A 60948-nucleotide genomic window follows, 5' to 3' on the forward strand; every position below is an offset into this window, starting at 1 on the left:
TCCCATTTGCGTGTCTCTCTTTAAAAGCCAATAAAAATTGAATCCATATAGGTAGCACAAAAATTCTTTTTGCATACAAAACCAAAGACTTTAAACTTTCATATCAAGCCTCCAACATGCTTCTGTTGTGTTGTTTTCACCCTCTAATGAGTCTGAGTAATATGCGTTTACAACAAAAATAGCACAGCAGCTAACTGAATACAAGTATGTATATTTCACATGCTCATAACTTCATGAAAAATGCACAGATCATAAAAATCGCACATCAATATTTAAAGCAGATTCTCAAGATTAAAATGAATCCAAAATCAATATAATATATTGCGTTGATCACAAGATATTACTCACGAAATGATTTAACATACTTGGCTAAAAACATGTCTCTCATCTCTCCGGGATGCAGTGTGCATCCAATGTTCCCGGACCCATCCATGTTCGTTTTCCAACGTGGAATAACACATAATAGATATCATTTTAAAGCTTAGAATCTTTTTAATGCATCTAACCATTTTGAAAAACTCCTAATGAGTGCTGAGAAGCTCCTCTAAACCGGAGTTTACCGCCCGTTGGCGCCACCTGGCTGCGGAAAAAATGAACAACAATTTTTCAAACTATTCTTTATAATATCACCACGAAATTTGAACCAGATGCAGCTCACATATAGGAAAGCATCACCAAAAAAAGAATTTTTTAGCGATCTTATTGTGTTCCTGAGTTATTCCATGTCAAATAAAAAAAGAAAAATTATTTTTAAAAAATTATATATATTTTTTGTCTTTTATCAGCTGTTTCTCAGCAAGATAATGTCCAAATGTAATGTAATTTATATTTTCTTAAATTTTAAAATGTTTTCTATCAAATGATACCTACCTTTTGACTCTCCTTGCTAGAGTTTTGGAGTTATGAGTCTTTACTTTTGTGTGTGTCGCTCAGAAAAAAAAAAAAAAAAAGAACTCTAAAAAAGCCTTCAGGTCTTAAAGGGTTAATTCAAATAAATACTTTAAAATAATTTGAGCTTCAGCCTGGTTTAATAGCATTTATATATATATAAAAATGTCTTTGGTCAAATGAAGCTGTAAAATAAATAGTTTATCCCTTTAAATGCAATGGATTTTGAAAGATATCAACAAAAAAACGGTCAAAAAACTTTAAAAGCGATTTTCTCAGGTTTTCAATTGGAAAAAGAGGGCAGACGACCATAATTAAAATGGGTATATCTTTAAAACCATTCAAGGTATGACTTTGACTAGGATATCATTTTAAAGCTTATTGTCTAATCTTTCCATTGATACCAAAATCTCAATTTTGAAATTTGGGTCACTGTGACTCATTTTGCTGGATCAGGTCACATATTATTATTATTAGGGCCCGAGCACCGATGGTGTGAGGACCCTATTGGAATTGCTCCGTTTATTATTATTCTTCCGTCTTCTTCTTCTTCTTTTCCTAAATGAATCGCATTTTTGAGGGCCTAAAGATGCTCAAACTCGAAACGTTGCACATGCGTCAGAAGTGGTGAAAATTTACATCTGTTATTGGTCTCAGAATTAGGCGTGCCAAAATTGCTCAATAGCGCCACCTACAAAATTTCAACGAAGTGCCCCTTGCACCACGTTTCACGTACAGGTATGAAATTCGGTAGACACATGTAACAGCCCAATCCCTACAAAGAAGTCTCCTGGAGCAAAGTCTAAAAACTAACAGGAAGTCAGATATTTTGAATTTTCTCTGCAAAATTTGTGCACTTTTTGCCATTTCCAGACATTGTTCTTTAACAAACTCCTCCTAGAGCTTTTATCAGATCAACATCATATTTGGTCATTCTAATCTTAAGGCCTTAGTGATGTTAAATTGTGAAGATCTAGAGTTTTCACTAAAGGGCGTGTCCGTGGTGGCCTGACAAATTCTGATGTTTCGTCATGAAAGAGGAAGCTGTTGTAACTCAGGCATACGATGTCCGATCTGCCCCAAACTTCACATGTGTGATAAAAGTCCTGGCCTGAAGACATCTATATGCCAGTTTTCACTTAGTCATAGCACCACCTGCTGGCAACAGGAAATGGCATGCTTCACAATGTAATTCAATCCCACGAACACATTTCAACATTCCACAAAGTATCAAACATACTAGAAACACGTTAAATCATGCAACACTTGGCTAAGTGCTAATGTATGTGATTAACGCCACGAAACAGGAAGTTCTTGTAACTCAGGCATACAATGTCTGATCTGCTCCAAATTTCACACGTTTGATCATATTTTTGGCCTGAACACATCTATATTGCAATATTCGGTTATGGTCAAAGCACCACTTGTTGGCAGCACGAAGTGTGGCACTTTGAAATGACTTGGCCATAATTTTCCTGTATTTACTCGCTTACATGCATGTCGCCCACTATTCACTCTTTACCTAAGGCCAATGGGTGGCGGTTAGCCTGGGTGCGAGGGCCCTTTCATCGCTGCTTGCAGCTTTAATTATTATTATTGTATTAATTACCTCTTCTGAGACTAAAACTTTGATTGCTACTCATTAATTAGAGCATTAATGCTACAAGAACCAAACTCGACTCAGACTGTTCTGACTTGCATTGATATATTCTGAAGGCTGTAATACTAATACCATCAGTTAAAAAATGACAAATAAATGCATACTCCGACCACCCCACTATCGCTCAATCACGAGCACAGATTATGCCATCTGGATATCCAATACTGATTAGGGGAATACATGTTTTAAACGTATATTTTTTTCTGTACATGTGATTTGCCGTTCTAAACGCCGTGCTTTCTTGTTGCTCAAACCAGAGGTGGGTAGTAATGAAGTACATTTACTTCGTTACATTTACTTGAGTATTTTTTTGGAAAATTTGCACTTTTTAGAGTAGATTTAAACGTGGGTACTTTTACTTTAACTTGAGTACATTTCTAATGAAAAATCTGTACTTTTACTTCGCTACAATGGACAACGTTCCTCTCGTTACTTTATTTTAATACAATACTGTACATGTTAATAAATGCGTAGTTTATTTCCAAGTGCGCTGTCTCTTTTTTCATGAATGATGCCCCATTCACAAATAAATCACTCTTTTGAATCGATTCTGTGAAAAGACTTGATCAAACAAGTTGGCAAAACTGCAAATCTGCAAATATTTCCTATTGTTTTTGCCAGCGATGAAGATCCTATTAGTTGAACTGCGTATGCTGTCTGTGAACAATTACACGTATCGATTTCATTTGATTTCAACTCATACAGTCAACAGCCTACATTTTACAACCAAACAGATTAGCCTATCACGCCACGATAACAAAGTATGTAGCATTTCTTTACCGTTGTTTTGGACATATATATTCATTTACATTAAATAAGCTGCACTACCCACAAATTACCGGCCTGCGGTAATTTGTGGGTAGTGCAGTGGCGGCGGCGGCGCCGGCGACGTTTTGTTAACCAGTTTAAGTGTGCCTGTAGAAATATACATTTGGTTACATTTTCTAAAACAGACATAAGAAGATCCATCAATATGCATTTGATCATTGTTTGTGTCAGATGTTCTGCGGTTATGAGCGCAGTTTGGGATCAGTAAGATTTTTAATGTTTCTAAAAGAAGCCTCTTCTGCTCACCAAGGCTGCATTTATTTAGTTAAAAACACAGTAAAAACAGTAATATTGTGAAATATTATTACAATTTAAAATAACCGTTTCTATTTGAATATATTTTACAAAGTAATTTATTCCTGTGTTGGCAAAGCTGCATTTTCAGTATCATTACTCCAGTCTTCAGTGTCACATGATCCTTCAGAAATCATTCTAATATGATGATTTGCTGCTAAAGAAACATTTTTGATTATTATCAATGTTGAAAACAGTTTCAGGATTCCTTGATGAATAGAAAGTTCAAAAGAACAGCATTTATCTGAAATAGAAAGCTTTTGTAACATTATACACTACTGTTTAAAAGTTTGGGGTCAGTAATTATTTTTATTTTTATTTTTTTGAAAAGAAATTAATACTTTTATTCAGCAAGGATGCATTAAATCGATTAAAAGTGACAGTAAAGACATGTATAATGTTACAAAAGATTATATTTCAAGTAAACTATGTTCTTTTGGACTTTCTATTCATCAAAGAATCCTGAAAAAAAACATTGTACACAAATATTTTGTACAATTGTACACAATAAATGTTTCTTGAGCAGAAAATCAGCATATTAGAATGATTTCTGAAGGATCATGTGACACTGAAGAACGGAGTAATGATGCTGAAAATTCAGCTTTGCCAACACAAGAATAAATTACATTTTAAAATATTTAAAAATAGAAAACAGTTATTTTAAATTGTAATAATATTTCACAATATTACTGTTTTTACTGTGCTGTTTTTACTTTTTACTGTACTCTGCATTAAATGGTGAGCAGACGAAACTTATTTTAAAAACATTAAAAATCTTACCGATCCCAGACTTTTGAGCGGTAGTATATATACATACAAAGTAACTAGTAACAAGCTACTTGAGTAGTTTTTCATTGGATACTTTTTTACTCTTACTCAAGTAACTACAAACCCGATTCCAAAAAAGTTGGGACACTGTACAAATTGAATAAAAAAGGAATGCAATAATTTACAAATCTCATAAACTTATATTTTATTCACAATAGAATATGGATATACATATCAAATGTTGAAAGTGAGACATTTTGAAATGTCATGCCAAATATTGGCTCATTTTGGATTTTATGAGTGCTGCACATTCCAAAAAAGTTGGGACAGGTAGCAATAAGAGGCCGGTTAATGTACATATAAGGAACAGCTGGAGGACCAATTTGCAACTTATTAGGTCAATTGGCAACATAATTGGGTATAAAAAGAGCCTCTACGAGTGGCAATGTCTCTCAGAAGTCAAGATGGGCAGAGGATCACCAATTGCATATATATTTGATATATATTTTCTTTAAGTTTTTTTTTTTTTTTTAATAACCACACATAAACGTTATTCCTTCAAAAACACAAACATGTACATACATGTTCCTCATATTCTTCTAGCCTAGTTTGTGCTGAATACAGTGTAATGACACTTTTTCCATTAATATGTTTATGAACAACTGAAAAAAGCACAAATGTCAGGGCATGTCAAAACTTCTCCAGGGCCCCAAAAATCCTCAGACCCCAGAGGGTTAACCTACCTGTCTCCACCCACTGGATCTTGTGTGTTCTGCAGTGAGGGGCTACTGTATTTTCCTCTCCAGCTTCCCTCTTTTTTTTCTACTCTCCTCATTCCTCCCCAGGCTCCGGCATTTTTTTCCTCCTAACACTCCGCCAAGCTAGATCTCCTTTCACTCTGTTCTCCGCAATGCCGATGCCCATCCCACCAAATGCTATAGCCTTGGAACCGCCCCCTGTTGCCAGCAACATCAGAATTTCCTCACAGAAATTCAGGCTGCTTGCACCAGAGGCGGACCCAATCCCAAACCCAGTACCCCAATATTCAGAGTTGATATTCCCATAAACTCCCCATTGACGCCTCTCTCAACTCCATTCTTCAAGCCATCTCCCCTAGTACCCTCCAATCCTACTTAACTGCATGGAGATATTTTAAGTCTTTCCACTTCACATACAACCTGCCTTTTCACAATTTTTCTTTGTTCACCATTACCTGATTCATATCTCAAGCCAGCTCCATCAAGGGTTACTTAAGCAGAATTAAATTTTTCCACAAACTTATTTTTGGTTCACTCTCTTCAGAAATAGCCAATTCACAGACATCTCTGCTCATCAAAGGCATCCAAAGAACTCAACCCACCCACCCCATAACTTTAGACACACTCACCAAATGTATCTCCACCCTCCACTCCATCAATACCGGCCGCACACTTGACGCAATGTTCATATTGGCTTTTTCAGTTTTCTCAGATGCAGAACTCACCATTATGTCCAGCTTTAACCCAAAAGTCCACCCCTCAATTACAGATTTATCTCTTACTTCATAAAGCAAAGAAAGAAAGATCAAATGAAAAAAGAACATTTCATCTACATTTTCAATCTCCTTTCACCAATTCAACCATACCAATCCCTCTTAGCTTACCTATATTTCAGAAGCTTGCAGGCTAAATTCCCATCCGACCCACTCTACACAGAGGACTCCAACTGCCCCGTCACACGTTTCTGGTTCCAAAAACACCTTAAGTCCATTTTGCTCCAATCCGGCATCCCAGCAGATCACTTTTCCAGCCTTTAATTTCTCATAGGTGCAGCAACCACAGCGGCCCAAAAAGGCCTCTCCCAGCAGCAGCAGATCCAAGCACTTGGCCGCTGGTCATTGGAGGCTTTCAAGAGCTACATTTGATCACATTTCTTCCACAAAGAAGCTCAACAAACCCTTATCAGCTAAATTTTTTAGCATCAACTTGTTCTCATACACCCAAAACTATGGGCTCACCGTATCCACCTCAATTTAATTTAATTCAATCCACTAAATAGTGGAAATATTTCCATGTTAACTGCTGCAGCTGCATCCACCTACTTGCTCCCGCAGGAGACAACTTTATTATTTCATTGCTGCAGCAGTGATACTACCTCAGCTCCCAAATAAACTCTGATTCTCTATCCAAATTGCACTCAAAAAAAATAACTTGTTGGTCTAACTTAATTCAATTATGACACCTATTTCCACACAGTTGAACTGATTTATTTGAACTTAAGCTAAGTTAATTGTACTGATGAGTAAAATTCATCCTAACTGAATGAGATCACATGGCATTCACTAAATTCCAGGGGTTTCATTACGACGACGTAAAATGGGCGTTTCTAGAGGTATTAGTAAAACGCCCTCTTTCCAAAAAAAAAGAGGTCACCAATCATGCGCAGAATACTGTTTTTTTTTTTTTTTTTTTTTTTGCGCGGGCATTTCCAATCCCAGGATCAACTCAGATGGATAATGAAGGAGGAAAAAGAGCATACCTAAGATGGATAATGAAGGACAAAACAGGCATACAGGTAGATAGTTTTATGTTTTATTATCTTACAGTTAAGCTATTTTCGAAAACAAATAAACCAACAAAAAATGTAAAACGTGCCGTAACGTTAGTATTTTACTTAGGGTTTACTGTAAGTTTTATTACAAATAAAACCAAAACATGGTTATTGAAGTCCATGGTAATCATAAAATAATCATGGGTTTGATAATCGGGTTTAACCATGGTATTTTTATTAAAACCGTGGTTATACAAATGGTAATCAATCCGCCAAAAACGTTTGCTACACTTTTACCATAATAAACCATCGTAATTTGATCTTAATTAATTAACTGACATTTTTGTATAGCCATATCATGCATCTTTCCCCAGTTATACTGAGTGAATATAAAGAAAAAGATAATGCAGAGTAATGCACCTCTTCAAATATACTTTGTTTATAGCATACTTTGTTTCTAACAGACTGGCTCCCAACTAATTTCAAAATATGTACATCATCGGAAGAGTACATAACAGGAATTGTTTCTTCAGAAGAAGAACTGAAACATCTACTGGAAAGTCACAAGCGTGCATCAGGCACATCTTACACAGTTTGGTAATTTAACAGTCCATATATTTACTGCATGTTTTTCCCCTTATGAGAAATATTTTTGTACTTGTTTCTGTATTATGGAAATATCTTGTGAACTTTATTTGCCATTATATAAGAAATTGATCATGTTTCAGATATATTCACTACTGAAAACACATTAAAACTATATAGTATAATTCTCTGTATAAAGAAATATGCAGTGTAAGAGGATAATAGGTAGCAGAGGGTAACTCTTTACAATAAGGTCTCATTTAAGAACAGTTAAAGCATTAACTAACAGTGAGCAATATATTTACTGCAGTATTTATTCATGCTTTTAATTGTCCTTTTTCCTCATAACAGGTCTTATGACAGTCACAAAAAACAGAAAGTGACACCACGATGTCTGTGGAAAGTGGAAGACTATTCAGAACATGTCCCACTCTCTGTGAAAAGAAGGGTGATATATGCTTGTCAGCACGGAAAGAACTACAAGAAGACACCCACAACAGATGATCTGGTATGTATCGCTACACATTTTGTTCACCACACTGGTTATGAATTCAGTGCAGAGGTATCCAATTCTGTTCCTGGAGAGCCACTTTCTCACAGATTTGAGTGATTTTGAAAACCTTTATTAGCTGATTCAGGTGTGATTGCTTAGGGCTGTAAATAAACTTTTCTGGAAGGTGGCCTTCCAAGTGCAAGATTGGAAACCACTGCACTGTAACGGATTTCTGTAATTTGAACAGTATTTTACTGTAATATGTACAGTACAATACTGTAAAATGTTTAAACAGTAATATACTGTAAACGGCAAAGGATTATGGGAAAATATATGGTCACTACTGTAATTTTTCTGTACTGTAAATCAATTTACAGTAGTGAAATTGCCCGCGAAAAACTGACCAATGGCAAGAGATTTCGTTTTCAATTTTTTTTTTACTCGGTGGGGGAAGTGGCTGTTAACGGAGAAAAAAAAGATTGTACCAGTAACTCACTGACAGGTTAGTATATTATTTTTATTTTATGTAAAACAAACACAAATGTTTTCATTTGTAATGTTAACATGAAAATAATCGTGTCGTTTTTCATGTCGGAAGGGTTTGGTGCCTTTTTACTGACTGCCGTTATAACGGTGATAACATGAACTGGTGAGTAAGTTAAGTTCACCTAACGTTATATTAATAGAAATAAACTTTATTTAAACTGAAAAACATAACTTTGCATGTGTTTCGCTGTCTCTTTTACTCAAGTTAGCTCATCAGGCGGAGCCATGGAAACTTCGCTAACAGCAGCGAACTAACGTGACATAACGTACTGAGGGGTAGGCCTATGTTAAAAGAGTTAGACAACAACATTGTTTAAGCGGGGTTTAAACAGTATTTTCATGTACATGTTTTGATTTATTTTCAAGTTTGTGGTCTGGATCATGTCATGTCGTCTGCAACGTCGGAGGTGTTGGAGCCTTTTCATTGCCGTCATAACGGTAACATCTGGTAAGTTAACGTCGCGAAAATTAGCTGACGTAAAGTTAAACTTATTAAACACAGCAGCATAATTACATGTCCTGCTGCCTATTCATCACAGGTTAGCTATCTAGGCAGGTGTAACACAATGTAAATAGCAACTTAACTGAAATACTGAGGTAAACTGAGTTAAGTTTTTTTTTTTTTTCAAGTTTTTGCTGGATCATGTCATCTGTATCGTCGGAGGATAATTTTGGAGTCTTTTCTTTTGATTGCCGTTGTCATAACGGTGGTAACATCAACAGGTGAGCAAGTTAACAAAGTAAATTAGCTGAAGTAAGCGCTATTTAAGCAGGCAAACATAATATAATGTAACTGGTGATTAAACCAACGGAAGGAGTGAGAACAGAGGTTTATCCAGCAGCAGAGTTAAGAGTGCTTTCAACGTACTTTTCAACAATCATCCCTCAGTACATGTTCTTTATATTGAATTTGCAGCAGCTGCCATTTCCTCTGGACTGTACCACTGCTGCTGCTCTCTAACACAGAAAGAGTGATGCTTTGAGGAGGAGGAAAAAGGTTATCAATATGCCATTGTCATTATTAATATAGCAAAGTTATGAAATATTATAAGGTATTATAAAATGCCATAGCCATTAAATATTATAAAATGTTTATAAATGTTGGTTCATTTATTAAAAACGATAAGCACCAAAGCCAGTTACTACATAATATCTCACCTCATTGTTAGTCATATGTTCTGTCTTCTATGGTAGTTTCTATAAACTATCATAATACTTAAAGGGCTTCTGTGACTTTTTCTCTTACAGGACAGTCTGTTCTTTAAGCAAAAAACATGGATGCTGACTATGAAGGGCAGAATAATCATCCAGCCAACAGACTCTTTTTCAGCATTTGCTGTCCACTTTGTTGGAATGCAGAATTGGGTAAGCCAAAACATTTTTTACATTACATTTATGATCATGCTTTTGGCAGATACTTTTATCATACATTACATACATACATAATCTTACATTGTATTTAGGTTTTAAGTTAATTTATTTATTTATTTTATTTCCTGGGGATTAAAATCCATTATTTCAGCATTCTAACATCTTGCTCTACTGTTTGAGCTACTGGAATGCATTGTAAATAATGGAGCTTTAATTATTTGAATGCAATGGATTTTCAGCTAATTATTAGGGGTGTAATGGTTCTCTGTAAAAAATCAAACCGCACCGTTCTCCACCCATGGTTCAGCACATACTTTCACCACTTTTCACCAAATTACTATTTAGTCCAAAACATTAATTTTTTGTGAACATTTTTTAATTCAAGTGCCGTCATTTAGAAGCTTAACATTCCTGCTGTCTGGGTTTTTAATGTTAATCAAACAACAAATTATATAGAAATCACTCACTGGTCTTGACTGAATAGCTTTTGTAACTTTAATAATGATTAATCTTTGTTTAATTTATATAGTGAAAATTATTTGTATCTTTGCTCAGTTGTACCCAGGTGAAAAAAAAATGCACTTCTATAATGTACTTAAAGTGCCCTATTTCATGCACTAATTTTGTACTTAATATACTAAAACTTCTTCTTTAGTACTGCTTAAGATCATCATAAGAACATCTAAGTGTACTCAACTGTGCTATTTTGAGACACCATGAAATATGAACTAACATGTGCTTTTAATAGACTATCTCTGTATTTAAAAAATATATTTAGCTACTTGTAGTACACTATAGGTTCAAATGTACTACAAGTGGAATCTAAATATATTTTTTAAATACAGAAATAGTATATTAAAAGCACATTTTAGTTCATATTTCATACTGTGTCAAAATAGCACAGTTGAGTACACTTAGATGTTCTTAAGATGATCTTAAGAAGTACTCAAGAATAATTATTAGTATATTAAGTAGGGCTGCAACTAACGATTATTTCAATAATCGATTAATCTGTCGATTATTTTTACGATTAATCGATGAATCGGGGGGGGGGGGGGCTCTCCTCTGCGGTTTTACGTTTAATTTTTTTATTCAAAAACAGAAATGACAGTGCAAATTCACAGTGCAAAAAATCCTCAGAACGTGCAAAAACAGGTTGCTCTTTTAACATCCCTGAGCTGTTAAAGTAATAATAATAAAAACGGTTTGGCTTGATTGACAAACGCTAACGTTCGGGCATGATTTATGTACCATCGACCTGTCCTAAAACGTTAGCACGCTTTAATCGATGGTTTGGAGATCCCGTGTTTCTCCGTTCGAGAGCGCACTTCCTGTTCACATCCGCGACAAAACAGTTGATTATTTACGAACAAAAGCTCACAGAAACGTGAAAATGGTCTCATTTGAAAGAAAATATCCTAAGCTAAAAGATGATATAGTGTGACTAATTGAAGCAGCCCGTATCAAAAGTGCGGGGGTCCTGACCACCCTGTCCCCCGTGCCAACGGCGCGCCTGTTCAGAACAACGTTACGGGTCTCTACCGATGGTCTTTCCTCCACCTCCGCTCTGCTATTTATTTATTTATTTTTTCTCCGCTCTGCTTCGCGCTCAACCACGCTTTTTTATACTCAAACATCTCCGCGTCTTATTGAGAGGCGTAATAGTCGCGCGACACAACGAATCGAAATTCGTTGCCAACTCTTTTAATAATCGAATTTTATCGATTTTATCGATTCGTTGTTGCAGCCCTAATATTAAGTACAAAATTAGTGCATGAAAATTTGAGCACTTTAAGTATATTATAGAAATTTACTTTTTTTTACCTGGGTATATATTTGTTTATTTGTTCTTATTTTCATTTTTATTTCACAGTTGTCCTATTTTCCCTGAGCATAGCACATACCAAACCATACCAAAACCGTGACCCTAAAACTGTGATAAATTGAGCCATTAGTAATTTGAACTGTTACACCCCTACTACCCTAGTGAAAAAAAAGTATACTTTATTGTATTTTAAATATATTCCCTTTTTCTATAGTACACTGCAAATATACTAACAAAAAATGTACTATCATTAAATATATAAAAAGTATATTAGTATCATATTTTCACAATGCAAATTTTAACACACTTTAAAATAATTGTACTTTAGTATATTTTCTAAAAATATATTTTATAAAAATATACTTGAAGTGTAAGTTCAGTTTATTTTTTAAAAGTGTATTTATTTGCACTTTATAAAAATATATTTGAGGTATATTTTAACAGTGTGCTGAAAATGATCATTGTAACAATGCACTGAAAGTATATTTAAAAAATACATTATTTAATATCCTGAAGTTGTAGTGTATCTAATGTTAAATTTGAGTATATTTTTTAAGTTTACTTCTTGATCCTTGGAATTCATTATATTACTTGTGCTATTTATTTCAGTATGAATGCATTACAAGCCCATTTAGTATAGGCAGTGTAGACTATACAATTTCCAAATATGTGTAAATGTTTATTAAGTTTACACTGGCAGAATCATTTTACAATCGTACACACAAATCTATATTAAACAACACACCAGCAGCACAAGTAATGCGAAAAAATATGTTGAGTGGTTACACTTATAGGAATTCAAATGTCTCTTCAACTTGGTCTGTGACCAATCAGATTTTGTTGCTCACTGCCTTCAGCCAATCAGAGCTGCTGACGTCACGGTCGTCGCCTGAATCCCCTCGCTCAGTCACTCAGGTGAAGTATAATGTCGCAATGTATAATTTATTTAATAAAACACTGAAAGCAATACATCGCTCAATCTCGGGGATTCTGACCAGTTAAATCAAGTGACATCGCAGCCTGACCGTGATGGCGACGACAACCGGCTAATCTAATGGTCTACGCGATCCTGAAAGAACCGGAGAAAAGTGCTGCTATTGGGAGGTGAGTTGTAGTCTACCAGTTAACAAACTTTATTTTATTTTCTTTAACAAACGGAGAGCGATATTTCGGCTTGATATCTCCTTTTTGAGTTTTTGTGTGGTGTTTTATGGCACATGTTTGTATGCAGCACCAAAACATTCATATGATTCGTCAAATCGGCCCGTATTCTGTACGATATTAATTCATAAAGTGTTTTATGCTTGACTATGTACCGAAAACAATATCGACATGCCATTCTGATACAGTTCCCTGCTGCTAATCCTCATTTACTGTTCAAAAATAGTATTGGTTCAATGTAGGATTTAGACAGACTATTGTAAACGTGAATAAAGAGTTGAACATGCTGTCTTATATCTTTGGTATATTCTGTCAACAGATGCTGTTCTTCACGAGTCTCTGCGGTCATCATTGTGCCATCAGACACAATGAGAAGCTCATCAGAAAATGGAATATAATGTGTAATTTGTATTTGTGTATAGAGGGTCACCATGGTCCAATTTTTTTTTTTCTTTAATGAAAAACATGGTAAGTTTTGCTGAATCTATATTAAGTTTAAATAAAAACCATTGGATTTGTCAATGAAATATGTCTCTTCATTATGTTCTTATATTTTATTTAATTTAGTGGCCTTGAAAACAAATGCATTCAACTTTGGGAAAATGTGTTAAACTGTATTTAAATGGTAGCACAACTGTATTGTGTGAGATTATGTAATTCAAAGTACAGTAGTCAACATTTGAAGCGGATCAAAAAAGTTAGGACAACTTTGATTAAAGGTTTTGATCCGCTTCAAATGTTGACTATATTATACAAAGTAGAAGTAATAACAAAGTGTATAGTTATTGACTGCAAAGTGTGTAATGTTTAATATTTGGAATAAGCCAAAGGTACTAAGCATACATATATACTATAATATATATATATATTATAGTATAGTATAGTATATAATATAATATACTATATAATATATATACTATAATATATTCAGTGTATATTGCTTGTGTTTTGTAATGTACTTAAATCACAAATAAAGTGTACTTATAACACAAAGTGTACTCATAACAGAAATAAAGTATACTTATAACACAAATAAAAGTATACTTATAACAGAAATAAAGTATACTTATAATACAACGTATATTATAACAAAAAATATACTTTTAACACAAATGAAGTATACTTATAACAAAAATTAAGTACACTTTAATATCACTAATCAAGCATGTAATTAGTCCCTACACAGACATATACTTAAAGTGTATTAAGTATACTTGAAGTTGTTCCAATTTAGTACACATAAGTATACTAAATATACTTAAAGTTGTATTTTAATACTACTTAATTTCAACTTAAATATACTTAGTACAAAATTAGTTGTTTCAAAATAGCACACTTTAAATGAACTAATCATTAACACACTTGAAATATACTAATAATTAGTCTTGCTGCAAGTATACTTAGTATACTTTTTTTTCACTAGGGTAATTATGTACCATCCCTGTAGGTTCATTCAGAATCAGATGTAGTTTGTTGTGCTTTTATTAACATCAAAATAAATACGGAACCAAGTTTGAGAGTTGGGGCAAATTCTGCAAACACTGGTCTGAAAAGTAATGTTTCTTTGTTTTGTTTTTTGTGCTTGCAGGTTCATTCCAAGAATCAACCCTGATGGCACCAAATACCCAAGTCAAAGATCAGATGGAAATCTCAAAAGGTCCAAAGAAAAGCTTCGGCCTGAACCCATCAAGGTGTTTCTCATCAGAAAGCTTGTCAACTTTGACCACCATAATTATTGAAATGTAACACAACACAAACTGACTTTTACTGCATTTTTAAGGCCTGTTTTGCTTTTCAGTATGTGTACATTTTGCCATGCTACAGAAGAAAGAAAATGTTTAAAATGATTAAAAAGAATATTATATGGACAAATGTTCAGTGATTGTGTTTTTTGGGGGGGGATTGGTAAAAAAAAAAAAAAAAAAAAAAAAGGTTTACAGAGCTGTACCACAATTGGATAATTTTATACAGGTTAAAAATGATTTAAAATGATTTTTTAAATTGAATGACAACACAATAGTAAATACTGTAAATTAAAAACAAAACTACTTCACAAAATACTGTAAATTAAATTACAGTACTATACTGTATTACAGTACTATACTGTAAATAAAATACAGTACTGCACAAAATACAGTAAATGAAATTACAGTACTATACTTTATTACAGTACTATACTGTAACTGAAATACAGTACTGTACACAATACTGTAATTGCAAAATACAGTAACAATACTGTACAACATTTTACAGTAAATTACTGGCATCCAGCTGCCAGTAAGTTACTGTAAAATTTACAGCAATCTCTTTACAGTGTGGTTTAGTTTATGTAATGCTAAAAGTTGTAAAATATAGTTTTAAACTACCTGACAAAAGTTTGAGCACAACAACAGTGTTTGTCTTTTTACCTTTCATGTTTAGAATAAGTACAGTATGAAATTACAAATCTGAGCCAAATCAAAGTGTGAGAATTGTTTAAGAAACAATGAAATGCCTGTCAATTACTTCAAGTTTTTTTTTTTTTTTTTTTTTTTTTTAGAACACAAAAGAGTCTCTTTTTAATTAATCAGAGATTTATGTCTCTCCACTGATAGCTACAGTAAGTAATTACCACTTTCAAGCTCCAGAAAGAAAGTAAAGACTTCGTTAGAGTAATCCATGTGACTCTAGTTGTTGAACCTCAACTACATTTTTTTTTTTTTTTTTTTTTGGCTTTGTTTGCTCACACAAAAAAAAAAAAAAATTCACATTAACAGAACATGCATGCATCTGGTGCTCTTGTAAACGTGTTGGAAATGCATTTTCTGTAAATAAAGTGGCAAAAAGTGTTCTTTTTTTAATGCAAACAAAGCACTTACATTGTTACAAGTTTAAACTATGAAATTGAGGTTAAAGTTGACGATGTCTTTACTACCTTTCTGTTCCTTGAAAGTGGTAGTTGCATGGACTGTGAATGGAGGGACTGAAATCTCTGATTTCATAAAAAATATGTTTTGTGTTTGTTATCTTAAGATGAATGAAAGTCATACAGGTTTGAAACGACATGAGGGTGAGTAAATAATGACTGAATTTAAATTTTTGGATGAGCTAGCCCTTTAGTGCCAAAAATGTTTAAAGGTACACTATGTAATTTTTGCCACTCTAGTGATTAATAAATAAAATTGTATGCATCTTGCAGAAGAACATTGCAGCTGGAGCTACTCCACAGCAGTTGGTGTCTCACTTGGTCTCAAATAGTTTGAATAAGTAAACATTTATTACAGGTATACTGTACTGATTCAGGATAAGCCAAAAACATGGAAGATGTATGGTGTATTCAACCATTATATAAATGTTGTAAAAAAAGATATATAGTGTGCCTTTAAAATGCATAAGGCCATATATTTGCACAGTTTATATTTGTCAACATAACTAATTTTTACCATTTGAGCATAAAACATTTTATCTTTTTTTGTTGTTTTTTTACATGCAGGGGAACCGGATTTCTGCCATCATTCTGCAGAATAAGAAGCATGTGTACTATACGAATTCATATATAGTGCCCTCCATAAGTATCGGAACAGTAAAGACAAAATTGTTCTGTTAGCTGTGGTGTCAAGACATCTATAAATATGATTCATATGAGGCAGAGGTACAGAATGTCACATTTTATTATTGAACGTTTCAACACAAAACGTTTTACCAACCAAGTACAACACTTTTAAAGTATCAACCCTCTACCTAATGTGAGCAGAAGCATTGGGACAATTTAACTTAAAGTAAATGCTTTTGTGTAAAAGCTAATATTTAATTGTGAATCCCTTGCAAGCAATCACAGGAGTGAGTCTGTGACCCATAGACATCACCAGACTCTTGGTTTCACACATTTTCAGGCCTTTAATGCAGCCATTTTCAACAGTTGCTTCTTTCTGCCTTTAGTCTCCTCTTCAGCTGCTGAAATGCATGTTCAATAGGATCTGGAGACTGACTTGGTCAATCTAAGAACCCAAAATTTCTTTACCATGATAATCTTGACTGAGTTGGCAGTACTAGTGTTTTGAGTCATTGTCCTGTTGAGTCATTGTCCTGTCCTGTTGAGTCTGTGGCATCTTCTTGAATGCTGGTAGGCAAGACACTTTTGTACACTTCGGAATTCATTCTTCTGCTGCCATCATTGAATAACTCATCAATAAAGATGATTGAGCCTGTTCCAGAGGCAGACATGCATGCCCATGAAATGACACAACCTCCACCATGCTTTCAAGATGAGCTTGTATGCCTTGGATCATTTGCAGAATTCTCCACACTTTCTGCTTTGATCCCACTTTGATAAAGGTTAATCTTTGTCTCATCTGTCCATAAAACTCTGTTCTAAAACTCTACTGGCTCATCTCTGTGTTTTTGCAAATTCTAATGGGCTTTCCTATTTTTGGTACTGCTCAGATGTTTGATTTTGCTGTGTAGCCTCTGTAATTCTGTTGGTGAAGATTGTGAGACCATCACCCCAGCTTTCTGGAGGTTGCTGGTGATTTTACTGACAGCTATTTTAGAGGTTTTTTCATAGTCCTTGTCATTTGTCTGTCATGACCTGGTCGTTGTTGGTTGCTGAAGCTTGCCAGTGGTATCTATCTTTTTCAAGACATTCCAAGTCAATCTCCAGATTTAAATCCTATTGAAGAAGCATTTCAGCAGCTGAAGAGGAGACTAAAGGCAGAAACTCCCCAAAACAAGCAATCATTGAAAATGGCTGCATTAAAGGCCTGGAAAACCATTTCAAAGTGTGAAACCAAGAGTCTGGTGATGTCTATGGGTCACAGACTTGCTCTTGCTCTTGTGATTGATTGCAAGAGATTCACAATTAAATATTAGCTTTACACTTTTAGATTTACTTTAAGTTAAACCATCCCAATACTTCTGCTCACATTAGGTAGAGGTTTGACACTTTAAAAGTGCTGTACTTAGTTGGTAAAACATTTTGTGTTGAAACAGTCAATAATAAAATGTGACCTTCTGTACTTCTGCTTCATATGAATCATATTTATAGATGTCTTGACACCACAGCTAACAGAACAATTTTGTCATTACTGTTCCAATACTTATGGAGGGCACTGTATGCCAAATGAAAATGTTTGTTCACTGACAAATGAATGTTAGTGTCTGCCCCAAAAAATATTTAATTTAAGCTTTATGTTATTTTGTTCTGCAGAATACTGAACATGAATACACAAGAAGAAAAAGGTTCCATATTCAAAACAGCAAGAAAGTGGATTGCCCAGCAAAACTTTATGTCCGCTATGTAGTAAGGTAAGTTTTACATTAGCATGGCTTTATATATAGTTTACTTAATATGTAGACAGGAATACATCTTTAAAAATGATTCAGATATACAAAAAAAGTTTGAAATAAAAAGCAATTTCTCTTCTTTAGTAAATATTAAGTAAACTTTTTTTAATCTTTTTTTAATGTAGCTTTAAAACAGTGGGAATAGTGGGTCTCATTCACTAATTCTCATCTTAAAATGTTTATAAGGCCATTATGAGTATTTGATTTCTTTTTATTAGTTCCCATGTTTTTCAGTAGATTTAGAATGCATTTTAGAATTAAAGTTATTGATGAAAATGTTCATACACAGATTTCATGCACAAATTTGTGCATTGCTTAGTGAAAGAGACCCGGTGGTTCTCAACTGTTTTTGCTTAGTGCCCCTAGTTTGACATCAAGTGCTGATGAATCAACCTGACTACAGTTTTGTAACTACAGTATTTCTTCCATGTTTTTCATGACTCTGTATAAACAGACTCACAATTGAGAACCACAACTTTAAAGTTTATATATTTACATATTCTGTAAAATCAATTAAATTAGTGATGCATTGCATATTTCTTGTGTCGTCTAATAAAAGGGTGGTTCAACATATTGGATAATTATTGAATGGATATTATTAAACAATGTTGTTGTTCACAGATATGATCAGTTTGCTGTGACTAAAACAAGTTCTAGAACTGAAAGACAAGTGGCAATTAAGGGTGTTCTGGAGTCATTAAAAGAAAAAAACACCGTCACTTCAGAAATGATCCATGTCAAAATACCTTTGGAAGGGGCACACAAAAACCACAACACTTCACAAAACTGTCATTTCTCAAATAACATCCATTACATGGTGCGTGACAAAATACAGGAATATGTGTCACTTGGAATAACCTCAGTTCCTTTCCTGAAGAAGGTACTGAAAACGTTTGTCCAGAAAGAGCTTTCAGAAATGGGAAGCGTTCTACCACATCCACAAGACCCATCGTACTACCCTTCAAGCCATGTTATCCAAAACCATGTGCATCAAGCCTTAGTTTGTGGAAAATATTCTGGCTTTGATCAACTGCAGGTAGAAAAAAAAATTGATGAATGGAAATTAACAGATCCAAATGCCAAGTTTTTCTTTCGGAAATGTACAGAAAACAACATCGAGCAGACCGTTCTGAAGTTTGAAGTTTTATGGAGATATGGTCCTTCTTGATGCTACTTACAGAACAACCAAATATGCATTGCCCTTGTTTCTTCTTGTTGTTCGGACAAATATTGGATACAAGCCTATCGCTGAGTTTATATGTGAAAATGAGACAACTGCTGCAATAACCGAAGCCCTTAACATCTTGAAACAGTGGAATCAGCATTGGGAGCCAAAATACTTCATGCTTGATTACTCACAACAAGAATATCAAGCTTTGAAACATGTATTTCCAAATTCTCAGAACTATCTATGCTCATTCCATCGTGAGCAAGCTTGGATGCGATGGACAAGGCAAGGTGTGGATGAAATAAACTTGCATTTGTGATGTATAAAATATTGCGCTGCATTTAAAATTTACTCCTGAAAATATGGGCCAAAGTCTTGATACATGATTACAAAAAATAAAAAAATAAAAAAAAATACATTGTTGCTATTTTTCCTCATTATTAGCAGTACACCAGTTCAGAATTTACTTTCAGTAAATTCAGTAAATCTCAGTTTATTCAGGTTTTAGAAATTGCTAAGTTTGGCAATTCCCAAATTGCCATAGCCTTTCACAGCCTACTTTATTTATTAATAACAGATACTTTTGGATTCCAACAGGACAATACACCTGTTATATTATGTCTTTTTTTCTTGCAATAGCCAAGCCTGTTTATTAAAAGTTAAGTTGTATCACTTTTCCAATGACTTTTAATCTCCCATGTACTCTCCCTGACAGCCAAGAACAAGTTGTCTCTCTCTGAGCAAAATGAACTACTTGACCACCTCCGTGACATAGCTAGTGCCCCAAGTGAAGCAGCTTGTGATAGTGAGGTTGAAAGACTGAAGGAGAGCAAAGTTTACAAATCCCTTGAAGTCAAAAATTATGTTGATAAAAGGTGGTTGTGTGTTCGGGAGGTGAGGTACTGCACTGGGCGTGTTCTGTGTTCCACATTTCATGTTCAATATTTGTACATTTAGACAGGTAGAAGGTAAAAGAACAGGCAGGCATTTAGAGCACTTCCACTCAATTTGCACTTGATGTTTCTTTGTTCCGTTCTTCCTACAGAACTTACTTGTATCAAGCTAATTTCATTGTTTTTGTTGTTGTTTTCCAGAGGTGGTGTAGGGCCTATGCACCGCATGGATTCTCTGTGGCAGTTACCACCAACAATGGAGTTGAGGCACTCAATAAATCATTGAAGAGCTTCTACCTCAAATTTTCTTGCACAGGAAGTCTGTCATCTCTGCTTGAAACACTAGTATGTGAGTTTGTCCCAGAGCAGTTGCTGTCATACAGTAGACTCAACTTCATCTACAGTAGTGAATGCAAGACTTACAATCCAGCTGTTCCAGCATTTCTGAAAGACAGACCAAGAAGTTTTGTCAAACATTGCTTGAACAGTATCGAGGCAGCTTCCAGCTATTCCAAAGAACACGTAGAGGTGCTTGGAAAGGAATCTTTTAAGGTCAAGAGTGAGACAACTTCTGCATGGTATAAAGTAGAACTTGGTGACTCTGAAAAATACCCATCATGTGAATGTGTCCTCTTCAAAACAACGTTCTTACCATGCAAGCATTTCTTTGCCATTTTTAGGCACACTGACAAAACGTGGGTTGATCTTAGCCCAGAGTACCGTCAAAACCCATATGTAACTCTGGATTTCAATGTTGCTTTAACACAAGATCCCCAGAGCAATGAAATCAGCAATCAAGAAGACCTCTGCTTTGATGTTTTTGATAGTTCTGTACCATGCACGGGGAAGCAGAAAGTAAGTAGTAAGTCACAGTCATCAGGTTTAGCAGGCGATCAGTGGCATCTACGTGAAGAGCTCAAGACTTTGCACGACATTTCATATATTTGCACTGATAAAGAAGCTATCAAGAATGCATCCAGAGTTGTTCATGACCTTTGTGAGACCCTGAAATCCTGTTTACCCAAGGAAGATGGCCTGGTTCTCCAGCAGCAAGAACCTGCCAAGAAAAATCTTAGAGCTTTACCAAGTCGCTTGAAGAAAGTCAAACAAAAAACATCCAGGAAACGTAAAACAGTGGAAATAGGTGCAAATAAAGGTGTGTTTTTGACTTTCATTTACAATGTTTGTTAAAAGTGTTATATAGAATACAGAAACTAAAAATGACATTTGTCATCCTTTACTTACACTCATGTTGTTCCAATTTTAATTTGTATTCCAAAGATTATCTTGAGGGTGAGTAAAGGATGACAGAAAATTAAAAATTTTGTGAGCAATTCATCTTACCTCAAACAGTACCTGATGCTGGTATAATTTTATGGCTCATTTTTAAAATGCCTTTGTGTGTTTCTCATGTAAATGTAATGTTTTGATTTTAATTAATTTCATTATCAGAGGATACAAATATCCATAAAAAGTCAAAAACAAATATCCCAGAATCCCAGAGGACAGAAGACACAGAGATGGACAAAAACTCTGTTCAGGTAATATACACTTCTTTATCTTACTCTGTTGTTTTTACAGAAAATCTCACTTGAAATTTAGCAAGTTGTTTTGTGCATTTGCCTTGACATAAAAAAGCCATGTGGTGTGGATCTTTCTGAAGATGAATTGACACAAGCGACCACAATGACACATGGTGACAGATTTTCTCATTTGTACCATAGTGAGCACTTACCCAGGTTTTTTAGAGGTGAAATTTTATATTTATGTGATAGTAAAATTCTAACGATGTGTTTTGTAAATAAAGTTTGTCCACAGATCAAATTATTTTAGCTTGTTTTTTAAGTTTTTCTGTTCTGTTTATGTGTAGGACATGTCATCTGAGGTGAATGATACTCTTGCACTACAAGACCCAAACCAGGTGATCAGCAGAGCCTTCAAACTGTGTATTACACAGGGTGACTTGGCCACACTGAAGGAGGGTTGCTGGCTTAATGACAAGGTAAAAGTTAGAAAAATAAATTGACTATTTGCTTAAGATAAATGCCTTGGCTTATTGGGAATAATGCATCACATGTTTGTAAAGAAAAATGGGGGGGTGGGGGAAGGTTTGTCCTCAATATTTTATCAAAATTTGTATCAAAATGAATAAATTGATTCTGCACTGCACATTAGGGCTGGCTAATAACACAAATTTAATGATCAATCATTTTGATTCAGGGTTTATAAAAATGAGAATCAATTTAAAATTGAGAAATAGATATGTCTGGGGGGCTCTGATGATTTGATTTGCCAACAGTATCAACATAATCAGACAATTGTTGATCATAAAGCACTAATGCTGAATGTGACCAATGTCATGCATTCCTAATAATTTTAAATATTTTTTTTCTATCTTCTCTTTTCAAGGTTATCAACTTCTATTTGTCCTTGCTAATGAAAAGAAACAGTGATCAGCTGGGAAGCCTTAAAGTCTTCTCTTTCAGCACTTTCTTCTACTCAAAGCTTCAGAGCGGTGAAGGCCATGCAGCAGTGAAGAACTGGACAAAAACTCAGGACCTCTTCCTCTTTGATCTTGTTTTTGTTCCTTTGCACCTAGGCATGCATTGGGCTTTGGCTGTAAGTCATTTATAAGTTAGGATGCACTGTTTTATATTTACATGTTTTTGAAAAGTGTAAAACACTATTTATGATTTTCAGTTTGTCTTGTTGTCTATATTGCTTCGAACCACCAGGTAATTGATTTTAAATCCCAGACCATACAGTGCTATGACTCAATGGGTCAGAGACATGATGATATCTGTCACATGTTCTTGTGAGTGTCTTCTTATTTTTTCTGTTATTCTGTGGTTTGATCATTCATCTTTGAATATCTACATATGCATCTTCTGTTTAATTTAACAGAAAGTACCTCACAGAGGAGCACAAGGTCAAGAAAGGCTGCATCTTGGAGGCTTCCAGGTGGACCATCGGCCGAATGAGAACTTATGTATGACACCATATAATGAATTATATGGATCTTCTCTCAATTAAGTGTCATTTTAAGATTAAATATTCTGCTTAAAATTGTGTCTAGGCAATTCCTAAACAGGTGAATGGCAATGACTGTGGTGTTTTTGTCTGTAAATATGCAGACTTCCTTTCTCAAGGAAAGCCACTCACTTTCAGACAGGTACTGTTCTGTTCACACCTTTAATCCTTTAAACATTTTACTATACTCTTGATTCATTTGTCTCTTTCTCTGTAGTGTGACATTCCACTCTTCAGAAAAGTGATGGTTTGGGAGATAGTACATGAGAAGATCCTGTAAGCAGTGAATCAACTAGTTCTTCAAACATCATCAAACATCTTATGTTCTATCTGTGTAAATTAAATTGAGAATGGAATTAATTGAATAATAATTCATTCTGAATAATTTCTTTACAAGCAATTGGCTGAAAATAGAGATTAATAAAAATCTATAAAATGGCAAAATGGAGATTAATAAAAACTGAGGTTTAACTACAGATTTGTATTGTGTGATAACTCCATGATAGAATTGTAAAGTCAGTAAGCTTACTTAAGTGAAAACTGAGATAACTAAACTGTATTAAAACACTAACTGTATTAATGTAATTTTAACAGTATGAATGTAATTTGACACGAAACACCTGAGATCAGGACAGGTATTTGAAGTTATAACTGTATTAATGTAATCTGACATGAAACACCAGAGATCAGGACAGGTATTTGAAGTTATAACTGTATTAATGTAATCTGACATGAGACAGAAACTGAGTGAAGAGTTAAACTCATTTGCGTCACATTTGTGATTGTGTTCCTCTGAGAATTGAGCAGATCTCGTTTCATCATGTATCTGCAGGTGTTTTCATGCTCCATTGAGTGAAGTTTATTTATAAAATATGAGCTAAAGCCCTGATCCAATGAAAGAGCCGAAACAAAAATGACACAAAAAGGACATAATGTTACAATTATGTTTTATTGACTGAACTGTAATGAAATCAAGACTGTAAAAGCACACATATAGTCAGCAGATCTACTCTGAACACTGCTGTCTCCTCACAGTGTCTCCAGTGGACGCAGACTGGCCGCTCCGTGTGTCCTCACAGCTCACCGAGACGCTCTTCATCCACTCCTCCTCAGAGAGAGTCAGGCTGCTGCTCCAGCTGTACAGACCGTCCTTCTCCAGGAGCCCAGCGCTGCTCTCCTGAGACCTGCTGCTCCCGTCCACCTTCAGCTCAGGCTCCAGTCTGACGGGAAGCCCTTGTTGGCCACACACACCAGTGTCGCTGTGTTCAGAGAGGAGATCTCTGCGCTGGAGGGCGGCAGGACGCTCACTTTAGGAGGAGTGACGCCTGAGAGAAGCACAGAGAAATCAGTTACCAGTGGCTTTCCATTAGGATTCAAGAGAAAACTAGCAGAAATTCTCCAACAGCGAGAGAAACAACATGAAGAAAACAGTCAAAGAAAATCCCATCATTATTCGTTTAACACATTAATGCTCACAAACTCCTACACATGAAAAAAGAAAATGTTGAGAATTCATTTCACATTCTGGTAAATATGCTGATTAATTATTAAAGCTGCAGTCTGTAAGTTTGCCTCTTTGTCTCCATCTCTGTTTGAAACCTGCAATTGCAGTTATTTGTGGAATGATCTTCCTCACATGGGTTGTGCGTCGGCACGGCTCCTCAGCGCGGACGAATCTAATGTTTTGAGGTGTTTGTGTGGCTGTCAGTCACCGCACAGGAAAATGTCATCTGAACAAGTACGTAACATGTCTGCCACTTTTGTTCCGACTGAGGAAAAAAAAGTTTTACAATAAACCTTGTTACCAATGGCAGGGCTCTACAGTGCGACTGTGAAAAAGTGTTTAGAAGCTCCAGTGCGACCCGATCAGACCCGGTTCTACAGGGGTGCTAGAGGGTAGAAAAGAGGACAAACAGATTTTGCAAAAGCGATGCGTCAGTGTGTATTTGTGTTTCCAGTCTGGAGAGTGTGGAGAGAGAAGGTGTTGTTGCAGCGCTGAGCAATGTAGCCAATCACTGATGATTTCTTGAATACAGTGGCCAATCAGAGGCATTTAAGTTACACCGTTCAAAATGCTGGGGTTTTGAATACAAATTTATAAATTCGATTTTTTTTCTATTGTTTTAACAAGTTGGAAAAAGAAAATTTTGCCTGAGAAAAAAAAACAACTTTTCAGGTAATTGTGCATCAGTTTTACAAACAAGAATCTACACTTTTTTTGAGTATCTGTCTTCAGGTAAATGATCTGGAGTGTGTTTGCATATTGATCAGATGCTTCAGTGCTCTGAGAGTGTTTATAGTGAGTTTAACACTTCATCACTGACACACACAACAATCTTCATCAACATGACCTTCATCATCATCTGGACGCTCTTATACTGCTTTATACTACAAGGTGAACAGTATTTATCCAGAATAATTTAAATTATATAATTTTAACATATCTTAAAAATACGTCAAATAATATATACATGGACTAATAAATTATGTTTCATTAACGTAGTTCAGGAGGAACAAGTCAAATAACCTACCCAATCATTACGTCATCTTAATGATTACGTCATCTCAACCAGCTGTCAACAATCTGTAATCAACGTATCTACCCAATCAGCATGAGTTCAGGCCTGTATATAATCACAGTCAAAACTCACCCAAAGATCCTCGACAGTTTCCAGAATAGGTTCGCCTAAAATGTCGGAAATCGAACTCTTCCCGTCCGATGATGAGTCTCTATATTCACAGACTCTTTCGCCGAACCGCGCCATCCCAAGGAGCAGCCATGCGCCGCCAGGTGCCGTCGCTGAGTCTCCGACTCCATTGCGCGGCCGTCAGCCTATCCGCTCCACTATCCGTAGTCCAAGGCGGCTAGACCAGCCCTCTCCTCCACCGGTGAGACACACACCTTCTTCCTCATCGTCATCATCATCATCATCATCATCCTCCTACTCTATGGCTCAACCAACCATTCCTGCAATCGAGAAATGGACAGTGCTGGGATTAAGGCAAGCTCTGATCAGCGCGGATGTCCATTTCTCGAGACGGATGAATAAACCCGAGTTATATAAATTATATTCAAGCCTGCAGTCAACTTGCGCTCCCTTTAAACCCCTTTCTCCCTCTAAGAAAACGACTTCAAGCAGCAAAGGTAAAAAACCACGTACCTCTCAAACTCAGTCTTCCTCTACAGCAAGACCAGTTCAACGCCGATCGTCTGGTAAGGGCAGCGGGCCTTCAGCGAGCCTGGGCCGAGCCCCAGATTCCGCCGCTGCTACGCCGCACCCTCCTCCTTCTACTCAGCCTCTTTCCGCGGGTTTCTCCAGCACCGCCCCCCGTACGGAATTACCCGCCTCTACCAGTGGTTGTCTTCCCCCTAGCGTGAGGCTGCCTCCGCTAGCGGGGCAGGCTCAACCTGTACTGCTCACTGTCTCGAATTCTCCTCAACGTTCGTGGCCTGCGGCTCCTGACGTGAGGTTGCCTCCGCAAGAATCGCAAGCCCGAACAACTTTTCCTTCTCCTTCCCCTCTCGCTAACACTTTTCCCCAGCTGTGGCCTACAGCAGCCCCTAGCGTGAGGATGCCTCCGTTAGCGGCACAGGCCCAGCCGCTTTATTCTTTACCTCAACCTTCTCTCTCCTTCCCCGTCGCTTCCCAAGGTCCAGGTGCCATCTCAAGCGCGAGGCTGCCTCCGTTTTCAGTGTCGGCCCCGGATTTTCTCCCTCAAAACATTCTCCCTCAAGCAAAATCACAATTTTCTTTGTTCACAGCTACACCGATGCCCATTCCTCCAAACGCCATCGCTTTGGAACCGCCCCCTGTCGCCGGCAATATCAGAGCGCAGATTCTATCAGGTGCAGACATCGATCTATCATCACTCCTTTCCCTGCTTCCCCCACCTGATTCTAATCGCCAGATTAATTGTGGTGACTTTTCAGTCACTTTAAAAAATCCAAATAATTCCTCATCCCGAATCCTTTCATTTTCTGAATTTTGCATCGCATTCAGTAGATTCACCGAAATCATTTGTGCTGTTTTCCCCCATAGGAGACGCGAGCTGAATGACTATCTCGCGATAGTGGCAGAGCTCGCGTTATCCTATGGGGGATCTCATTTTTACACTTACCACAAGCTGTTTTCAGCAAAATGCGCCGTTCGTATCGCTCAGTGGAATCAGTGCCCCTACTGGGGCGCGCTGGACACTGATCTCCACAATAAAATCTTCCTGGGCGTTCGAAATATTTCCTGCGCAGTCTGTAGGTCGCTCGCCCATTCCACCATGACTTGTCCCCAAGTAAATCCGTCAATTCCTCCTATTCCAGTCCCCAACCAAGAGAAATCAACGAGTTACGTTCCACGGCCAGCTACAAACTCCGACTCATTCGGAAGAGGCGCAGCTTTTTCCTCCAGACGTCAGGTCTGCAACCACTTCAATACAGGCGGCTGCCTAAGAAATCGCTGTCGTTTTTTGCATATTTGCAATTACTGCGGCGGCGCCCACGCCCGCACTGTATGCCCTGTACAAAAATCTACCAATAAAAATTCCAAAAATTACTTGTCGACTCCTGTGAATATTTTACGTCTGTCATCTGAATTGTCTCAGCACCCCGATCCCGAATTTACCAAATATTTGCTGTCTGGTCTCGAACATGGTTTTGAACCAGGTCTAGAAAGCATTCCCTCACAAAATATGATTTGTGATAATCTTCAATCTGCTCTTACAGAACCCGACACAGTGGACGAATTGATCAATAAGGAAGTTAATTCTGGCTTCATGATCGGACCTTTTGATATTCCTCCTTTCGAACACTTTCGCATCAGCCCTATTGGAGTGGCTACAAGGAAATTCTCCGGTAAAAAACGTTTAATAATCGACCTCTCAGCCCCGCACAATTCTCCGTCTCCAAGCATAAACAGCCTCATTCCACTCGAAGAATTTTCTCTTCAGTACCATGATATTGACCAAGCAATACTGTTAATCAAAAACGCCGGTCGTGGTTCTTGGCTCGCCAAAGTCGACATTACTTCAGCATTTAAAGTGATGCCCATCCACCCAGACTCCTGGCATTTATTTGGCGTCCGTTGGCATGAAAAATATTACTTCGCCGTCCGCCTAACCTTCGGCTGCAAAAGCAGCCCCAAGATTTTTGACATGCTGTCAGAAGCAATTTGCTGGATTCTTTCCAACAACTACGCAATTCCTTACCTTATTCACCTGCTCGACGACTTCTTAATAATTTCGCCTCCTGATGCCATCCCAGCAGCGCATCTCACTACAGTCCAAAAGGTTTTTTCCGAGCTGGGAGTTCCGATCGCCCAGGACAAAACCAGTGGCCCAGCCACGTCCATCGAATTCCTGGGCATCAGTCTGGACACCGTCAAATTCCAGGCCTCTCTACCGAAAGAGAAAATCGACAGAATAATTCTGGTCTCTTCCACGTTGCTAGACAGCCCAAGTTGCTCAAAGCGCGAACTTCTGTCTCTGCTCGGCCACCTAAACTTCGCTATGCGTATAATCCCGCAAGGCCGCCCTTTCATCTCGCATCTTCTCTCTCTCGCATCCTCCGTCGCTGCGTTAGAAGACCAAATCTCCCTAACTAATCCATGCCGTGACGAACTAAAATTATGGATAACCTTCCTTAAACAGTGGAACGGATTATCTTTTTTCTATAATACGTTGGTGTCCCTTCCAATCGATATTCAGCTCTACACCGACGCAGCTCCCTCCATTGGCTTTGGGGGATTTTATCAAGGCCGTTGGTTCGCATCTACTTGGCCACCTCAGCTCTTAGATGCGACGCATTTCCCAGCCTCTTCAGCGTTGTTTGAACTTTATCCTCTCGTCGTCGCAGCTTTTCTATGGGGGAAAGAATGGTCCACAAACAACATAATCGTCTACTGCGACAATGAAGCAACGGTGCATTGCATTAATAAAACCCGCTCGCATGCACCAGCTATGATGCCACTCCTAAGACGCCTTATTTGGATAGCAGCTTGCGATCAATTTATCATAACAGCTAAGCACGTACCCGGGTCAAAAAATGAAATTGCTGACTCTCTCTCACGCTTTGCTTTCCAGAAATTCAGACAGCTGGCTCCAGAAGCGGACCCCAACCCGACGCCAGTACCTCACTATTCAGAATTAATCTTCCCATAAACCACTCTATGAGACCACTGCTTGACGCTTCTCTCAATTCGATCTTTGAAGCTTTTTCCCCACGAACCCTCCAATCATATTTAACAGCTTGGAGATGTTTTAAAACTTTTCATCTAATTTTTAACTTGCCGTTCCCAGATTTCTCTCTGCTCACCATTACGTCTTTCATCTCTTACCTCAACACAGCCAAGAGCCTCCAGGTTGGTTCCATTAAAGGCTATTTAAGTGGAATCCAGTTTTTTCACAAATTAATTTTCGGCTCACCCTCCTGTGAAATAACAAACTCGCAGACATCACTGCTTATTAAAGGCATCCAAAAAACCCATCCTACCCGCCCAGATGTTAGACAACCTCTAACATTAGACTTACTCACCAGATGTATCCGTACTCTCCGTCTAGGATACCATTCTATTAACACCGCTCGCACTTTGGATGCCATGTTCATTTTGGCTTTTTTCGGTTTCCTCAGATGCTCTGAACTCGCCATTACCTCCAATTTTAATCCTAAAATCCACCCCACCATTTCAGATCTATGCTTGTTAGACAATGAAACCTTCTCCTACTTTATCAAACAGAGTAAAACTGACCAGACCAAAAAAGGCCATTTCATTTACATCTTCAACCTCCAATCACCTATACAACCATACCAAACTCTCCAGTCCTACCTCCATTTCAAGAATTCACAAACCAAATCCCCTTCAGATCCACTCTTTACAGATGATTCAAACCACCCAGTCACACGTTTTTGGTTTCAAAAACATCTCAAATTGATCTTGATCCAATCTGGCATCCCAGCGGAACACTTTTCAAGCCACTCTTTTCGCATAGGAGCGGCGACCACAGCTGCCCAAAAAGGTCTCTCCCAGCAACAGATCCAAGCTCTCGGTCGTTGGTCATCCGAAGCCTTCAAAAGCTACATCAGATCTAACCGCTTCCACATCAAAAAAGCACACCAAACCCTCATCAGTTAAACCAACTCGCTAAAACCTTCTCGTGGGGCTTACCCATCCGATCGCAGTGAGTATTGAACTCCCGTCGGATGCCGCAAGAGCCCCAATCTAAAATTTCTAAACGTCCACCCACCATCAGCAGGGGTTAACCGTCCGATCGCAGTGAGTATTGAACTCCCGTCGGATGCTGCAAGAGCCCCAATCTAAAAATTTCTAAACGTCCACCCACCATCAGCAGGGGTTAACCGTCCGATCGCAGTGAGTATTGAACTCCCGTCGGATGCCGCAAGAGCCCCAATCTAAAATTTCTAAACGTCCACCCACCATCAGCAGGGGTTAACCGTCCGATCGCAGTGAGTATTGAACTCCCGTCGGATGCCGCAAGAGCCCCAATCTAAAATTTCTAAACGTCCACCCACCATCAGCAGGGGTTAACCGTCCGATCGCAGTGAGTATTGAACTCCCGTCGGATGCCGCAAGAGCCCCAATCTAAAATTTCTAAACGTCCACCCACCGTCAGCAGGGGTTAACCGTCCGATCGCAGTGAGTATTGAACTCCCGTCGGATGCTGCAAGAGCCCCAATCCAAAATTTCTAAACGTCCACCCACCATCAGCAGGGGTTAACCGTCCGATCGCAGTGAGTATTGAACTCCCGTCGGATGCCGCAAGAGCCCCAATCTAAAATTTCTAAACGTCCACCCACCATCAGCAGGGGTTAACCGTCCGATCGCAGTGAGTATTGAACTCCCGTCGGATGCTGCAAGAGCCCCAATCCAAAATTTCTAAACGTCCACCCACCATCAGCAGGGGTTAACCGTCCGATCGCAGTGAGTATTGAACTCCCGTCAGATAGAACCTTCTCGATCACGCAGACAGCTTTCTCCTTGCAAACATCAGCCTTATTTCTATTTTTTTTTTGGGGGGGGGTCACAGTTTCAGTTTTCGGCTGCTGTCCGTAGTTAACTCTCGCTTTTTGGGGGGTACTCTGTGTTCGGGCCGATTACCGAGCTCGGAGCCCTCTCCCCGGACAGCACGCCAAATACGTTTACCAATTTATTTACCTGACTTATTTGTAAGTGTGAACTCGTGAAATTATGTTTCATTAACGTAGTTCAGGAGGAACAAGTCAAATAACCTACCCAATCATTACGTCATCTTAATGATTACGTCATCTCAACCAGCTGTCAACAATCTGTAATCAACGTATCTACCCAATCAGCATGAGTTCAGGCCTGTATATAATCACAGTCAAAACTCACCCAAAGATCCTCGACAGTTTCCAGAATCCCTCCACCACCCCGTCTCCTCACACTCTCTGGGTTACTTCATATAATCTAAAAGGGGGGGGGGTACTCTGTGTTCGGGCCGATTACCGAGCTCGGAGCCCTCTCCCCGGACAGCACGCCAAATACGTTTACCAATTTATTTACCTGACTTATTTGTAAGTGTGAACTCGTGAAATGATTTGTTTTTCAGGCTGTAGAGCTCAGATCACAGTGACTCAGACTCCTGCAGTGAAAACTGTTAAACCAGGAGAAACTGTTGAGATGAGTTGTAAATTCAGTACTGCTCCATACTGCAGCCCACCATGTGTGTCCTGGTACTTACAGAAACCTGGAGAAGCTCCTAAACTCCTGATTTATTGGACCAAAAGCCTCCAGTCAGGAACTCCATCTAGATTCAGTGGCAGTGGATCTAACAGTGATTTCACTCTGACCATCAGTGGAGTCCAGACTGAAGATGCTGGACATTATTACTGTCAGAGTTTCCACTATCCAAACAGTCAACGTGTGTTCACACAGTGATAAAGAGTCGTACAAAAACCTCCGTCAGTCAGAGTCACAGTGACTGAACTGATACTGCAGCTGCTCACACACTTTCACACACTTTCACACACACTCAACAGCAGAAGGTTTTCAAACACACAGATCTAAAATCTTCTACAAATGTTTCTTTCTCATAAACTTTCATCAATCAAGTCAGCAGACCAAACACATCTGAAACCAGACAAAAAAGACCTGATGGACTCATAGATTTCTGGTTTATACTTCATAGTATTCAGTAGGTTCTCCTCATATTTTGATCAATGAATTTCCATGACTTTTCCGGTCTTCTGTCATCATAAAAATCATATTTTCACTCATTCATTCACATTCGCAAATTCTAACCAATGAAATATTTAGTGCTGGCTAACATTGGCTTTGTTTTACATTTACAAACTTCTATCTTCTGTTCCTGATTAATGGTTTTTGCTGCCCCCTGTTGGTCATTGGTCTCATGTGCACCACATATTCACAACACATGCTCAAACAAAAATGAAGACATTTTTCAAAATTATGCAGTAGAAATGAAAATCATACAGGTTTTAAACATGCAAATGAGGGAGAGTAACATATTTTTAGGTTAAAGCTGCAGTCTGTAACTTTTTTGGTTAAAATGATCCAAAATCAATTTATTAGCAAGTACATAACTAGCCAGTGTTCAAAACTATCTCATTATCTGAGCTTGATTCACAACGGTAAGCTTGTAATAATGTTTTATAATAAGAGTGACCTGGTTGTCAGCAAATCATTTTTAAAATTGAACATTGGTCTGGGGAGTTTGCTATGTATTTCCTACTGCACAAGAGGCGTGATCAACGAGCATTATTCACGCAATTGGATAGTCCTTCAACCAATCAGATCAACGATCCGGGTGACGTACTTTTGCAGAGCGATGCGAAAACTCCAGACAGGTTTAGTTTGTATTGGTTTGTAGCATTGATCAGCGGTTTGCAGAAGCAGCAATGGCATCGAGCGACTTTTGCAGGTTGTGCAAAAAACATGAAAGTGAGTGGCATTTACACCCAGTCGAGTGATTTGTTTGCTAAACTAAAGAAGTCATTTAGCATCGTTGAGAGGTTAAAAGGAATTGGATTGACGGTCGTGCGAGAGACATCATCGTGTTAAACCCGCTCAGAGCCACAGAAAGAGCTCTGTACCCGCCAATAGCAAGCAAGGTGAATAAGCCAGTCTGTGATTGGTTCCCGCAAAAGTGTAACAGATGCAGCAGAAATGAATGTACGAGTTTCCAGACTGAGTTGCCGGGCGAAATCAAATCACCGGCAGATCAGGCTGGGTTTACCCAGTCTAGTGACCTGGTGGATTTCCGTTGGAAATTTGAGCATGCAGCAGTTCGTCTGTGCGTCATTATGTCATGTCCGTAAACAGAAAGGAGGAGTCCAGGCTAGTTGGTTTTATCATGTGAGGATGCTGCTTGTAGCAGATCATTTATAGCCTGTTCTCACAGCAGCTGAAATAATTAAACTTATCATTTTGATGGTGGATTGTAGTCTAGAAAGATGCAAATGACAGTCATCAGTGACAACTGGAGATTCACCTGTAGTCAAAAAGCAAAAGACTTTGGACTGTGGAGTGGATACAGAAATTGAAATCATAGTCACACAATGCTGATGTTATTAACATTAACAATTTGAGAACAAAGTATAACAGTAATAATAATTTGCACAGTTTGGCGTGATCCGAGCTAAACGATTGTTAGATTTAATAACCATTGGCAGTGTGATTTGATACTTTTTTCCTCAGTTGTTCAGAACAAAAGTGGCAGAAATGTTACTTACTTGTTCAGATGATATTTTCGTCGTCAATAAAAAATAATTTATATAATCAAGCTGTAAAAAAGCTTTGTTTGGAACAGAGGTGCGTGTGACGTCACATGGGCACAATCATTTGCATACGACTGCCTGTAGAGCAAAACAACACATACTTCTACATCATCACATCATTGGCCCCGCCCACTGGTGTTCAGTCGATCAGCAGCGAGTGGATCTAAAGTAGGCCGAGATGTTTATGATAAGATTAATAATAACAAGATTGAGATGTCACACAGATGTTGTGCTGTTCCTGTCTGTGGAAAAACATCATCTTTGCATAAGCTGCTGAAGGGTCCTGATGTCAGAGAAAAATGGATTCAGTTTATTTTAACAAACGTCCTATAGTCACATCAGCGCTGACTTGTTTGTATTGTACATTTTACCAGCGACTGTTGTGATTGATGGTAAAAATCAACCTAAGAAGGACCAAACCAATTCCTCAACACCACAACAAAGAGACTTCCATGTGGGATCAAAGAAATCTCATGGAAAATACTGATAAACTAAGAAGCTTTGAGTGTGTTGACGTCCAAGAGAAAATACATCATTCACCTCTCTGTGTTTAAAGTCACTGAGAAATCAAAATGGACAATTATTGTTTTTATGGAATGTTGCAGTATTTATTATAAATGATTTATCAATGTACATCATTATTTGTTAATATTCAGCTAAATTTTTAAAGTTCACACTTATATTTGATGTTGTGATTGACAGGATGAGATGAACGAGCTCCTCCTGAACCTTCATTTAGAGCCTCATTTAAATACAGAATGAGTTCATTTGCATATTGATCAGATGCTTCAGTGCTCTGAGAGTGTTTATAGTGCTGTGAGTTTAACACTTCATCACTGACACACACAACAATCTTCATCAACATGACCTTCATCATCATCTTCATCTGGACTCTCACAGCGTTTGCTCAAGGTTTGTGGAGCACAAGTTTGATATCAATTCATTTCTTCAAGTATATTGTCAAAGTTTTGAGTTGATTTTCTTCTTGTTGTGTGTTTCAGAGTGTAGAGGACAGATCACCGTCACTCAGAGTCCCTCAATGACAGCAGCTCAACCAGGACAAACTGTGAACATCAACTGTAAAACCAGCACAGATGTGTACATTTCTACAGTATCGGGGTGGTTGGGGGGTGCTATAAGTAAAACTTACTATTTCAGCTGGTACTTACAGAAACCTGGAGAAGCTCTTAAACTCCTGATTTATAAAGCAAACCTTCTCCAGTCAGGAACTCCATCTAGAGTCAGAGGCAGTAGTTCATCTGCAAGTGATTTCACTCTGACCATCAGTGGAGTCCAGACTGAAGATGCTGGACATTATTACTGTCAGAGTTTCCATTGCAGAACAAATTCTAATGGTGATTGTGTGGGTGACTATGTGTTCACACAGTGATAAAGAGTCGAACAAAAACCTCCGTCAGTCAGAGTCACAGTGACTGAACTGATACTGCAGCTGCTCACACACTTTCACACACTTTCACACACAGAGGACAAACACAGGAACTACACATGTGCTCAAAACTGACTTATGACTGAAATCAGCTCTATTAGACTGTGATCTGTCCTGTGACAGACGGGTTTGACTCAAATATGCTCAGAATCAGAGAAAACAGAGTGTGTAAATTAATATGTAGATTCATATGTTGTTTTGTTTTTGTACATTAAACTACACTAAAGTCATGGTGTATCAGTAACATGCAGATGTTTTTCAAGCAGCTCCTTCATCTAAAGCTGTTTATAAATGTATTACTCATAACTCATTTCTCATGAGCAGAAGTGAAAGTGTTCCAGTTGAGAGCGTTGAACCAATCAAAGAGTGAAACTGTGAGTTTGAGGTGAAAATCACATTTGCATTGGCAGGTTTAGTGATTGTGATCCTCTCAGAATAGAGCAGCTCCGTCTCCAGTGACCATGTTCAAACCCCAAGAGCTTCATTTGACATTTCCTGCTAAATGCAGCTGTTCTCAACTATTACAATCAATCAAAAGCAGCTGAAACTTTAGTGCAGGACTTTGAATGAACGACACACTGATCAATGATGTAGTCCGACACAAATGTAACGCGTTCAGAAGCTTTATTGAATGAACAGCAATGGCAGCACATTGAAAGACTGCTTCAGTATTGAGCTGTAAATCACGTGACTGCTGTGAATCCTGCCGGACGCTCAGATACGGCTCGTCTGGACCGGAGAAACATCAGCACTGGGAGCTCTTGAGGAACGAGGCCTCGTGATCAGCTCCGTCATGTCTTACTCTGCAGACGAAGCGATCCGCGCCTTCCCAGCGTGCTTTGCTGAGGCTCAGGACGCTGCTGCGGCTGTAGCGTCCGTCCCGCTCGCTCTCTGCGCTGGTCTGAACCCCCTCGGTGACCTCTGACCCGTCCAGCGTCCAGCTCACCGTCGCCCCCTGTGGAGAGTAAGAGCTGAGCAGGCAGAGCAGTGCGGCTGAGTCTCCAGAGATCTGCAGAGAAGAGGGCGGCAGCAGAGACACGGAGGGCTTCACTGCGGGACCAGCTGCACAAACACACACAAACACAAAAAGTTACATTTTAAATGATCCCCAGAATGATTTTGAAAAACAATGTCCAAGTAAATTAATATTTAAATTGTCATGTCATTATAAGAAAACAAATTTAAATGATCATTTCAATATTAATTGTATTTTGACAATATTCTGATATTCAAACATCAGATTCAAATTTGATATTTTAAATAGTTTAAAAGACAAATTTTCAAAATGCTCTTCAACTAAGTTTCTTTTTGTCTGATGACCCCAGCAAAATTATATTTTGTCCATATTATAAAACGTTTGTTTCATGCATTTAAAAAACCCTTAATTGTTAAATTTACCAAGAATTACAGACAAAATTATGTATAAATCAAGAAATAATTGAATAATTTTAAAGTACTGTGAATACATGAAATGAACAAAATGTTAGCAATATGTTAAATTATTCATGTAAAATGAAAAAACTATATTCATTTGATTTTTTTCAGAAGTTACAGAACATTTTAATCTCAATCTATTTTTTTTTTAAATTGTCCACATGAAAAATCATTAATATATTGTGATTTCTTCATAAGATTTAGAAAAAAAATTCAGTATTAATTATATTTTTTAAAATATTCTTCATATTTTGATACAATCATAATTTTCAGCAGTTTCAATTATACATTTTCAAAAAATTCTTCTGTTAAGACCATAATCATCATTAAACTTAATAGTTTAAATAATTAATTTTTAAAATGTTCATTAACTAAATTTGTCTTTGTCTGATGATGACGCACAATTAGATTTATTTTGTCTGTATTATTGAACTTTGGTGTCATGACTTTAAAAAACCCTTTATTGTTAAACTTACCATTAATTATGGACAATAATTATCAATAATAATTGAATATATCAAAAAATACTGCCATCCACACATTAAAATAAAATGTCACCAGTAAGTTAAATTATTCATGTAGAATGAAAAATGACGTGAATGATGAAAAAAATAAATATTGCAATTATAAAACTTTTTAAAAACCCATTTTTTTGTAATAAATAAATAAATAATCTTGTTAACGAAAAATAAAATAAAACTAAATCATTAAAATATCATACATTTTTTTAGATAATTTAAGAAAGACTTACTTCTGATCACCAGTTCAGTTCCTCCACCGAAAGTCCTCCACAGTGCTTCATTCTAGTGAAAGCGTCGTACAAAAACCTCCGTCACACTCAAATGAACACAAACTCCAGCAGAGAAAGAGACGAACGACACTCACACACACTGATATGAGACTCAACAGCAGCTCTTCTCAACATTAAATAATGATTATTGGACTGAAGTGACTTTCACAGAAACAGCCTCATCATCTCTAAATGTCTCTTGATGCATGAAAACTATTAAATCTGAATAAATAATATAATCAGAAAGACTCTGTACTGATCATCACACATCTGAACTGTGAGTTTCTAAATGATCATGTATTTCTCAAAGCATTTTAATAAGTTTTGATGACCTGTGACCTCTGGAATGACCTTTGACCTCTCATGGAGTTCACAGTGAAATACTTGTTTCTTTAGAGATTCAACTCTGTCATTTGATTCATCAGAAACCTGTAGTCTGAACCAGAGACTGAATGAAAAAGAAATGATTTATAAACGTGTTCAGAAGTGAAAACACTCGTCTGTTGGATCATGAAAATAAAACACATTTAAAGCCTCAAAACTGATCAGTTTCATCTGCATGTGCTCAGTTTCACGTGTGTTTTACTCCAGCAGGGTTTTTGCTCAGAGAGTCACTTTGCATCGGCTCATGCTTCAGCGCTCCGAGTGTTTATAGCGTTCAGACTCAAACACTTTATAACACACTGCTGTTTACCACGGTACAAACCCAACAAACACCATGAATCTCTTCAGCAGCTTCATCTGGATTCTGGCAGCTTTTATTCCAGGTAACAGACGTGAAAGCTCGTCATTTCTGAGTCTTTAATGTTCATTTAATCTGATTAAACATATTAATGTTGTTGTCGACAGCATCCAGAGGAATCACTGTGACTCAGCCTGAAGCTGTGACTGTTTCTGAAGGACAAAACGCCAAAATAGAGTGTAAAACTGATCCTGGGATAAGTGGATATGGTTTAGCTTGGTATCAGCAGAAACATGGAGAAGCTCCTAAACTCATCATTACTGGGGTAAATGATCGATATGGTACCATTTCCAGTCGATTCAGTGGAAATGGAGCACGAGGTGGGACTGATTTCACTCTGACCATCAGTGGAGTCCAGACTGAAGATGCTGGACATTATTACTGTCAGAGTTATCACAGTGGTGGTGTGTTCACACAGTGATAAAGAGTCGTACAAAAACCTCCGTCAGTCAGAGTCACAGTGACTGAACTGATGCTGCAGCTGCTCACACACTTTCACACACTTTCACACACACTAACAGTGAAGATTTTCATGGATATTAAATATAAAGCTTTCATTAAGTTTTTCACATGGTAAATACTTAAACTATAACTCTCTTTATCTTATTAAATGAATCTAACACTTTATCTGTGAGATTCATAATTTGGCCGCATGTTCTCTTTTCATCATGTATCTGCAGGTGTTTTCATGCTCCACTGAGTGAAGTTTATTTATGAAATATGAGCTAAAGCCCTGATCCAATGAAAGACCTGAAACAAAAATGACACAAAGAAGAGCTCAAAGACACAATTATATTTTATTTAATGACTGAAGTTTAATAAAATCACACACATAGTCTTGTGTGAAAGGCAGAAAGCAGATGCAGATGAAGCGACTGAAGCTGATGGAGAATGAATGAGTCCCTCATGTGCTGCAGAGAAACACACTGTTGGTCTCCATGAGTGAGAAGAGCAGCAGATCTCCTCTGAACACTGCCGTCTCCTCACACAGGCCGGCCGCTCCGTGTGTCCTCACAGTGTCTCCATCCACTCCTGCTGCTGCTCCAGCTGTACAAACCGTCCTTCTCCAGGAGCCCAGCGCTGCTCTCCTGAGACCTGCTGCTCCCGTCCACCTTCAGCTCAGGCTCCAGTCTGACGGGAAGCCCTTGTTGGCCACACACACCAGTGTCGCTGTGTTCAGAGAGGAGATCTCTGCGCTGACGCTCACAGAGAAATCACTCTGACCAGTGGCTTTCCTTTAGGATTCAAGAGAAAACTGGGAGAAATTCTCCAACAGCGAGAGAAACAACATGAAGAAGGAAATTACATCATTATTCCATAAACACATTAATGATCACAAACTCCTATAAATGAAAAGAGAAAACGTTCAGAATATGGTTCACATTCTGGTAAATTTGCTGATTGATTATGAAATCACTTAAAAATAAAATATAATTGAGTTTCAAACTGATACTTGAGATGTTGTACTGTTCCTAAAATACGATGCAATAATCACGTTTAAAGCAATAAAGTGTATTTAAGATGAATAAACCTTCATTTAACACAATTCTGCCACCATATTTTATTTTCACCTTTCATATCTTCTATTTAATATACTTCACCAGCTAACACATTTTTGTTCTGAGAACATTTTCCTTCAACGTTATGAGAACATTTAAAACTCTTCTGCAAACAATGTATAAATAATGTTTTTGTGCTAACCTTTTGAGAACATTATTAAAGACCAGATAACATTGAACAAACACTCTATTAATGTTACTGGAAGAACGTTTGATCGTAACTTTGAGAGAACATTGCCAGTTACGCTAAAGTTACGAGAGCGTTGCCTGTTATCTGTAGGAGCTTGTTCAAGTTCACTGAGAGAGCTCCACTGATCGGAGAAAGAGCTTTACCAAATCACCAAACAAATAACTAATCTAAGCACATATATGCAGTATAAAGCAGTAGTGCAGTTATAGTCCACAATAATCACAAGACTGGAATACTGTGTTTCACACTCACACACCCTTCTGATGAAACTGACCATCCTTTCCTCACTTTCTCCTCAACTGAAACTTTTTGCGCAATGGTGCAAATACCAGTAAGTTGACTAGCACAAACCTTAGTAAATCACCTTGCGTGATTCATTTAAAAATTCTCCTCTCATAAATGTTGTGTCTGAAAGAGAAACTCCTACAAATGCATGTTCAATAATGTCAGGTGCAGAAATAACTGCTCACGCTTTTCAGCTCTAATTTTTCACTGCGTGTCTTTAGTAAATCCTGACAGTAGTGTTTAAACACCAAAAGAGGGTTTGCGCTTGTGCTAGCTGTTAGTAAATCTGACCCTTAGACTGTGATCTGATCTGTGACAGATGGGTTTGACTCAACTACCCTAGTGAAAAAAAAGTATACTTTATTGTATTTTAAATATATTCCCTTTTTCTATAGTACACTGCAAATATACTAACAAAAAATGTACTATCATTAAATATATAAAAAGTATATTAGTATCATATTTTCACAATGCAACTTTTAACACACTTTAAAATAATTGTACTTTAGTATATTTTCAAAAAATATATATTTTAGAAAAATATACTTGAAGTGTAAGTTCAGTTTATTTTTTAAAAGTGTATTTATTTGCACTTTATAAAAATATATTTGAGGTATATTTTAACAGTGTGCTGAAAATGATCATTGTAACAATGCACTGAAAGTATATTTAAAAAATACATTATTTAATATCCTGGAGTTGTAGTGTATCTAATGTTAAATTTGAGTATATTTTTTAAGTTTACTTCTTCATCCTTGGAATTCATTATATTACTTGTGCTATTTATTTCAGTATGAATGCATTACAAGCCCATTTAGCAGTGTAGCCTATACAATTTCCAAATATGTGTAAATGTTTATTAAGTTTACACAAGCAGAATCATTTTACAATCACACACACAAATCTATATTAAACAACACACCAGCAGCACAAGTAATGTGAAAAAATATGTTGAGTGGTTAAAGGTGGTACAGAGGATGTTTTGTTTTATACATTTTTGCAATATTACTTGAAACTGTCTTTACTAAGTGATAAAAGACTATTTATTAGGTGCACTGAAAGTAATATTAATATACATCATCTGTGCATGAGGTAGGGCCTTAAAAACATCAGCCAATCGTTTACGCGATCATCGCGTAAACGATTGGCCCTCTGGCTTGTCAATCACTGCCATGACGTTCCTTGTGAGAGACGCGCGGCTGCGCACTCTAATAACTTTCCACACTCCGCATGCAATGTTTTTGTCAGGAGACAGGAGTAACAACTGCAGATTATGAGTCACCTGCGGTGAGTCCGACATAATGAATCCACGGCTTTAAGCCGCGCACACACTTAACAATTGTAAGGCCGATTATGAATGTAAATTGATACTTATGACTGATCGCGCTCAAACGCGTCCAGTCAGAGCCAGTTGCGTTCAGTCTGCGATTACAGTCGGTGTTCAAATTCCTTGTGTAAGTATATAAATCTGCTTCAGGAGCAGGAAACAATCGCTGTATGTTGAGCTCAGTCTTAAGCCGCGCACACACTTAACGACTGTAAGGCCAATCGAGGAAACAATCGGTATGCGTGTTCAGTTCAGTCTTAGAATGTTTCAGCTAATCGTTAGGTGTGTCCCCGGCTTTAGAATGTTTTAGCTAGTCGTTAAATGTGTGCCCGGCTTAATAACACAGCGAATGCCAGTGGTAAACAAACACTGAAGGAGGGGGGTTGTTCTTCCGCATGCGCTCATTTCAAAAATTCAGTCGACGAAAACATCCCCTGTACCACCTTTAAACTTATCGGAATTCAAATGTCTCTTCAACTTGGTCTGTGACCAATCAGATTTTGTTGCTCACTGCCTTCAGCCAATCAGAGCTGCTGACGTCACGGTCGTCGTCTGAATCCTCTCGCTCAGTCACTCAGGTGAAGTATAATGTCGCAATGTATAATTTATTTAATAAAACACCGAAAGCGCAATACATCGCTCAATCTTGGGGATTCTGACCAGTTCAATCAAGTGACATCGCAGCCTGACCGTGATGGCGACGACAACCGGCTAATCTAATGGCCTACGCGATCCTGAAAGAACCGGAGAAAAGTGCTGCTATTGGGAGGTGAGTTGTAGTCTACCAGTTAACAAACTTTATTTTATTTTCTTTAACAAACAGAGAGCGATATTTCTGCTTGATATCTCCTTTTTGAGTTTGTGTGTGGTGGTTTATGGCACATGTTTGTATGCAGCACCAAAACATTCATATGATTGGTCAAATCTGCCTGTATTCTGTACGATATTAATTCATAAAGTGTTTTATGCTTGACTATGTACCGAAAACAATATCGACATGCCATTCTGATACAGTTCCCTGCTGCTAATCCTCATTTACTGTTCAAAAATAGTATTGGTTCAATGTAGGATTCAGACAGACTATTGTAAACGTGAATAAAGAGTTGAACATGCTGTCTTATATCTTTGGTATATTCTGTCAACAGATGCTGTTCTTCACGAGTCTCTGCGGTCATCATTGTGCCATCAGACACCATGAGAAGCTCATCAGAAAATGGAATATAATGTGTAATTTGTATTTGTGTATAGAGGGTCACCATGGTCCAATATTTTTTTTTTTCTTTAATGAAAAACATGGTAAGTTTTGCTGAATCTAAGTTTAAATAAAAACTATTGGATTTGTCAATGAAAAATGTCTCTTCATTAGTGATGTTGTTACATTTTATTTATTTTAATGGCCTTAAAAACAAATGCATTCAACTTTGGGAAAATGTGTTAAACTGTATTTAAATAGTAGCACAGCTGTATTGTGTGAGATTATGTAATTCAAAGTACAGTAGTCAACATTTGAAGCGGATCAAAAAGTTAGGACAACTTTGATTAAAGGTTTTGATCCGCTTCAAATGTTGACTATATTATACAAAGTATAAGTAATAACAAAGTGTATTGTTATGGACTGCAAAGTGTGTAATGTTTAATATTTGGAATAAGCCAAAGGTACTGAGCATACAGTATATACTATTACCTGTAAAATAATATATTCAGTGTATATTGCTTGTGTTTTCTGAAGACACTCGTAATTATTTTGTAATGTACTTAAATCACAAATAAAGTGTACTTATAACACAAAGTGTACTCATAACAGAAATAAAGTATACTTATAACACAAATAAAAGTATACTTATAACAGAAATAAAGTATACTTATAATACAACGTATATTATAACAAAAAATACTTTTAACACAAATAAAGTATACTTATAACACAAATTAAGTACACTTTAATATCACTAATCAAGCATGTAATTAGGCCCAACACAGACATATACTTAAAGTGTACTAAGTATACTTGAAGTTGTTCCAATTTAGCACACATAAGTATACTAAATATAGTATATAGTTGTAAATATAAATATAAATATAGTTGTATTTTAATACTACTTAATTTCTACTTAAATATACTTAGTACAAAATTAGTTGTTTCAAAATAGCACACTTTAAATGAACTAATCATTAACACACTTGAAATATACTAATAATTAGTCTTGCTGCAAGTATACTTAGTATACTTTTTTTTCACTAGGGATAGAATCAGAGAAACTGAGAGAGTAAACTGATATCAAATCAAACAAACAATCATGGTGCCATACAGTAGTTTTTGTTTTTGTACATTAAACTCTGCACTGGTCTGAACTTTCTCTGTGACCTCTGACCCCTCCAGCGTCCAGCTCACCTGCGCCCCCTGCATGTAAGGGAATATATGTGTGTTTTGGTTCAATGTTGTGACCACGTTATCTGACATGACACAGTTCAGAAAGACTCAGAGAAGGTCTGATGATGTTCTTTCTGCAGAATAAACTCCACCTGTATTCAACCCCTGATGTGTTTTATACACGTTTGTTTCTCACAGCTATAGAAAGTGTTTCTGGATTGATGTTTCTGAGCTGTAAAGGATCCCAAAGACAATTGCATGCTAAACTTATTATGTTAACTTATTATGTGCATTGAAGCTATCCAAAGGCCGTGTTTGTCTTATGTTGGCCATATACCCTGTTAAGTTGGCCAGAACTAAAGTACTGTTTGGATCAAATTTATTCATCACTGTATAAACTGTACTTGTTATTCACTGTCCAATCCTGTTCATCAGTGTCTGTCTGTTCACACCGCCCTCTAGAGTCACAGTGATGTAGTGCAAAATAATAGGAATGAAACTGTTGACACTGTTTTCTCTCACTCCAGTTTTGCTCTGAAGGGTTTCTGTTGTCAGTACAGCTGTGATCACCTGCGGTCTCGTACCTGCAGCTGAAATAGAGTTGAGATAATGATAATATAGTTTTGAAACATTTCATCTTCACAATTTAAATTGGTCCTAAATTGTATGCTATATTTAGAGCCTCATTTAAATACAGAATGAGTTCATTTGCATATTGATCAGATGCTTCAGTGCTCTGAGAGTGTTTATAGTGCTGTGAGTTTAACACTTCATCACTGACACACACAACAATCTTCATCAACATGACCTTCATCATCATCTTCATCTGGACTCTCACAGCGTTTGCTCAAGGTTTGTGGAGCACAAGTTTGATATCAATTCATTTCTTCAAGTATATTGTCAAAGTTTTGAGTTGATTTTCTTCTTGTTGTGTGTTTCAGAGTGTAGAGGACAGATCACCGTCACTCAGAGTCCCTCAATGACAGCAGCTCAACCAGGACAAACTGTGAACATCAACTGTAAAACCAGCAGTAATGTGTACAAATATAGTGATGGGGATGAAACTTTATTCTGGTACTTACAGAAATCTGGAGAAGCTCCTAAACTCCTGATTTATTATGCAAAAAAACTCCAGTCAGGAACTCCATCTAGATTCAGTGGCAGTGGATCTAACAGTGATTTCACTCTGACCATCAGTGGAGTCCAGACTGAAGATGCTGGACATTATTACTGCCAGAGTTACCACAGTGGTCCAGTGTTCACACAGTGATAAAGAGTCGTACAAAAACCTCCGTCAGTCAGAGTCACAGTGACTGAACTGATACTGCAGCTGCTCAAAGGAGGATCTGAAACAACATCGTCACACAAACATCTGAAATAAAATCATCTAAATTAATCTGTCACTCTTAATAATTATAAAAGTCAGAAAGAGATTTTGTGCTCTTATAGATCAGTTGCTGCCTTTTATTAATAATAGATGTTAATTTTCATAATTCTCCATGGTTATTTGATTTGAGTATCTCATCCTAACATGTCATTTGTTCACTATACACTGTATTCATACTATATACTGCAGACAGTAAGAGTTTTATATCAGCTGCTGTTTTAATTGTAGTCCTGATCAACAGTTCAGTTCAGACACGCCTCTCCCTCCTCTGCACCAATCACAGCCTCTGATCAGAAAGAGCAAGATAAGAATATTAATTTGTGCTTTTAACTGAATTTTTATTGAAAACTTGTTCACAAAACTATGAGAAGATACAAACTGGTATCTGATGATAACATGAGCTGATAAACCTCAGTGTAACTGATGAATATGAACAAACCTCTGATCCAATGGAGAGAAACTGGAACAGGAGAAACTTCTTCAGCTGGTCCTTACAGAAACCTGGAGAAGCTCCTGAACTCCTGATTTATTCCACAAACTGCCTCAACAGTGTCATTTACTGAAGTCAAACAGTGAATCTGAGCAAGTTAAACTCATATTTCATCATCAGGTGGAGTGATTGTGTTTCTCTCAGAATAGAGCAGATGTTCATCGTCCTCAGAGGAGTTTGATGATCCTGTGACTCCAGAAACACTCAAAATAACTACTGAGCAGAAAACCATGTAGAAAAGGGTTTTTCAAACTCAAATCAAATCAAACTTTATTTATAAAGCACTTAAAAACATCCGAAGTTGACCAAAGTGCTGTACAGAAAAATATATAAAACATAAAATACTCAACTCATACAAGACATAAAAACAAAAACAAATTAAGAAACAAATGTCAAAATCAGTCAAAGGCCAAAGAGAAAAGGTGGGTTTTAAGAAGTGACTTAAAAGAAGACAATGAAGAGGCCCGTCTAACGGGCAGAGGCAGATCATTCCACAGTTTAGGAGCTGCTACAGCAAAGGCACGGTCCCCTCTGAGCATCCGTTTGTTCTGGGCACATTCAGGAGCAGCTGATCAGCTGACCTGAGAGAACGGGTGGGTCTATAAGGGTGTAGCAGCTCAGAAACGTAGGGTGGAGCAAGACCATTTAGAGATTTAAAAACAAATAAGACAATTTTAAAATGGATCCTAAAATGTATGGGCAGCCAGTGAAGTGAAAATAGGGGAAATGTGCTCGTATTTGCGTTAACAGACGTGCTGCAGCGTTTTGAACCATCTGCAGACGAGCAACAGAAGACCCACTAACCCCCACATACAGTGTGTTACAGTAATCCAGCCGAGTGGTGACAAAGGCGTGGATTACTGTCTCAGAGTGTTGCCTCGAAAGAAATGGCTTTACTTTGGCCAGCTGCCTCAATTGAAAAAAGCTTGATTTAACGACTGCCCTGATCTGACTGTCAAGCTTGAGGTCAGCGTCGATTTTAACCCCTAGGTTAGTGATTGTTTGCTTGTTGTACTGGGCCAAGGCCCCCAAATCAACAGAAGGGGTCCCAATGGTGCCACCAAAAACCATCACCTCTGTCTTTTTTACATTAAAACTTAAAAAAGTAAGAGACATCCAGGCCTGTATATCAGCAAGACACTCGAGTAACGGTCCGACAGTGTCGTTCTCTTTAAGAGGCACATAAATCATCTGCGTAAAAGTGGAAAGACATGCCATGCTTCCTGATTATTGAACCTAGTGGGAGCAAATACAAAGAGAAGAGAAGTGGGCCTAAAACTGAGCCCTGTGGGACCCCACAAGAGAGAGGAGCAGAGGAGGACTCAGAGTCACCACAACTGACACAGAAAGTCAAACCATCCAGGTAGGACCGAAACCATTCAAGTGCTAATGCTTGATGCCCACCCACTGCTCCAAACGTGAGATCAGGATTTCATGGTCCAGCAGTTAAATCAAGAAGCACAAGAATAACACAATCACCAGAGTCAGTAGCTAAAAATATATCATTAAACACTTTTAAAAGAGCAGATTCTGTGCTGTGCAAAGTTTTAAAACCGGACTGGAACATTATTATGGGCTTTCAAAAAGGCCATTAATTGACTGCAGACTATCTTTTCAAGGATTTTTTAAAGAAAAGGTAGTTTGCAAGATCTACAGGATCCAGACCAGGTTTTTTAATCAGAGGTTGCACTACTGCATGTTTAAAATTTTTAGGAGCCACACCTGCTATTAACAACTGCAAGAACATATGGCCCTACAGTAGGAAAGACCTCTTTAAAAAAGCCGAGGAAGAACAGCATCATGTGGAGAACCTGAGGGCTTCAAATGATCAACAGTCTCCTGTAACACAGACAAGGTCACAGGCTCAAACCTGTCAAAACAGCAGAACAGAGGACAGGGATTGAGGGTCATAAGCAGAAGGTGAAATAAGAGCTCTAGTGGTAGTGACCTTATCAATAAAAAGTGCATCAATACAGACTGTTTGTGGAGCATTAAGAACAGAATCAATAGTCTTAAACAAAACACGAGGCTTGTTACAGTTTGACAGAATAATTCCAGATAAATACTGTCTTTTAGCATCTTTCACAATTGTCTGATAATGACGCCAGCAGTCCCTTAGCATTTAAAGTGATACATGCAGTCTGTCCTTTTTCCATTTGCGCTCAGCTCTACGGCACTCGCGTCTGACAGCACGAGCCGTGTCATTCAACCAAGGCTCAGAGTTAGTTTTAGGCTGCCTAATTTTTTGCATTTTGAAATCTCAATGAAAGCACATTAAACCATCTTAAACCTGTCACTGCTGAAGCGTTTGCATAGAGAGAGTGTTTTACATGAGCGACACACGCTTCAGTGCTCTGCATGTGTTTATAACTCTGTCAAACATCAAACATGATCAACAACTGTTTTTCACTAGAACTGAACCTACAACCAACAAAAATGACTTTCAGCACCATATTGATCTGGACGCTGGCAGTATTATGTCGAGGTTTGTGTCAGTAAAGATTACAGACATTATTTACTTGTTATTTTTATGTGTTGTGAAGATATATGGTTGTAAAAGTGTTTGTGATTTCTAATCTTTCTCTCTTGTCAGAATCTGTTGGTCAGGTGACAGTGACTCAAACTCCCTCAGAGCTGCTCTCTCAAACTGGACAATCAGTCACTGTGACCTGTAAAACTAGCAGTGATCCAGTCTCCTGGTGTAGTGGACAGTGTCTTGCCTGGTACTTACAGAAACCTGGAGAAGCTCCTAAACTCCTGATTTATAGTGCAAGCAGCCTCCAGTCAGGAACTCCATCTAGATTCAGTGGCAGTGGATCTAACAGTGATTTCACTCTGACCATCAGTGGAGTCCAGACTGAAGATGCTGGACATTATTACTGTCAGAGTGCACACTATATCAACAGTAAAGATGTGTTCACACAGTGATAAAGAGTCGTACAAAAACCTCCGTCAGTCAGAGTCACAGTGACTGAACTGATACTGCAGCTGCTCACACACTTTCACACACTTTCACACACTTTCACACACACTCAACAGTGAAGATTTTCATAAATATTAAATTATATATAACACATTCAAGTTTTTTCACATGGTAAATACTTAAACTATAACACTCTTTATCTTATTAAATGAATCTAACACTATATCTGTGAGATTCATAATTTGGCCGCATGTTCTCGTTTCTTCATGTATCTGCAGGTGTTTTCATGCTCCACTGAGTGAAGTTTATTTATAAAATATGAGCTAAAGCCCTGATCCAATGAAAGACTCGAAACAAAAATGACACAAAGAAGAGCTCAAAGACACAATTATTTTTCGTTTAAAGACTGAAGTTTAATAAAATCACACACATAGTCTTGTATAAAGTCAGAAAGCAGAGCAGATAAAGCGACTGAAGCTGATGGAGAATGAACGAGTCCCTCATGTGCTGCAGAGAAACACACTGTTGGTCTCCATGAGTGAGAAGAGCAGCAGATCTCCTCTGAACACTGCCGTCTCCTCACACAGGCCGGCCGCTCCGTGTGTCCTCACAGTGTCTCCATCCACTCCTGCTGCTGCTCCAGCTGTACAAACCGTCCTTCTCCAGGAGCCCAGCGCTGCTCTCCTGAGACCTGCTGCTCCCGTCCACCTTCAGCTCAGGCTCCAGTCTGACGGGAAGCCCTTGTTGGCCACACACACCAGTGTCGCTGTGTTCAGAGAGGAGATCTCTGCGCTGACGCTCACAGAGAAATCACACTGACCAGTGGCTTTCCTTTAGGATTCAAGAGAAAACTGGGAGAAATTCTCCAACAGTGAGAGAAACAACATGAAGAAGAAAATCACATCATTATTCCTTAAACACATTAATGCTCACAAACTCCTATAAATGAAAAGAGAAAATGATCAGAATATGGTTCACATTCTGGTAAATTTGCTGATTGATTATGAAATAACTTAAAAAGGAAAATATCATTGAGTTTCAAACTGATACTTGAGATGTTAAACTGTTCCTAAAATACGATTCAATAATCACGTTTAAAGCAATAAAGTGTATTTATTGTGTATTTAATAATTTTTTTTAATTTTTAATGATATTTTTTGCTCCTTTTGTATTTTACATTTACTTTCAATACTTAAGTATGTTTAATATCAAAAAATACTTTTCGTACTTAAGTACAAAAAATATCACATACTTTAAAACTTTTACTCAAGTAATATTCTAAACAATGACTTTAACGTCTACCAAAGTCATTTTCTGGTAAGATATCTATACTTTTACTCAAGTATGGTTTTCGAGTACTTTATACACCACTGATGTTTCTTTATATCAAACAAAGACAAGTGAAATGTTTTGTGAAATCTCAATGAAACCACATTAAACCATCTTAAACCTGTCACTGCTGAAGCGTTTGCATAGAGAGAGTGTTTTACATGAGCGACACACGCTTCAGTGCTCTGCATGTGTTTATAACTCTGTCAAACATCAAACATGATCAACAACTGTTTTTTCACTAGAACTGAACCTACAACCAACAAAAATGACTTTCAGCACCATATTGATCTGGACGCTGGCAGTATTATGTCGAGGTTTGTGTCAGTAAAGATTACAGACATTATTTACTTGTTATTTTTATGTGTTGTGAAGATATATGGTTGTAAAAGTGTTTGTGATTTCTAATCTTTCTCTCTTGTCAGAATCTGTTGGTCAGGTGACAGTGACTCAAACTCCCTCAGAGCTGCTCTCTCAAACTGGACAATCAGTCACTGTGACCTGTAAAACTAGCAGTGATCCAGAGTGCTGTTATGGAGATGGAAAACCTCTTCTCAGCTGGTACTTACAGAAACTTGGAGAAGCTCCTAAACTCCTGATTTATTACACAAACCGCCTCCAGTCAGGAACTCCATCTAGATTCAGTGGCAGTGGATCTAACAGTGATTTCACTCTGACCATCAGTGGAGTCCAGACTGAAGATGCTGGACATTATTACTGTCAGAGTAGACACTACATCAACAGTAAATATGTGTTCACACAGTGATAAAGAGTCGTACAAAAAACCTCCGTCAGTCAGAGTCACAGTGACTGAACTGATACTGCAGCTGCTCACACACTTTCACACACTTTCACACACTACTGACACACAGAGGACAAACACAGGAACTACACATGTGCTCAAAACTGACTTATGACTGAAATCAGCTCTATTAGACTGTGATCTGTCCTGTGACAGACGGGTTTGACTCAAATATGCTCAGATTCAGAGAAAACAGAGTGTGTAAATTGATATGTAGATTCATATGTTGTTTTGTTTTTGTACATTAAACTACACTAAAGTCATGGTGTATCAGTAGCATGCAGATGTTTTTCAAGCAGCTCCTTCATCTAAAGCTGTTTCTAAATGTATTACTCATAACTCATTTCTCATGAGCAGAAGTGAAAGTGTTCCAGTTGAGAGCGTTGAACCAATCAAAGAGTGAAACTGTGAGTTTGAGGTGAAAATCACATTTGCATTGGCAGGTTTAGTGATTGTGATCCTCTCAGAATAGAGCAGCTCCGTCTCCAGTGACCACGTTCAAACCCCAAGAGCTTCATTTGACATTTCCTGCTAAATGCAGCTGTTCTCAACTATTACAATCAATCAAAAGCAGCTGAAACTTTAGTGCAGGACTTTGAATGAACGACACACTGATCAATGATGCAGTCCGACACAAATGTAACGCGTTCAGAAGCTTTATTGAATGAACAGCAATGGCAGCACATTGAAAGACTGCTTCAGTATTGAGCTGTAAATCACGTGACTGCTGCGAATCCTGCCGGACGCTCAGATACGGCTCGTCTGGACCGGAGAAACATCAGCACTGGGAGCTCTTGAGGAACGAGGCCTCGTGATCAGCTCCGTCATGTCTTACTCTGCAGACGAAGTACTCCGCGCCTTCCCAGCGTGCTTTGCTGAGGCTCAGGACGCTGCTGCGGCTGTAGCGTCCGTCCCGCTCGCTCTCTGCGCTGGTCTGAACCCCCTCGGTGACCTCTGACCCGTCCAGCGTCCAGCTCACCGTCGCCCCCTGTGGAGAGTAAGAGCTGAGCAGGCAGAGCAGTGCGGCTGAGTCTCCAGAGATCTGCAGAGAAGAGGGCGGCAGCAGAGACACGGAGGGCTTCACTGCGGGACCAGCTGCACAAACACACACAAACAACACCAACGTCTTTAGATCATCAATTAGTCAGATGTCACACACAGTAATGGAGGAAAAATCACAATCATTTCATCTTTACAGAAATTCCACATCACTGCTTTCTTTCATAAACCACATAGTAATGATCCTGCATTTACATTTCAATATTCTCAGTTCAAATAAAATATTCACTGATACTAAATATATGAAGTATAAGATATATGAATAAATATAAATCAGTTCTCTGAAGCAGACATGATATACAGCAAATATTACAGTCATTTCATCTTTTCTGAATAAGGTTCAGTTTAATCTCAAACTCATTTTAAAAACATTGTCCACAAACTGATGATTTATATGTAGAAAAACAAATTTAAATGATTATTTCATTATTAATTGTAATTTGGAAAAAAATTAAGACAATAATAATTATCAGCAATGTAAGTTAAAATTATGATTTTTTTCAAATCTCTTTGTCTGATGATGACGCCTACAAAACTGAATTATTTTTGTCTGTATCATCCAACTTTTTTGTCATGCATTAAAACATTTCTTAATTATCAGATTTACCAAAATTTATGGACACAATTATGTATTTTAAGAAATAATTGAAAATGTCAGAAAATATTGCAATCAATATATTTAAAAAACAATGAATGTTAGTTATTATAATATCTGAAAATGCACATGTAAAATGAAACAAATATTTAAAAGTGACATGAAATATTCCTTGCAATGGAAAAAATGAATGTCATGAAATATCACTGAATATAAATATGTATTTGTAAAATAGCAGACAAATTTAAGGAAATTAGGAAACAATTAAATTCACCATGAAATATTGCAGTTAATTTTTTTTTTATTTAAACTATTTTATATTTTTTAAAACATTGTTGTAAAATGCTTGTTTGAATAATCTAAAAACAAAACAATTATATATAAACATTTTTAGAGAATTTTAGAGACTTACTGATGGTCAGTTTAGTTCCTCCACCGAAAGTCCACCACAGTGCTTCATTCTAGTGAAAGCGTCGTACAAAAACCTCCGTCACACTCAAATGAACACAAACTCCAGCAGAGAAAGAGACGAACGACACTCACACACACTGATATGAGACTCAACAGCAGCTCTTCTCAACATTAAATAATGATTATTGGACTGAAGTGACTTTATTATGAAACAATTAAATTCACCATGAAATTGCAGTTAATATTTTTTTTTATTTAAACTATTTTATAATTTTTAAAACCCTGTTGCAAAATGCTTGTTTGAATAATCTAAAAACAAAACAATTATATATAAACATTTTTAGAGAATTTTAGAGACTTACTGATGGTCAGTTTAGTTCCTCCACCGAAAGTGCACCACAGTGCTTCATTCTAGTGAAAGCGTCGTACAAAAACCTCCGTCACACTCAAATGAACACAAACTCCAGCAGAGAAAGAGACGAACGACACTCACACACACTGATATGAGACTCAACAGCAGCTCTTCTCAACATCAACATGATTGAGCTGAAACAGACACTAAATATTCATCTTTAAATGAAAAAACTTGTTGCATGAAGGCTTAAATCATTTATATCATAATCAGTCCTAAAATGCATTGATCACATTTACAAACACATGTGTGATTTAAACTCTGCTAAATCTATTTACCTGCTTTATAATGAAATCTTTTGCCAGATTGAGATGGTCATTCTCTATTGGATGACCTTTGACCTGTTCTACAGTATCATGATGATATCAAATCTGCAGCACAGGTATTAAATGCTCTCAGCATCAAAGTCTGAATGAAACTGATCATTAAAACAGTGTTTAGAGGGAGAAGATCCACCCAAAATAACATGAAGTAAATCAGGAGTGTCTGTTTCTGAAAATGATCAATAGAAATTTATTAGCAAAGATACTAAATGACAAAACAGTGTTTCTGCTGTCTTCAGGTAAATGATCTGGAGTGTGTTTGCATATTGATCAGATGCTTCAGTGCTCTGAGAGTGTTTATAGTGCTGTGAGTTTAACACTTCATCACTGACACACACAACAATCTTCATCAACATGACCTTCATCATCATCTTCATCTGGACTCTCACAGCGTTTTCTCAAGGTTTGTGGAGCACAAGTTTGATATCAATTCATTTCTTCAAGTATATTGTCAAAGTTTTGAGTTGATTTTCTTCTTGTTGTGTGTTTCAGAGTGTAGAGGACAGATCACCGTCACTCAGAGTCCCTCAATGACAGCAGCTCAACCAGGACAAACTGTGAACATCAACTGTAAAACCAGCAGTAATGTGTACAGATGGTTTGGGGATGATTGTTTAGCATGGTACTTACAGAAACCTGGAGAAGCTCCTAAACTCCTGATTTATTATACAAACACCCTCCAGTCAGGAACTCCATCTAGATTCAGTGGCAGTGGATCTAACAGTGATTTCACTCTGACCATCAGTGGAGTCCAGACTGAAGATGCTGGACATTATTACTGTCAGAGTTTACACAGTGGTAATGTGTTCACACAGTGATAAAGAGTCGTACAAAAACCTCCGTCAGTCAGAGTCACAGTGACTGAACTGATACTGCAGCTGCTCACACACTTTCACACACACTCAACAGTGCAGAAACACAAATATGATCTTAATATCAGCTTTGTTGAGCTTCATCAGTATTTCTTCAGATAATTAGAAATTCTTTTGATGTTATCATCATTTTTATATCTTTTATGGTTTATTTATCCTCATTTCCACTCACTCAATATTTTAAAGTCATTGATATTTTTGATCATGTACTTTTATTATTTTTTCTTCCTAATCTTAGTTATGCAGAAATGTTGTTGTAATGATGAGATCACTGCATTCACACCATCAACAGACTGTCTGTCATCTGCTCAGTTTCTTATCACTGCAACCTTCCCTGTGATGAACAGATCTAAATATAAGGCAATAATCAACACTTTTCACCATTCGTTCATTTAGACAGCTGTAATAGTAAAAATGTAGTGATAGTATTCGAGAAGGTTTCACATGTAAACAATCAGAGCGCTAAAATCAGAGTGGAAATAAACCATTTATTTCTAAATTATGACAATTATTTGATGTAAAAATCATATGAACATTATAAGTGCACCTCAGGAAACATTATAAATAATAATAAATCAGTTGGTGAAGCGACTCAGACGCCTGCAGTGAAATCTGTTCATCTAGGAAACACATTCACCATGTCCTGTAAAAGCAGTCCTGACGTCTATCAGAGTTGGGATCATCAACCTCTATCCTGGTTCAGTGATAAAGAGTCAAAAACCTCCGTCAGTCAGAGTCACAGTGATTTGTGCTAGAAACACTGAATAAGTTCATTCACAAATATGAGGCTGCAGCAGATGAGAAGATTTGAAGTCAATAACATCATTTTAGAGCTTCAGACGACTGAGAATATCGAGCACAGGTGAGATTATCAGAGATCCAAACACTGAAGGGTTCATCCTAGACCATTTGTCTATTTAACCCCAAATTTATCTGTGTATCATCTAGATACCCTGAAGACATCAAACAAGTGATCAACAGAATTTGGATTCATCAGATTGTTGAGAAGATATAGTTTTATAAGTGTATTGAGCCATGGCTAAATGAACTATTTTCTAAACGCTTTGACTAATTAAGATCCTTTTGACAACTTTTGTCATTAGTGTCTATAGATGACATGCAAAATTTCATGTGAATCAGTCGAGTGATTTAGGAGATCGAAAAAAGTTTTTAGCAACTCAAAATGGCTGACGGACTACAACATGTTGTACTAATGTTGTCCACTAGAGGGAACCACAGAATAAGAAATCTATTTTTCTATCAGTTTCCATCAGTTTGAATGTTTGAATCCAAAATTCACAGAACTTCATACACATGGACAACAAGACTTTCTGAGTAAACATGACGAGATTCAGGAACTTTTTTTTTAAATCAGTCATTTATATGAATGGGATTCAGAGATGAAGGTCATAATACTAATGCTGTCCACCAGAGGGAGCCACAGGACAACAAAACCTTTCAGATCTCTTTATGAAAGTCTGTGTAAAAGGTTCAATAGATTGACTTGTAGTATAAAAAATGCATATAGGCCTAAATTCATTATAGTTTCATAAAGTTTAATAAAGCCCAATATAATTAATTATTTCCAAAATACTTACAGATCATTCATTTTTATATTAATATTCATTTTGTACTATACTATTGAAAACATATTTTGTTGTTGTCAGACGTGACTGAATGTATTGCCGCTCAATTGAAGGAAAGAGACAATATTATCTGTCTATTTTAATATAGTACATAGAATAATACTTCCATAAAGAGATACTTAAAGACTCAGATTTTATTTGGAAAGACACATGGCCATTGCTGTACCGTCTACTACACGATTCAAAGTGTTTCTGGATTGAAGTTTCTGAGCTGTAAAAGATCCCAATAACAATTCAAGCTACAAGTTAATCCTATTATGCTAGAGGATGTTCATGTGCATTAAAGCTGTCTAAAGACCAAGAGTTTGTCTTACATTGGCCATATAACCTGTTACGGCCAGGACTACAGTACCTGTTTGTCACTTTGGGTGGTGCAATTGCATACAGTGCTATAATATATAGTGTTTAACCGTTTAAATACACACTGGAGCCCCATCGAATAAATTCATCACTGCATTAACTCATTATTATTCACCTCGTCCGTTCCTGTTCATCAGTGGTGTGTCTGTCTGTTCACACCGCCCTCTAGTGGCACAGTGATGTAGTGCAAGATAACATGAATTTAGAAACCTCATTTAAATACAGAATGAGTTAATTTGCATATTGATCAGATGCTTCAGTGCTCTGAGAGTGTTTATAGTGCTGTGAGTTTAACACTTCATTACTGACACACACAACAATCTTCATCAACATGACCTTCATCATCATCTTCATCTGGACTCTCACAGCGTTTGCTCAAGGTTTGTGGAGCACAAGTTTGATATCAATTCATTTCTTCAAGTATATTGTCAAAGTTTTGAGTTGATTTTCTTCTTGTTGTGTGTTTCAGAGTGTAGAGGACAGATCACCGTCACTCAGAGTCCCTCAATGACAGCAGCTCAACCAGGACAAACTGTGAACATCAACTGTAAAACCAGCAGAAATGTGCAGAGATGGCCTAGTGGAGATGAAGGTTTAGCCTGGTACTTACAGAAACCTGGAGAAGCTCCTAAACTCCTGATTTATTATGTAAAAAAACTCCAGTCAGGAACTCCATCTAGATTCAGTGGCAGTGGATCTAACAGTGATTTCACTCTGACCATCAGTGGAGTCCAGACTGAAGATGCTGGACATTATTACTGTCAGAGTTTCCATTGCAGAAGACGTTCTGATGGTCATTGTGTGGCTGACTATGTGTTCACACAGTGATAAAGAGTCGTACAAAAACCTCCGTCAGTCAGAGTCACAGTGACTGAACTGATACTGCAGCTGCTCACACACTTTCACACACTTTCACACACACTCAACAACAGACACTCAAAACAATACTACATAAAGAAATTCACTTCAAAAACGTTTTCTTTCGTTCACTGTAAATCTATCACAAAATTTTAACAAAGCAAGTTACATTGTTATGCCAGTAGATGGTGACAAGAGACTGGCTTAATGAGTGAGTGAATAATTAAGTCATGAATCTAATGCCGAGTTCACACTGCCTGATTTTAGCCCAACAGATTTTGCGAAATCGCCAACAAAAATGAAATCAGAGGCAAATCGGTGCTCATTCGCGCAAAATGACAAAGCAATTCTTGCTGGCTAACATTTCGAGACTGGAATTATTAAAAATGACCTTGCATTATCTTTATCACTTCCCGCGTGTTTGGTTGTGAAACGTAGTTTGCGGACCAGAAAGAGTTGACGGCAATTCTTCCTAGTCATGCAATGTGAAACCCTCTGTCGCTGATCCATCATGTAGTGTGCACAGCAGAGACTGAACGCTACCCCAGGTAGTCGTGCAGTGTGAAAAAAACAGTGATCTGATGACTTTAAAATCATGCAGTGTGAACTCGGCATAAGCCTATGTTCCGCTGTCAGTTTAATCCGATTAATTGTGTATCCAATTGAAATCTGATCTAAAATTATTGACATCCACACTGTGTATCGCAACTGTTCAGATCCGATTTGTGTGTCCATGCGGCTCTTTAGTTTTCCTGAATATCTGCATTGATTTCTATGGCAATGATGTTGCATTAGTAGACATTAGAGGTGTGACGAGATGGGTATCTCACGAGACGAGACGAGACTCGAGATTGAGTTCACGAGACGAGACGAGACAAGATTTTTACACACTATTTTTAAGAAATCCTCAATGGCGAAATACATGACTAGAAAAAATATTCTGCAGGTGTCTTTAAAATGTTTTAACTAATCATCTTGTAATGAATGTAATTTCAGTTCTACTGAGTATAAATTATCATATGCAGTAAAAGACAACAACACTCAAGTACTGTAAAAGGTTTTGCCACTAACTCAACTGACTGGCTTCTCTTCTGTATGATTTCAGTCTCTTCAGACCTTACTGTACATGATTTATGAGCTTCTACAACTTTTGACCTCCTAACTGAAGTCCTTTCCTCAAACTGATCATAAAAACAGTATAAATAAAAATGGTAACACTTTACAATAAGGTCTCATTTATTAACATTAATTAACCAACATCAACTAACAATGAGCAATATATTTGCTACAGTATTTATTAATCTTTGTTTATGTTAGTTAATAGTCATTCATTGTTAGTTCATGATAGTTCACAGTGCATTAACTAATGTTAACAAATGAAACCTTATTGTTTGTGCTTAATAAGATTAAGAGAAAACTGTTATTCATTTTTTATGGTAATTACTTTACAATAAGTGCAACCAAAGTACAAATAAGACCATTTTTTTCTTTGATACAGAGCTCAGAGGTTACAACTACGCTGCCCAGCCTAAGATAGCTTTCATATTGAGAGATATTTGCATTCATCAGGGAGCCGCTTTCAAAATGCGGGGTATTGAAATCGCGTTTGAATGCGCGCGCGCGTTTACTTTCACTTTTAGCGATCGCGCGTAACTCTGTAAATATGGAGCGGTGGCAACCGTTATCCAACTGAATTAAATGGTTTTTATTTAAATACAAAGCAAAATGACAGTGGAGGCGTAATGTAAACGAAGCGTGGCATATTCTTTCCTAATCATCCTAACACTCTGTCATGGCAACAACATCACGAGACTACTTTTCGCCTCGACGAGAAGTCTCGTCACATATTAGTCTCGCGAGATCTCGTGCCACGAGATCTCGTCACACCCCTAGTAGACATACATTAAAAACAACAACAACCAACATGGAGGGGTTTGCAATACAGATGTTGTCTTATTTACAACATGACATTGTGAAGCTACTCCATCTTAAAATACAGCGGAGGGAGGCTGGTATGTTTGGCTTTATTCTGCTCTGTCGTCTTCACTGGTCTCAAAACGTGTCTCCGTTATATTGTCATTTTCTGCTCATCCCACATTTTGCAACAACACAACCTTCTTTCTGAAGCGACTTTCAACAAGACTCCGACAACAACTTCTGACATTTACGTTTTACGTGGCGTGAGAAAGTCACATAAACCATGCGAAATCTGATCAGCTAAAACGGATTTCAAGAATTTGAATAGGATTTCAAACCTCACATGAATGTAGCTTAAAACAGATTTGTAAAATTGCATTTCATGTGATTTTTGGCTGTTCACACCTGCTAAATCTGATTGGATTTAAATTGCACAAAAATTGGATTTGGACTGACAGTCTGAACGTAGCCTAAGTCAACCGATTCAAAACATTGATTCATCCAGAAACTATTAGGTATGTTTGACTTGAACAGCGTTGTGCAGACCGATGGGTGTATAACATCAAAGTACAGGAAGAGATTAGACAGCAGATGCCTCTGTATGATTTCAGATGGCTCTCATAATACTTTGATCTCATACACCAATTGGTCAGTGCAGCTCCGCTTCCAGTCGAACACACCTACACAGTAAATTCCACAGTGTTAAACTAACACCCAAAGTGTACATATGAGTCCATCTTGCCAGGTGTTAAAAAGTAACACTGAAGCAGTGTTAAAGTTAATGAGATAATTGATTGATGATTGAGTGATGATTGACAATTAGTGGAGACACCTGATGTTAATAAGCAGAATCACTGAAGGAAAGAGAAAAAAAGGTCTTAATTGATATTTTATGGAATGTTTAATTTCAAGTCACCATGAAAGAGGTCAGCGTTTGCTTTAGTTGGGCTCTTGACTCTTTACTTTCTATTATTCATTTTTCTCTGATTGCTCTAACTTTGTGTTTGTAAAGCACATTTGTTATTAACAGAGAAAATGCGATCTGGTCATAATATAGTTAGATGATGATATAATCATGTGATGGCCTGATGTCGTTTAGAGCCTAAATCTCTGACTTTGTGCTTGATGTGTAACTTTAGTGTTAATGATTGTAGTCCTGTGACTTTACAGCTTGAGATCCAACAACAGTATGATTTTTTTTTTTGGAGAATAATACATTATGAATCAAAGCCATAGTGTTTAAACACACACAGACATCAAGAGTCAGCATATGATTCTCAAGAACGGTGATGA

At 37.5% G+C, this 60948-nt stretch overlaps 2 protein-coding genes, 3 long non-coding RNA genes and 6 gene segments (V, D, J or C); 9 read left to right on the forward strand and 2 right to left on the reverse strand.

Moving 5' to 3' along the window:
* Window positions 1-8350: 8350 nt before the first annotated feature.
* Window positions 8351-14816, forward strand: LOC125264012. 2 transcript variants are annotated; one of them, XR_007183953.1, is made up of 8 exons: window positions 8351-8547; window positions 8644-8694; window positions 8801-8867; window positions 8958-9039; window positions 9222-9314; window positions 9508-9588; window positions 9840-9956; window positions 14537-14816. It is a non-coding gene; the product is annotated as an uncharacterized LOC125264012 (long non-coding RNA). The 2 variants fall into 2 exon arrangements; XR_007183952.1 differs by having other exon boundaries at window positions 8356-8547; window positions 8797-8867.
* Window positions 14817-17921: 3105 nt separating this feature from the next.
* On the forward strand, window positions 17922-23820 carry LOC125263989 (sentrin-specific protease 2-like). 4 transcript variants are annotated; one of them, XM_048183251.1, is made up of 8 exons: window positions 17922-19728; window positions 20533-21487; window positions 21784-21872; window positions 21970-22333; window positions 22741-22950; window positions 23067-23146; window positions 23236-23320; window positions 23579-23820. In XM_048183251.1, exons 4-8 carry the CDS (start codon window positions 22205-22207, stop codon window positions 23639-23641), a joined length of 567 nt encoding a protein of 188 aa, XP_048039208.1. In that variant the 5' UTR covers window positions 17922-19728; window positions 20533-21487; window positions 21784-21872; window positions 21970-22204; the 3' UTR covers window positions 23642-23820. The 4 variants fall into 3 exon arrangements, 2 of the variants coding, with proteins under 2 accessions (XP_048039208.1, XP_048039209.1); XR_007183944.1 differs by having other exon boundaries at window positions 21784-22333; XM_048183252.1 differs by having other exon boundaries at window positions 17922-21487.
* Window positions 23821-26052: 2232 nt separating this feature from the next.
* Window positions 26053-29711, forward strand: LOC125264044. Its single transcript, XM_048183289.1, has 4 exons — window positions 26053-27019; window positions 27125-27208; window positions 27677-27771; window positions 27958-29711. The coding sequence occupies exons 1-4, from the start codon at window positions 26053-26055 to the stop codon at window positions 29509-29511; spliced, it is 2700 nt and encodes an 899-aa protein (XP_048039246.1). The 3' UTR covers window positions 29512-29711.
* A 6469-nt stretch (window positions 29712-36180) lies between these two features.
* LOC125264009 lies at window positions 36181-38206 on the reverse strand. Its single transcript, XR_007183946.1, has 2 exons — window positions 37759-38206; window positions 36181-36635 (listed from the first exon to the last, which is right to left on the reverse strand). It is a non-coding gene; the product is annotated as an uncharacterized LOC125264009 (long non-coding RNA).
* A 169-nt stretch (window positions 38207-38375) lies between these two features.
* Window positions 38376-38975, forward strand: LOC125264006. The segment is given in 2 exon segments: window positions 38376-38564; window positions 38647-38975. Coding segments are annotated over 2 exon segments (363 nt in total).
* A 6099-nt stretch (window positions 38976-45074) lies between these two features.
* On the forward strand, window positions 45075-45619 carry LOC125264005. The segment is given in 2 exon segments: window positions 45075-45123; window positions 45213-45619. Coding segments are annotated over 2 exon segments (378 nt in total).
* A 2815-nt stretch (window positions 45620-48434) lies between these two features.
* Window positions 48435-49091, forward strand: LOC125264000. The segment is given in 2 exon segments: window positions 48435-48633; window positions 48742-49091. Coding segments are annotated over 2 exon segments (432 nt in total).
* A 1544-nt stretch (window positions 49092-50635) lies between these two features.
* On the forward strand, window positions 50636-51178 carry LOC125264002. The segment is given in 2 exon segments: window positions 50636-50717; window positions 50826-51178. Coding segments are annotated over 2 exon segments (390 nt in total).
* Window positions 51179-51842: 664 nt separating this feature from the next.
* Window positions 51843-53461, reverse strand: LOC125264008. The gene is made up of 2 exons (XR_007183945.1): window positions 53269-53461; window positions 51843-52297 (listed from the first exon to the last, which is right to left on the reverse strand). It is a non-coding gene; the product is annotated as an uncharacterized LOC125264008 (long non-coding RNA).
* Window positions 53462-53999: 538 nt separating this feature from the next.
* Window positions 54000-54820, forward strand: LOC125264007. The segment is given in 2 exon segments: window positions 54000-54405; window positions 54495-54820. Coding segments are annotated over 2 exon segments (375 nt in total).
* A 2391-nt stretch (window positions 54821-57211) lies between these two features.
* LOC125264045 lies at window positions 57212-57708 on the forward strand. The segment is given in 2 exon segments: window positions 57212-57260; window positions 57350-57708. Coding segments are annotated over 2 exon segments (408 nt in total).
* The last annotated feature ends 3240 nt before the right edge of the window (window positions 57709-60948 follow it).

The sequence above is a fragment of the Megalobrama amblycephala genome, linkage group LG3, assembly GCF_018812025.1.
Source record: "Megalobrama amblycephala isolate DHTTF-2021 linkage group LG3, ASM1881202v1, whole genome shotgun sequence".
Lineage (NCBI taxonomy): Eukaryota > Metazoa > Chordata > Actinopteri > Cypriniformes > Xenocyprididae > Megalobrama > Megalobrama amblycephala.

Bases quoted from the DNA above. Each gene is read 5' to 3' on its own strand.
- LOC125264044 (XM_048183289.1), top strand. From the start codon at position 26,053: ATGTCGGAAATCGAACTCTTCCCGTCCGATGATGAGTCTCTATATTCA. The intron at 27,020-27,124 runs GTGCCATCTCAA...CTTTGTTCACAG, and splicing joins CGTCGCTTCCCAAGGTCCAG to CTACACCGATGCCCATTCCT. The intron at 27,772-27,957 runs GTCTGCAACCAC...GAATTGTCTCAG, and splicing joins CTTTTTCCTCCAGACGTCAG to CACCCCGATCCCGAATTTAC.
- LOC125263989 (XM_048183252.1), top strand. From the start codon at position 22,205: ATGTCATCTGAGGTGAATGATACTCTTGCACTACAAGACCCAAACCAG. The intron at 22,951-23,066 runs GTAAGTCATTTA...TCGAACCACCAG, and splicing joins GCATGCATTGGGCTTTGGCT to GTAATTGATTTTAAATCCCA. The intron at 23,321-23,578 runs GTATGACACCAT...CTTTCTCTGTAG, and splicing joins TCGGCCGAATGAGAACTTAT to TGTGACATTCCACTCTTCAG.